Source organism: Gigantopelta aegis, chromosome 9 (genome assembly GCF_016097555.1).
Source record: "Gigantopelta aegis isolate Gae_Host chromosome 9, Gae_host_genome, whole genome shotgun sequence".
In the NCBI taxonomy this organism is placed as follows: domain Eukaryota; kingdom Metazoa; phylum Mollusca; class Gastropoda; order Neomphalida; family Peltospiridae; genus Gigantopelta; species Gigantopelta aegis.
The window spans coordinates 34,473,791-34,545,879 of NC_054707.1; the positions used below are offsets into that span (position 1 = coordinate 34,473,791).

Here is a 72,089-nt window from a genome sequence, read left to right on the forward strand (position 1 = left end):
TGGCAACATGTTCAGTGGGGTCGAGTGATGTTCACTGATGAGTCCAGGTTTAGTCTCCAGTTCAACGACGGTCGGGTTCGGGTCTACAGACGTCCTGGGGAGCGCTTCGCTGACGTTAACGTTAAGACAACGTCACCAGTTCGGTGGTGGTAGCGTCATGGTGTGGGGCGGCATCTCTATCCACCACAGGACCCCCCTCTATGTGGTGGATGGCAATCTGAATGGAATCCGCTATCTGAATGAGATTATCCGGCCGTTGGTTCTCCCAGGCCTTCAGCAGATTGGCGGCAGGGCAGTTCTGCAGGATGACAATGCCAGACCCCACCGCGCCAGGGTGGTAACGGACTTTCTCAGACGACAAGGTATCGCCAGGATGGATTGGCCAGCATATTCGCCTGACTTGGCCCCAATAGAGTTCGCCTGGGACGAATTAGGCAGGAGAGTTCGGGATAACCATGCCCCTCCGGCCAACCTTCATGATCTGGGTCAACTATGTGTCGAGTGTATTCGCGCCAGGGGTGGATTCACACACTATTAAACGAATGTTTTAATGTGTAAAATCCATGTTTGACAACCTTCAACTTTGACAGCATGTCATGTGACTTTCTTGTATACAGTGACGTTTATCGGTGGTTTTTTGTAAATATGGAACAATAAATTAAATTTTTGGTGTAGTTTACATCATCAATCTAATACACTTATTTGGTTATAAATTTTTGACCCTTAAATTCTTTTGAGTAGTATATTAAAGGCCATCATATGTGCTATCCCGTCTGTGAGATGGTGCATATAAAAAGATCCCTTGCTACTAATATAGTGGGGGTTTTTTCTATGACTATGTCAAAATTACTAAAGTAAAGTAAAGTTTGTTTTTATTTAATGACGCCACTAAAGCACATAGAATTTTTATCTTATCATCGGCTATTGGACGTCAAACATATGGTCATTCTGACACTGTTTTTTAGAGGAAACCCGCTGTCGCCACATAGGCTACTCTTTTACGACAGGCAGCAAGGGATCTTTTATTTGCACTTCCCACAGGCAGGATAGCACAAACCATGGCCTTTGTTGAACCAGTTATGGATCACTGGTCGGTGCAAGTGGTTTACACCTACCCATTGAGCCTTCCGGAGCACTCGCTCCGGGTTTGGAGTCGGTTTCTGGATTAAAAATCCCATGCCTCGACTGGGATCCGAACCCAGTACCTACCAGCCTGTAGACCGATGGCCTAACCACGACACCACTGAGGCCGGTAAATTACTAAAAGTTTGACATCCAACAGCCGATGATTAATAAATCAGTGCCATGTCTTTAAACAAAAAACACTTTAACTTTGACTGGACAAGGTGTTTTGAACTGCTTGTTATTACAAACAAGTACATTGTGTATTTACAAAATCTCTGGCCAAGACATGTTACAGTGCCCATAATCACTGTACACAATATTAAAAACCATCTTCCATCTGTTTTGGCAAATGCAAGTGAAGGCTTATGGTGGCAAATAACTTCAATACTCTGGAAATACATAACAGATTTATTCGAAAACAATTGCTGTCAAAACTTTAAAATAAAAATTCAACTTGAGGAACAGTTTTATCACAGGTTTCAAGACTAATTCGTCGACATCTTGTCCACAAAGTGCACTCCAGGTTTTTTGTCATGTCTAAGTTTTGAAGTGTGCTAAACAAGCCTTTACCGTGACATGTTTTAAGTATGCATTAGTAAACTTCAGTTCACGGTCTGTTCAACTTCCCATTCTCGATCTGAAAACATGGAATTGTTTTGGAAACATCTTGCATACCATCTTAAGTCTTGCGTACTATCTTTAGAATTTCTCTTGGGACGTCTGAAGAGAAAACAAATAATTAAAATCAATATGCCATAAACAGATCTAGCAAAATGAATTAAGTGATTAAAACATATATATATATTATATATATATATATATATATATATATATTTCATAGATGTAAAAGGATGGTGGCATGAGGTTCAATTGGAAGCTTGTTTTAAATTAACATTCAAAAACCTCCTACATTTATTTGATCATCATGAAGCAATTTAATAAAGTAAAGCAGTTAATACCACTACTACTAAAAAAACATGACAAAACTAAAAAAGTAAATGAAAACATTTACTTTTAAATTAATGGAGAGAAAAAAAACCCTCTAAAACATGCATTTTAGTATTGACAATAATTGTGCTGCCAAATATAATAAGACCAGTTCCTCCTTGTATTACTAAATCTAACTGCTTTGTCTTGGTAATTTTTAACTCTTTAAAAGCCTAAAGCCTGCTTCCTATTATGAACCAATTTGTTGCCTGTGTGTATAAGCCGACTCTCTTCTTTTGGAAAGTATTTCTAGATTTCAAAAGTCGGCTAATACACGGTAATATACGGTAAGACAATTTCGTGTTTATCGATACAGTGCATATACACAGCACCTTTTTTATATACGTAATTCTGCGTGTTGCAAAACACTGGTGACGGATGATTATTTACTTTCGACTTAAAAGTACCATTCGACCGTATCAAATTTTGTATAATAATTTACTTACAAAAACACAAAATATGGATAAATCACATGCAGAATTGCATAAATAGAAAGCAAGCCTCGACATTAATATAATTATAACAATGTTGATAAAATTATACACACTGGCTGTGATTCTGTGGTAGACCTCACTAGTGAACCTGCCCGCCGCCGTCAAGTGATCTTCAAATAAACGTGTTCCACCACCCACACCAAAGTAGTTGCATTTTGCTGATACATAGCTGTTCATAACTAAGAATTTAAAAATGCAAGTTGAATTCAATCTACTGAATAGCAGGAAAAATTAATAGTACATCTATAGTGTGTGTGTGTATATATATGTGTGTCTGTGTGCGTGTGTGTGTCAGAGATGGGGCAATTACTCGACAAAAGTAATCGATTACGATTACGATTACTTTAGAATGTCACGATTACGATTACAAGATAATTGAAAGTAATCGATTACGATTGCGAATACATTGTCTAGAAATCATGATTACATTTCCACAAATCTACACAAATAATGAAATGATGTGACCACCATGAAGTTATGCACTTTATTTTACAACCATACTGATTTCATTCATTGAAAGACACAATGGGTAATTTTGGATTATTTATTGAATTATTTCAAACATTTATAAACGTATGTACTGCAGGGAGGGAATCAGTTTCCAAAACCAGATTTATTATTAATAAATTTGGATTATTGACGAAAAGGTACCCATAACCATAGGTATAATTACTGTATCAATGCATAACATATATATTTTGTTATATTATTGAAATAAGCCAAAATTAGTAATTGCAAACTGTCTGATCACTTTTACTTGTTTTGTTTTGTATTGTTTGTAGAACGTATACCATTTACTACCATCCACAAATTAAAATAAACACAGTATTCATTCAAGTGGTTTTATAGTAAATGTAAACACGATGGATACCATTATGTGAATGTGTGTCTTCATCCCCTGGGTAACATTCATTTGATAATCCAGACGTTATGATCCCCTGTTTCTCAAGGCAAATAATATTTCTACTATGAAAGTAGTAGACAATGGGAGATTAGTTCTACTGACTGACCAGTACTGCTTCTAACTATAGGCACTGTTACTGGAGTTGATGCTAAACACATCTAAGTTTAGTAAATAATTCTGAGTAATCATGAAAGTAATCGCTGATTACGATTACATTAGCAATGTAATCGATTACGATTGTGATTACATGACATTATCAAACAATGTAATCGATTACGATTACGATTACATGAAAACATGTAATTGATTACGATTACGATTACCCCATCTCTGGTGTGTGTACGTGTATATGTGCGTGCGTGTATGTGTTTGCATGTGTGTGTCTGTGTGTGTGTGTGTGCGTGTGTGTGTGTTATAAGAAAGAGATTGATTGTTATTTCATAGTATTTCATATTAATGAAATAATTATACCCTTGAAACAATAAAAATGTATCATGATCATTTCTTGCGTTCATACAGGTATGAAGCACAAAACTACTTCACACACTTGTATATAAATGGCTTCATGTTAATGTGCAACATCGTTCATACAGTGTGTAAAATGGTTTTGTGTTTTATACTTGCAATAATGTAAACAAAATTATTACGTTTAATTTATAAGTGAGTGTGTGTGTGTGTGTGTGTGTGTGTGTGTGTGTGTGTATGCCTGCGTGCATGCACATCAGCTGCTCTGAACAGCTGAGGCCCTTGGAAGTTTATTTTTCCATCTTGTAAGTATTTTTAGTCCTCCATTTTGTCAAGGATACATAACTCCATCTGGAGCCAGCAGGGCGTCAAGCACCTTGCTTAGCATCTCGTAACACTCTGGGTTGTAGATGGTCTCCGCAGTCAGAATGATGTCATAGCTGAAAGCAATAAATATTTAGCACGGTTCATACACTGTTATCAACAAAATTCCGTGACTTTTCAAAGACATTTTCTACAACATTCTTTTAAAATGACTGTTTTCTGTAATCATCAACATATTTTAATAATACATGTATTTCAATGTTTTGATAACATTTCTTGCTATTTTAATGCAAAACAAAATATAATAATAACAAAAAAAAAGTAATTAAAAAAATCCTGGACTTTCCAGGCATGAAAAATTACGTGTAAATTCCAGGATTTTTACTGCATAAAGGTAGTAACATAAAATTTAATACTAACAGTGAAAATGTCATTATTTAATTAAATATATTGAGGTTATTACTAGAGTGTTTTTCGGGATCGCCATTATCATATATTAGGAATATAAATTGTATTATACAAGCCTCTGATAAGCATAATACATGAGGGTAATATGTCTTTTTGAATGGAAATGACATCAAACTTAAATGACGTCATTTTGGATATCCATCAGTGTTCGAGATTAAAAATTTTGGCCAGTATCCCAGTTGGATACTAACATTTCAAAATCTGGTATCCCACCTGAGAATTTAGTATTATATGGCATCCCGGTGGGATACTGGGTTCTTGAAGTCTGGTATTCAAAATTAAATTCTGGTATCCCCGGGATATCGGGATACCATTAATCTCGAACACTGTCCATACATAAAAATAAACTAGTGCTTAACATTTTTTGATATATCAACGCTGGACAGCTTTCAGTGTAAGCTTGCCATTGAAATGTTTTTGAATGATGACTATGAATGCATACATCAATAAACGTAGTGCCATGACCTCGTTTAATTTACATCTAATTTGGCAAAGTTATCAAATTCTGAAAGTATGTGATCTGAAAAATATCATATACTTTGATTACACTAGATATGCTAGCTAATATATGATAAAATACAGTATCTTCCAGTGCTTATACAAAAGCAGGTGAAGTTCTATTTCTAGGTCTAAAACTGCTTTTCACAGGCTCTGTAATATACAGAGGATAATAAACAAGTTACCAGTTATTATCAAATTTATGTCCCAAGTGAAATAATTTTCAGTTGTTCTGAGCTTTAGCACGAGGGACATAAATTTGATAATGACTGGTACCGAGTTTATTATTCTATTTATTACCACACCCCAACCTGCATTGGTTAATTTTCAATGACCAAAGCACACCAACCTGCATTGGTTAATTTCCACCAATGACTAAAACTACCAACCTACATTGGTTAATTTCCACCAATGATTAAAGCACACACCAACCTACATTGGTTAATTTCCACAAATGACAAAAGCACACCAACCTGCATTGGTTAATTTCCATCAATGACTAAAGCACACGCCAACCAACATTAGTTAATTTCCACCATTGACAAACACACCAACCTGCATTGGTTAATTGCCACCAATGACCAAAGAACACCAACCTGCACTGGTTATTTTCTACCAATGACAAAAGCACACCAACCTACATTAGTTAATTTCCATTAATGACTAAAGCACACCAACCTACATTGGTTAATTTCCATCAATGACTAAAGCACACCAACCTACATTGGTTAATTTCCATCAATGACTAAAGCACACACCAACCTACATTGGTTAATTTCCATCAATGACTAGCACACACCAACCTACATTGGTTAATTTCCACCATTGACAAACACACCAACCTGCATTGGTTAATTTCCACCAATGACTGAAGTACACCAACCTGCATTGGTTAATTTCCATTAATGACCAAAGCACACCAACCTGCATTGGTTAATAATTGCATTGGTTAATTTCCACCAATGACCAAAGCACACCAACCTACATTGGTTAATTTCTACCAAATGACATTGGTTAATTTCCATCAATGACTAACACAAAGCACACCAACCTACATTGGTTAATTTCCACCAATGACTAAAACACACCAACCTACATTGGTTAATTGCCACCAATTAATTTGACAAAAGCACACCAACCTACATTTCCATTAAATGACCAAAATTGGTTAATTTCCATCACTAAAGCACACCAACCTACATTGGTTAATTTCCATCAATGACTAAAGCACACACCAACCTACATTGGTTAATTTCCATCAATGACTAAAGCACACACCAACCTACATTGGTTAATTTCCACCATTGACAAACACACCAACCTGCATTGGTTAATTTCCACCAATGACTGAAGTACACCAACCTGCATTGGTTAATTTCCATTAATGACCAAAGCACACCAACCTGCATTGGTTAATTTCCATTAATGACCAAAGCACACCAACCTGCATTGGTTAATTTCCACCAATGACCAAAGCACACCAACCTACATTGGTTAATTTCTACCAATGACTAAAGTACACCAACCTGCATTGGTTAATTTCCACCAGTGACTAAAACACACCAACCTACATTTTTAATTTTCACCAATGACAAAAGCACACTGACCTACATTGGTTAATTACCACCAATGACTAAAGCACATCAACCTACATGGTTAATTTCCACCAATGACTAAAGCACACACCAACCTACATTGGTTAATTTCCACCAATGACCAAAGCACACCAACCTACATTGGTTAATTTCCACCAATGACCAAAGCACACCAACCTGCATTGGTTAATTTCCACCAATGACTAAAACTACCAACCTACATTGGTTAATTTCCACCAATGATTAAAGCACACACCAACCTACATTGGTTAATTTCCACAAATGACAAAAGCACACCAACCTGCATTGGTTAATTTCCATCAATGACTAAAGCACACGCCAACCAACATTGGTTAATTTCCACCATTGACAAACACACCAACCTGCATTGGTTAATTGCCACCAATGACCAAAGAACACCAACCTGCACTGGTTATTTTCTACCAATGACAAAAGCACACCAACCTACATTAGTTAATTTCCATTAATGACTAAAGCACACCAACCTACATTGGTTAATTTCCATCAATGACTAAAGCACACCAACCTACATTGGTTAATTTCCATCAATGACTAAAGCACACACCAACCTACATTGGTTAATTTCCATCAATGACTAAAGCACACACCAACCTACATTGGTTAATTTCCACCATTGACAAACACACCAACCTGCATTGGTTAATTTCCACCAATGACTGAAGTACACCAACCTGCATTGGTTAATTTCCATTAATGACCAAAGCACACCAACCTGCATTGGTTAATTTCCATTAATGACCAAAGCACACCAACCTGCATTGGTTAATTTCCATTAATGACCAAAGCACACCAACCTGCATTGGTTAATTTCCACCAATGACCAAAGCACACCAACCTACATTGGTTAATTTCTACCAATGACTAAAGTACACCAACCTGCATTGGTTAATTTCCACCAATGACTAAAACACACCAACCTACATTTTTAATTTTCACCAATGACAAAAGCACACTGACCTACATTGGTTAATTACCACCAATGACTAAAGCACATCAACCTACATGGTTAATTTCCACCAATGACTAAAGCACACACCAACCTACATTGGTTAATTTCCACCAATGACCAAAGCACACCAACCTACATTGGTTAATTTCCACCAATGACTGAAGTACACCAACCTGCATTGGTTAATTTCCACCAATGACCAAAGCACACCAACCTGCATTGGTTAATTTCCACCAATGACCAAAGCACACCAACCTGCATGGTTTCGGGTTGTTGGGAGAGATGGCGTTGACTAACGTACTCCAGTCCCCAGAGAAGAACCGACATTCGCACTTGTCTTTGTTATTCAATAAAACATTTTTCACTGTCAAATATTCTATCACTTCACTATTCTGCAATTAAAAATAATAAATTAATTAATTTAAAAACCCACAATTACAAGTAATTTATGCATTCGGTATATTGAAACTTATAAGAATCTATCATCCATGTGAGATATAGAGAGAATAACTGGTTATTGTCTTTGAGATATCGGCATTATCCTGTGAAGATTAGAATGGTGAATGCATTGAGTGTCTGCCGAGAAAAGAATATAACGAAGAGCTGTTCTTTGGTTTCATCCATAACAAAAATACAATAACTAAAAATGAAAATCTTATTTTTAGTGTGGGTTTTTTAACAGATCAATAATAATATGACTGTTAAAATTACTTAGTAGGTAAAGTAATGTATTGTTTGAAAGATTACAGAGATGAGAAATATGTAAACTCTTTTTTTTAATTTACAGGGAAGACAGTTTTTAAATCCTGGATAATCATTCTAGTTTATGCGATGATAAATTGGGTACCGAGTGCACAAATTGGTTATAATGTAGATGTAATTCAATTAACTAAATGAACAGTAACAAACCATTTCCCCCATGACAACTGACCATTTGATTGAATGAACTACACTAGCATAACCAAGTGGTAAACTTACGGGGAGGCCATATGCTCTTTTGCACCTGGCAGCGTGGGCAGTACCCACTCCCACCTACCCCAAACCCTTTCCTGTCCTGAATGGAGGAGCCAGCATGGATGGAAACCTATGCCTATGACAGATGCTCTACAACAGCTTGCTCTGAATGTGCATGTTAAGCCCTATGACCTGACCTGACCTGACCTGACCTGTTAGAGTGCCTCGTACGAGAATAGCCGATTGTGATAAGACAACATAGTGAAATCAGCTATTCCCATACCAGGCACTTGTATTGTGTGGCGTCGCCTTTAGTTGCTGATTTATCGTCAACACAACAAATGTATGTGTGTACAATTCTATTCCCCGATTTACATGTTGTACTAAGGAATAATTCTTACATAATCTTGAAAATGCACAGCCTTAGCATCCTTCTTCATTGCACACAGCCCGGGAAGTCCCGCACCACAGCCAAGCTAGAAATGGAAAACAAAATATTTTTTGTTGTTGAAATACTGCATTGAGGAATTAATTCATTTTTATTTTTCCCCCGTGTACTCTCAGCAAGCACTACATTAAATTTTATGAAAATCATTTTGTTTGAAAACGTTTTTCTTAAGGACTGAACAAGTGTTCAGCTGGTTATTTCCATGACGTACTGTCATTTCTTCCATCCCTAGCCATGCAAGACAGACATATTCCATGACATCAGCCCATGCAGAATAAATCAGTCTTGCATGACCACGTGACTTCTGTTGTTTGAGCTGATATTAACATTGGGTGACATCACGTAAACGGCAAAATAACGCAAGAAATGCTTTTTATATTTCATAAAAACAAGGAAACCTGCTGTCATAATGAATTAATACTATCATTTTCAGTTTATACTTTTATTATAAACCATTTTTACGTACAATCTTTTCAAAGGTTATGATTATTTTATTGTAAGCTAAAAAATTAAAATGCTTGTTTTCATCTACTGGATGGGAGAAAAATAATCCTCCATTATGTATTCATGTGGGACAGGGCTATTCCATACTCGGGTACATAATATGTCAGGGACTTGGCAAGCCTTGTCCCCGACAACAAATTATGTACCCTCGGGTGAAATAGCCCTGCTCCACATGGACACATATGAAGGATTCTTTTATTCTCTCACCCTTCGGTATAATTATACGACAGAGCTATCCCATGAAAGAAAGATGTGAAAGATATCTTTTTCTCCCATCCCTAGCTGTGCAAAGACAGAACCATTTCATGACATCAGCCCATAAGAAATAAATCTGTCTTGTATAGGCTATGTCGTCATTGCATTTAATATGGGGAGTATTACATTGTTGGTAATATATGACGTGATATTAATGCGAGTTGGTTGGTTTTTTATCAATATTTTGTTAATAAAACCTTCATTATAAAAGCTATCTTGTTAATTTGTAGTGTTCATATTTAACACATGAAACAGATGCAGCAAATATGATAGTATAGTGTATTTATGATAAAATGGTCAAATAAAGAAGTTACTATTTCAAACATATCTTTGATTGTTCGTGTAAAATAATGGTTTATTTATTGAATGAATAGGAGAAAAAGACTCCCCATCATATGTTGTCATGCGGGATAGAAAAAGTACACCTGACGTAGTGAAAATTTCTATCCGGGACGAGGCTTGTCAAAATTTCTATCCGGGACGAGGCTTGTCAAAATTTCTATCCGGGACGAGGCTTGTCAAAATTTCTATCCGGGACGAGGCTTGTCAAAATGTCCACCACTTCGGGTGTACTTTTTCTATCCCACATTACCACATATGATAGGAGTCTTATAATCTTTCATAGGCTATATGATGTCATTGCATTTAACATGGGGAGTATTACATCGTGGGTAACATATGACCGTCATATTAATGTGAGTTGGTAATCGGAGGTCATCAAACAACAGTTTTAGATCAATGTCTTGTCACTAAATCCTTCATTATAATCTTGCTAATTTGCAGTGTTACCTTCTATTCAGCGCTCGCTTGATGCATGGTCGGTTTGGGATCGATCCCCATCCCCATTGGGCTATTTCTCACTCCAACCAGTGCACCACGACTGGTACACCAAAGGACGTGGTATGTGCTATCCTGTCTATGGGATGGTGCATATAAAAAAAAACTTGCTGCCAATCGAAAAAGAGTAGCCCATGAAGTGGCGACAGCGGGGTTCCTTCTACAATATCTGTGTGGTCCTTAACCATATAACCGTAATTAAAATGTGCTGAGTGTCGTTAAATAAAACATTTCCTTCCTTCTATTCAGCCTGTTAGTGCCAACTTGTTCTATGACTGACAGCAAACGGCCTGTCAACTTACCTCTAGGACTCGCTTTCCAGCTATCTCAATGCACTGATCACATAGAAAGTTTGCAAGGTCAACACCACATTCCCATACCTTAAAACCACCTGAAATAACAAACGCCACATGTATACTACATGTAGTATTGTGAGCAGCAGACTGACTTTAAAACAATCATTTGGGTCATGACTGTATGCTATTCAAGATATTTCTAATTACTTTTTTTTTTTTAAATTCCTGCTAAACCTCAGAGAAAACCCCCCCCCCCCCCCACAAGAATTCTGCAAATTAAATGTCTTGCCCACCATAAACTCAATCGGTGTCACTGATAGTTGCATCCATAAGACTCTCCCCCCACCTCCCCCCGCCAAACACACACACACACACACACACACGCAACTAGAAAGTTCTATATTTCAGTGTGATCAAGATTATAAATAAGATCGAAGCAAAACTGAAGAAACACACATCATATAATGAAGAAAACAATGAACTATTGTCAATGTTTAAATATTAATAATATACTCAGGTTTTCAGCTTTAAATGTTCTGGATATATAAAAGAGATCATTAACAAGGTTATCCAAGGTTATCTAGGACATAGTTTTTGAGAAATGGAGCTTTAAAGGCAACATTTTAACATTAAGCTAAACACAAATTAAAGTATTTTAATTAAAAATGTTCAATTCATTCATTTTTTAATTCTTTTCACATGTGCTATGATGAACATCCATATGTGAACAATAAAGCAAGTTTTATTGACCTAGGACTTGTGACAAACAAATGTAAATGAGAAACTTTTAAACACATATGTTAAACTTCAACGCAAACATTTATGCCGTCCGAAAAGTAAGTAATGTTTTACAGACTCACTTTTTAAAAACCAGTACAGAAGCTAACCTCTCTAAACCAGATCCCTATTAATACTGGACAATTGTCTTGGTCCCAAGGGTGTCCGGTTTAGAGGGGTTTCACTGTACATCTCGCTTTTTTACTTCGTAAAGGCGAGATGAGATAAAAACAAAATACATCTAAACTACTTTGAATATTGGTAGCAAAACAAACTAAAACAAACAAATAACACAATAACCGTGAGTCTTTCTACTTCAAAGTAACACTGTTATTTGTGCACTTTTGAAACTTCATTGATCAGTGCATTCCTAATTAAGATGAGGGGTGGGATGTAACCCAGTGGTAAAGCGCTCACTTGATGTGTGGTCGGTTTGTAGACCCATTGGGTTATTTCTCGTTCCAGCTAGTGCACCACGACTGGCATATCAAAGGCTGTGTTATGTAGCGGGTTTCCTTAGATGGCTACACGTCAGAATTACCAAATGTTTGACATCCAATAGCCAATGATTAATCATTCAATGTGCTCTAGTGGTGTCGTTAAACAAAACAAACTGGCTTTTTTTTTCTTAATTAAGACGGGGGCAGGATGTACATGTAGCTCGGTAAGCACAGTGCCTGCCTGAGGTCTTGCGCTTACTTTCAATCCAACCAGTGCCCACAACTGCTGTATCGATAGCCGTGGTATGTGCTAGCTGTCCTGTCTGTGGTAATAAAGAAGTTTGTTTTGTTTAACAACACTACTAGAGCACACTGATTTATTAATCATCAGCTATTGGATGTGAAATATTTGGTAATTTTTACATTTAGTCTTAGAGAGGAAACCTGCTACATTTATCCATTACCCGGTAGTAGCAAGGGATCTTTCATATGCACCATCCCACAGACACGATAGCACATACTACGGCCTTTGATATACTAGTCTAGTACACTGGCTGGAATGAGATGTCTGAAGTAAAGTGCACAGAAAAAATCCCTTGCTGCTCATGGAAAAATGTAGCAGATTTTCTCTAAAACTACGTGTCGAAAATTATACATATATAGCCAATAGTCAATGATTAATAAATCAAATTGCTGTAATGATTTCATTAATCAAAAGAAAAACTAAAAACCCTCCAAATTAAGACCAAGCAAGCACCTTCATATACCCCCGGAGCTAGGTCAACATGCCAGGACACGGCTTCCAAAATGTCGAGCTCGCCAAAGTCTTGTTTTGTGAGATATATCTCCAGAGACCGCTGTTCTATCACGGTCAGCTTAACACCCTGGAACTCTTGCTTTATCGTCTTCACTTCGTGCTGCAGAACAATTTATATAGGTACATGTATGTAGGAAAAACAAGGATTCTATAAAGCAATACATGTCCCCTACCATGCAGTCCCAATACATTTTTGTATCTCCTAAATTCAAGGGCCATAACTTTAACAATTTGATAACTTTGCAAATTAGATGTAAATTAGTTGAGGTCTCGGCACTAGGTTTATTGACATTTAAGCAAACGTACTCGGGTGACACTCCATGATTGACATATGCATTCATAGTCATCAAATAAAAACATTTCAATGGCAGTTTGACATTGAAAGCTGTCCAGCGTTCAGAAAACAAAAAACGTTAGGCATAACTTTATTTTGATATGAGGACATCCAAAATGACGTTATTCGAGTTTGACATCATTTCCATTCAAAAATACACTGCGCCACATATTCTTACGTCATTTGAAAATCTAGTAATGGCGGACTGGAATTAAAGTTGCGTGTACAGTTTACAAAAACACGTTGTATTAAGCTTGAGCTTATATGATAAAGAGATTATTACCCTCGTGTATTTCGGTATCGTCAATATCATATATTAGGAATAAAAATAATGTATTATGCTTGCCAGAGGCTCGCATAATACAATTTGTATTCCCAATATATGATATTGATGATACCGAAAAACACTCTGGTAATAACCTCTATATATATATATATATATATATATATATATATATATATATATATATATATATATATATATATATATATAGGCATTGTAAAAAAACCCACCCGGAAAACTATATGTGGGACAGACAGACAGATGAAACCTGTAGGGGTATAATAAGCAGTTAATGACAGGATATCAGATGTGTATCATGGTCTTGATATTGGGTTTTATATAGAAATTAAAACTGCTGCTGATAAATACTGGTAGATGTGTATCATGGTCTTAATATTGGGTTTTGTACAAAAATTAAAACTGCAGCTGATAAATACCGGTAGATGTGTATCATGGTCTTGATACTGGGTTTTGTACAGAAATTTAATTTTTTCAGCGATGAAGACGGACGTTAGTCCTTGTTCTCTCGATCTGCCCCCCCACCTGGGGGAACTGATGAAAACATATGGAATGTTATTGGAGTATCGAGTCTCGTACACCGGGTCACGGGCAACCGTGACCTTGGTGTACGGAGACCGGATCCAGAAGAAGGGAAGATGGAGGAAGAGAAGACGTGCGCCAGCAGCGGCGCAGGGGGAGACAAAACCGGCGGCTAAACCGCCGGCAGCGACTCCGTCTGCTGGACCGCCCAACGCCGCTCAACTGAAGAGGAAGACGAAGATGGAAGTGGTCTTGGCCCAGTCATCAACGTCCCCTCAACAGGACCCGAGGAAACTGACGTGCTGGACTCACTCTGCAGTTCATCGTACATCAGACCCGCTCCGCCTGCCTTTACTTCTGGGTTTCCGGACCTGTCGCCGATTAAACCGGTGACACCCGTTGAGACCCAGGCCCGGAAGACGGCTGTGGTTAAGAGGAAGGCGACCACTCCCCCGAGTGCCACCCCAGCCAAGCCAAGTCGCCCGACTAAACCGCCGAAGCCAGAGAAACCAACAGAGGGACCATGGTCACTTAAGGCCGGCAAACTCCATCCGTGGTTCCAACAGCTGATGAAAATCAACATAGAGGACGTGCGCCAACTCATTAGTGAGCCGAAGCACAACGCTTACCATCCGCTACCTACCGAGCCTGATGAAGGGGAATTTGCTGTCCATCGAGTCCAGGTTGATGTGGATATCAACGCAGTTTGCGTCACCGTTCGCCGGAGGGGAAGATACAATCAAGCGCTGCTACTTAAGGAGATGGACAACCCGTCACTACATCGTGTCCTCAAAATCCTAGCGGGGAGTGATTACAGTCACATCACAAAGATGGTAGCAGCCTCTCCCTACCGGCATGATCTTCCGCATCTGGACGCCACCGACTTCATCGGCTCGCCGTAGCCCCCAACCTCCTAACAACCTTTACCTCCGTGAGTACCAACCTCTTTTATTGGGCTAGTTAGACTTTAAACGTTTCGAAAGCAGTTCAAAATTCTTTTGTTTATTTTTTTATAAGTAGTCTAACGCATTTTACTTTGGCGCCCGTTCAATTGCTCAAAATCACCTTAAAAACCTTTTGGCTGAGCAGTCTTAACTACTTTGGGTTAAATTTTATAGTCCGGACATGTTTTGGATGCAGTTACTCTTTGTAGACTTAGGTAAAATACAGGCTTCACCGAGGAATCGAAATTCAGCCAATCAGAGCACGGCTCCCACTCGGTGTACTTCAAGTTTACGAAGTGTCTGCTATTTGGTCCGCGCTTGCGTTGACCTTACTAAATGGCTTTCTTCCAAATTCCGCCCACCTCAAACTTACCCCCCCCCCCCCCCCCCCCCCCCCCCCTCCTGCTCCGGAGTTAGTCACTGGCGAAGTCAGAGGCTAAATCCGTGGTGGGCGTGCCTGAACCTTCGTGGATAGGGGCACGTGAAATGAGTTGCCCGTTGCCCGATACTGGGTTTTGTACAGAAATTAAAACTGCAGCTGATAAATACCGGTAGATGTGTATCATGGTCTTGATACTGGGTTTTGTACAGAAATTAAAACTGCAGCTGATAAATACCGGTAGATGTGTATCATGGTCTTGATATTGCGGTTTCTATAGAAATTAAAATTGCAGCTGATAAATATTGGTAGATGTGTATCATGGTCTTGATATTGGGTTTTATATAGAAATTAAAACTGCCGCTGATAAATACTGGTAGATGTGTTTTGTGGTCTTGATATTGGATTTTATATAGAAATTAAAACTGCTGCTGATAAATACCGGTAGATGTGTTTTGTGGTCTTTTGGCTGAATTTCAATGGAATTCCTCCGCGTCCGGCTCTCAGTTGGTACATCTAGTGTTATTTCTGAGAAAAAAAAAATCATTAATAATAAAAGAATTTTAAAGACATAATATTTCCTATTTGACTCTGTAGTTCTTCACATCTATGGACAGTGCAAGATCACGCTTGCGTACCATAATTTCATATCAGGTGCATTTTTTTATCATCCACCTAAAACTTGGTAACATGCAGTGCACCTTCCGCTGGTTGTCCCCAGTATAAAATACATTCTTAAGTTATTAATTAATATAAAAATATTTTATTACATAAAAGTTGGGATCATTTACATTTATTTTTTCATGGGTATTTCGAATGTCTCTGTAATCACTTACCCGATATTTTCAAGCGTGAAAGACGTACTGGCACTGTACAATATTTCTAATAGTCGCTACACAGAAAATAAAAAAATATTATCATGGAACTTAAAATTCAGCTTTCTTGCTTGACATAGCCTATCATAACTAAATTAACAGTCATGATTTAAACAATGACACGTTAATCATGCACATAATTAATCTTGCATCACCAACTAAAAAATACACACATGTATCAGAATTACAATGAGCTGAACATTATATTGGACCTACCAGTGGTTTCTATTGGTTTCCTTGGAAAAGTGCATTGGAAATAACAATTTGTTTTTGAATGTTGTATTTTTATGTGCAGTTTGTACAAACAGTGGTCAGTATATAAATAAAACAGCAATACGTACCAAAGAAGATGGAAGACGACAAAAAGAAAGAAAAGGAGACAGAAGGATATCATCAAGAGCTTGCCGGCCTTACCTCCCATGTAAATACACAATTGCAAACATAGGAGACATCCAACAACAGCCATCAATAGGCTAGGCTCCAATAACAAGCTACTGTCGGCATTCTAAGTTCAAAACTATACGTAGCTCCCCCGTATATTTTGGCAAACCGTTAAAAAAAGCACCCAATTCCTTCATAGAAACTGCACAACCTATTCCTTTTTTATTTAATCCTACAGGACATTCAAAATTCCACAGCACCAAAACTACCCCCTGCCCGCTACTGACTCCGGTCGAGCTGCTGGTGCTCCTTTGCAACTGCCAGTGCAGGCGGTCCCTTCTCACACCCATCCCAACCCTTTCCTGTCCTGGACTTAGGAGCCGGACAAGGATGGCACCTGTACCCAGGACAGGCATGCGCTACAACAGCTTGCTCTGAATGTGCATGTGAAACCCTATGACCTGACCTGTACCCTAGTGAAGATTGTTAGATCCTTATGGAATTTTAAATTATATTTTCTTGATTACAAGTACTAGTTTATCCTAATAAACTGTATATTTGAGTATTTAAATTTGTTAAAATTATCAAAATTGCAAGTGTGATATTTTGCTACATTTTATATCTGAGATTTATATCTCAAATTATTAGCCAGTAATCCATTTCAAGCAAATTACTCTCCTTCCTTTAATTACCATTGAGATTTTCTCCACTTTTTGTCCAAGCATAAATCGTGAAAAAACTATTACATTGACATGGATTCCACATATTAGACTGAAACCATATCACCTATATTGACTTTGTTTAGATCTCCTCGGACAAAACACATGCAATTTTTCACCCTTTGCCATTTTACTTTTTTTGTGGAGTGGAAGCCTCCATGATATGACTGGAGCACATTGATTAACTAATCATCGGCTGTTGGATGTCAAACATTTGGTAATTCCGACTTGTAATCCAGGGCTTCTAGATTATGGTAGCCCCACTCCCATGGCTAGTGATATTAAATGTTGGGCTAGTAAATAACTACTATTACCATGGCCAAAGGTTAGTGAATATATTTTGTCAATTGTTGCAGTTAAGTAAATATGAATATCCTGCCCCCCACCCCAACCTCCCAATGTTAGTGTTTTTATCTGTTATCTCCCTTTTTATATGACATATCTGATTATTACTATTATTTAGTAAAATTGTATAACTTTAAAGTAAAGTAGGGCTAGTGAATTTATAATCGTGGCTAGTACTTTTAAAAATCACTGATCCCATGGCTAATAGATTTTATACAAATTCCAGAAGCCCTGCATAATCAGAGGAAACCCGCTACATTTTTCCTAATGCAGCAATGGATCTTTTATATGCACTTTCCCATAGACAGGAAAGCACATACCATAGTCTTTGTCCAGTTGTGGTGCACTGGTTGGAACTAGAAAAAACCTGACACTATAGTGCAGGGCTCACATTAAATCAATACTTTTCTTAATGTGCAGAGTGAGTTGCTTCCCTCTATTTAGTAGATTTGAAATGGCGGGGTGGTTTGTGTGTCCATTTGTTACACTATTTCGATTGAGAAATGGTTGAAACATGGTGCCACAAGTTTTGAATACCAGCTATATATCTAGGGTAATATTAATGTAACCATATTAAAAAATTAATGTAACCACACTTTCTACAGAGATCTATTCGAACTAAGTGCATTAAACTTTAGTAATCTCAATGAAGTCGATATCAGCGACATTGTCAGAATCTTGTATGTGTAATCTGTGTCAATGTAATGGTTTTCTCACGATTTGTGTGTGGACAAAATTTTGGGGAAACCTAACGGTAATTAAAGGTAAAAGAGTAATTTATTGTAGTTGTTAAGGTCGACGACAGTCACTCTTCGGTCCGAAAGGTCACCGTCATCAACCTTAAAGGAATGCTTAAGCAAGGCTTTTGGACTGGTATGCATATTCAATGATATATAATGCACATTAATACTTAATATCAACAAGTATAATCTTATATTTAATTAATAAAACGGTTAAATGTAACAGCTATTATATACAACGGGCGCAGCCATTTTGTACCATCCCAGTGAATATGCCCTCTGGCGATCCGGGTTACTTAATACTTAACGTATCACGTCAGGAATTAGTCTTAGAACTGAAGAAACAAGCGTACCTGGTAGTCCTACCTGATTTTTGCAGATGTATCGCAATGTTCTGTAATAATATCCATCCCAGTATGCCAGCAATAAGTATATATTATTTTTCAATACAAAATAGACCACCATTATCAAAGTGGTTACACAACAAGTCGAAATAATTATACCATATTTTTGGATGCATTAACCTATGTACTGAAATGATACCCGGTACAGTATTTTCTTAGTTAATTGGTCTATTCTGTTAGTTGCCTCTACCTGTGATTCCTGATTGGCAGGTGTATATATTTGATAGGTAACCAGACGTGCCAATTAATTACTGCTGTCTAGACACAAAAATACATACCGGTATTTGCAATAACCTGTCGCCCCTAAAGTGGTAATGGACATAGTTTATTATTGTAAATAGTTCTGTAAACCTATTGATTAAGTAGACTTTCCCATCTAAAATCACAGAACTGACCAATTAGGTAGTCCCAAAGAAAAGAAAATTATCACTTGGGTATACTGTGGGTTGTTGTTTTTGCTCAAACGTAGCATACCGATAGGCCTCGTGTACATTTTTCCTTTGGATTATTTAACAGAGAAAAATACTATAATATATGGGCCTATTTAGGTAAAAAGTTGATTACATTGTCACGTCATTTATGTTGTTTTACAAGTCAGGTTGATCAAAGAGAAGCACCGTGTCATAAATTGCTGCTTTTGTTTACACTGTGCATACAGGAGTTGGTCATAGCTGACATCACTTCACCCCAAGCTAGAGTACCGGACACATCAAAAACAAAAGAAAATGGCTTCCCCCAGTTGGCAGGAATAATCATGTTTTATTATTAACTCTAAAATTACTACGCATTTTTCATTTGTTATAGTGTCCGTATGCAGGGTTCGAACTTAACGGTTGCCCAATTGCCCCTGGTGACTGAAAACGACGACTGGCGACTGAAATCCCACAGCAAGGCCTGGCGACCGATTTTTTTTTTTTTTTTAAATCAATAATTAATAAATAAATAAAAGTACAGCTATGTAGCCTACTTTGCACCATGAAAAAGTGTAGGTCTGCTCTTACATATAAACATATGCCTAATATAAGAATAGGTGTAAGGTAAGAAAAGTGGCATGTAAAATTGGGCACAAATTCATGTCGACAAGATTCAGCCCTGGTTATGTGTACCATAGATCGTATCCACTGAACATTATATTTTAGGATTTTTTTTAATTATTATTATTTCATTGAGATGGGTGGGGGGAGGAAGGGGTTGTGTCGGTTATATCAGTGCTCAATGTTTGGTGAACGCAAGCATCTTTGTTTCTTGGAAATACCACAAATGTATTGACAGTGACAGTGGGGAGTCACAGTGGCATGTCTGTTATTTATTTAAAGAGTGGCTTGGCTGAGTGCAGGAAAATACTCAAAATAAATGTTTTCTCTTACAATCTGTTGCAATATTGTAGTTTTTTTAGAAAATATTATTCTGGCAAGTGAAAATAGATCCGGGCAAGTGAAAGTGCTGTTACCACTTGCCCGGATGGCAACTCAAAAAAAAAGTTAAGCGCAGACACTGCGTATGTGTTGGTGGTCTGGGTATGCATCTTTCCAACACATAAGGCTCCCGTTTGAGTTTACTCTTCCTTTAACAATTTGGTTCAGACTTTAGCTACATTGTAGACCAAGTTCTTAATTAAAGTTACAGTGTCTGGTTACCATATAATAATATCATGCACAAATATGAAATACAAGTTCAACTGCACTTTTAAAAAATGTGTGTGTGTGTGTTCACTATGAACGGAGAACGTCAAAAGTATATGCTCGATTCGTCACCTGTGCAGCCATTGCTCGGCAAACCACAAACGACAGCCTGTTGTCAATTTCAGTTAAGAGGTGCTTTTACGGATTTGAAATTGTAGGGTTCGTCTCAAAAAGTGAAATGAGAATTCTTGCGTTGTACAAAGAATGTTTGGTTGAGGATACGTACTATTCTTTCGTTAAAACCGGTTTTGATCTTGACAACGTACTATCGACAATCATACCTTCCTATTTAAGAATTAATATTTTATAAAGTGTTAGTAGAACTTTCAAAGTTTAGTTTGTACAACACATTGATTATGTATATATTTTTTATAAAATATACTAAAGTAGAAAATGACCGTTTTCACTTTTTAATTTTACGTGTGGTAAAATCGACAAATTCAAATAAATATTATTTCGTTTGGAAAAGGTAAAGTTAGTTTGTTTTGTTTAATGACATCAGTGTTAGAGCATATTGATTTAATAATCATCTGCTTTTGGATGTCAAACGTTTGGTAATTTTGACATATAATCTAGGAGAGGAAACGGGTGCACGTGTAGGGGGGGGGGGGAGGGTATTGGGGGGTTGAAACTCTTCCCTGACCAAGGGATCATTTATATGTACCATCCCACAGACAGGATATCACATACCATGGCCTTTTATATACCAGTCATGGTGCACTGGCTGGAACAATCGTACTGATGGGGATTGATCCTAGACCGACCGCACATTTAAAAAACCCCACCACATTTTTAGGTCTAAGTAAGGAATAGAAATAACATATAAGTCTTCATAAATGTTACGTATATCGAACATATACGTAATTATTAACACCCCCTTACATGTAATGCGTATGCCAACCGCTGGTCACTGTCAAAATTTCAAAGCAAATCCCCCACCGACCCCTGGAAAGGTATTGTACCATACCTCTATGGAGATAAATATATTTTGGTGGTATGAAACGATCCCTCAATCAAGACAGTTATATTTGTTCAAAATCACGTGAGAAGCTCAGCGCCAGCGCAAATCGCGTAAATTCCCAGTTCTACTGGCATCCCGCTAATTGAAGAAAAACAAGCTGGCCATTAGGTTTGCAGTTGACCTAGATAATGTAGATCTATAAGCTAGCATTGTGAAACTATAGCGATGTGGTGGGCCTTTTATGTACCAAACAGAACTGGATCATCTATTCTAAATGCTTAAATAAAAAAATATATTCCAGACACTGCAGCTTTAAAAAACAACAAACAAAAAAAACCCACACCACCACTTGACTTTTTTGAAAAACAAATTAAGAGATGAAAGAAATCTGTATTAGTGCATTGCCATTGGTGTGGTGCAGAATATTTTAATTTGGTGAATAGTTTCGTTCAGCGAATAATGTTTCGCTAAACGGTAGCAAACTATTTTGACTCGTTCTCGAAATTATTATTCGCTTTAATGTATCTATAGCGTAAAAAACAGTCTAACGAGCGTTGCTGAAAAACTGGCTAAGTTCAGCCAGAAGTTTGTCGCTAACGCTTGCTACGCTGGTTTTCATACTATACCGAAAAAAATTTAAAATTCGGGAACCAGTCAGAACAGTTTGCTAATGTTTAGCAAAAACATGCACCATGGTGGCCTCAGATTACAGTTATCTTCCCATTTGGTTGTCGAAAATCCGGAAGTTTCACCGCGCAAGTAGTCTGCTGTTTGACTGTGATTATTTCATGGCAGACAGCTATGAAGTGGCAACTGTTTGACTGAAGTGACAGGGGATAGCATGTAGTTTGTAAACATGTGTAACTTGTTGACATTGAAGACTTGTTTGTAGTAATTCCGGCCCATGCAAAAGTAGTGCTTTTTGTGTAAAATGGGTGTACTCCGGCCTGGTTTAGAGGGTGTGTCTGTTTAAACCAATATGCTGGGAGAAAGAGCTGGACAACAGGGGTTGTCCTTTTCAGAGTATGTGTCCCCCATGCAGGCAAAGGTACATACAAAACTTCACAGGCCTGCTGATATTAATAAAAATGTTATAGCCACTAAGGCTATATAAAAACATATAGCGAAATTAATTGTGGTCTGAGGCCTGATGGTGTGTCGGTTTAACTAGTATGCAATGAGCATGCGCACCGACTCATTCATTTAAATTTCTCTTGCAAAACTGATTTCAACGGAATTATTCTTTATAGACCTCACCTATTACGTACGATATTATGTATTAAACGTTTACCTTTACTAGTTTTAGCAGTGAGTTCGTCGTCTTCGTCTTCGACAGTAATGGACTTAGAATGACTTTGAAAGTTAAATTTAAAAGCCATTCTTTTAGAACACGTGGATAAGTTTACAAACGCTAGTCAAAGCATTTTACAAGAAATCTTTTGATTGGTCAAAATAATTAGGATTCCTAGCGTTAAACCAATCCAGCAAGTCTTCAATTAATGGTGGGGAAATGGTCTAAACATTGTTTGAGTCAAATCAACCTTCGAAATGTCGAAGAATTTTGTATCGTCGTCACGGTAACACCTTTTTATTAGTTGTCAGTGTCTTTTGATGATTTGACCACCCACGCCTATATTTATTGTTAAAGGACAATTACACTGTAGTGCTGGAATGAAGCGCATTTCAGGCACGGCGGAACTTGGCCCTGGGTGGGTTCGGAGTAGTCGAGGTAGCAGACGACAAACATTAATTATAAATGATGTCTATAATTTTTGAAGTTAGACCATGCAGGATATATTTTAAAATTATGCAGGGTTTCTGCCAGAGTGTAAAATGGGGGTATTAGGTCGTTTCGCCCTTATTCCCGTGTCGTTTCGCCCCCATACCGGGTCGTTTCGCCCTCTATACCGGGTCGTTTCGCTCTCATGAGTCATCTTTATGTTTGTGAATGTCAGTGATGAATACATTTGTTTACGTTACTCTAGTTGCAAATCAGATATAGGTTATCAATTTGTAACCCTTTATCAACCATTAACACCATTTATATGTATATGTTATTATGTGCAATATTTTAAAGAACCCCTCCCCTGACACCATTCCAGTTCCTACAGGCCTGATGTATTTTATATTAATAAGTACAAAGACTAACCTACACAATGATATTGTCGATAGGACATATTAGTTATAAAGTGCTTTTGTGTGTGTGTGTGTGGGGGGGCGGCCGCTTTTTTGCAAATTTGTGAAATTGGCCTCAGTAATATCCATTGACGTGTCATGTTTACATCTATGCTGAAGAATATTTATGATGAAATATTAAAAGGTCTATTTGCTTCAGTTTACATTTAAAAAATGCTTGTTGTATGCTATATTGCCATATATGGCTATATATGGCATGTTGTATGCTTGTTGTCATTATTAAAATAATGCATATTTTTTTATTAAAATGTTTTAAAATAATGCATGTTTTGTGCTTTTTTAAACAGGTTTTAACTAAGAGTTCCCGTTAGAAAATCACATACAGATGTAATCATAGAGCGAGTCTGAAATATTACATTCTGTATGTTTTTCTTCTAATTAGGTCCATTTGCTCTGTTTAGGATGCGGTGAACTCGTATGGACGGAAAACTCGTATGGAAAACGAACTTGTATGTAAAAAATAACGGTGAACTCGTATAAGAATGTTTGGATATGCAGATATACTTTGATATTTCTCTTAAATGTGTATTGTGACACTTTTGTATACATGCTTCTTATTTATGTCACCATCAGTCAACTATTTGCGTGTCAACCGCAGTCACCTGTGGTCACCTATTTTCGTGTCATGTTATATATTTTGTGTCGCATGTCCTATGTGTCTATTGTTGGCAAGAGTCACATTCCACGGCGTGATGTCATCTTGTTACTGGTCGGTGACAAACCACACAAGGTGAGTCTGTCATGGTTCCGAGTGAAGTTAACTGGGTGGATTTTGGAGCGACTTTTTATAGTTTTAGTTTTAAGCATTGAATTTGAACAGTGTTATGTTAAATTACTCTGATCCGCTGGTGAGGCATAGGTGTCAATTTAATAAAGTAAACAGATTAGTTTAGGGAGAAGTGCTCAAATACAGGGCATCATCCCGTGTCGGACTGATATCAAATGAATATAATGGCAATGTGTAATCCGTTGTTAATTGATGAACAAAAAAGGTATTATCCCGAACTTAAAAACCACTAGCCACGGATGTCGGGCTAGCGGATTTGTTGGACTCTGTATATAAACTACACACAAGTTGCTATACAGTATTGGATATATCCCCCCCCCCCCCCCCCCCCCCCCCCCCCGGCGACGGAACCATCCACTGGCAAAGTCAGAGGACGGATCCGTGGTAGGCGTGCCTGAACCTTTGTGGATATGGGCACGTTAAACGAGTTTCCATTCCATTCCATTGGATATATCAGTTTGTAATTTCCATACGAGTAAGTCTTCCATACGAGTTCCCATGTGGATTTCCATACGAGTTCACCGCAAGCCTTCAATTTACATTAAAAAAGTCATTAAAAAGATGTTTAAATTTTTTTTTTTTGTATGCTATATATGGCATTTTTGTTATTAAAATGTTTTTAAATAATGCGTGTTTTGTGGGGTTTTTAAAAAGATTTTGTGAGAATATACTCATTTTGGGTACAAACTAAGAGTTCCTCTTAGAAAATCACATACAGATGTAATCATTGAGCGAGTCTGTTGTTTGTTTAATTAGCAGCTCAGAGAAACTGAGTGTACAAGAGTATTATCTGCTTAATTAGCAGTTTAAAGAATCTGAAGGGATATTTACTCCTGGTACAATATAGCCTTGCAGGGGATTGTCTGCTTAATTAGCAGGTCATCCTTAGCATGAGTAGCCAATGTGATTACTTGAATTTGGGCCTTTTCTTGATCTCGAATAGAATCGGTATTAAACAAATATATCTTTGTAGTATAATGAGTAATTACTGTAAAACAAGAAACTTATAAATGCTGTGGATCTTGGGCAAATATATCACTCTGAATTTCCCCTTCCTTCCCCAGAATTGGTCACTGGCCAAGTCCGGGGTGGGCGTGCCTGAACCTCTGTGGATATGGGCACGTAAATAGAGTTCCCATCCCATCCATCCACTCTGAATTCTGCGAATGACTCTATATAATATGGAAGCTCAATGTGTATCCTGTTCGAGTCTTGTTCGACCAAGACAAGAAGCGCTACAATGCGATGCATTTGACAAGTGGCAACACCGAATATGTGGAACCGGTAAGTAACTTTGTGTTGTATCTGTATAGGCTTTTAACTACATATTGAATGTTCATTGTATTAGGATCTTTTCCATTACATATGAAGATATCTTTAATAATCAATGTTTTCAGTTTAAAAAATCCATGTCTCCATGTCATCTACGTCTAGACTCTAGAAAAATTGAATTTCAAGAAAACGACTATATCCACGTGGTTGACTATTTGTTGTAAATTTACTGGCTGCCAAGGATAACTGATAATTACGTTTTCAATTTTTCGTTTATGTTCGGTAGTTTGTGTCAGTAACTTTTTATTTAGAATTTATTTTATTAGGTATCAACAGAAACGTCTTTATTTTGAATTTATTTTATTAGGTATCAACAGAAACGTCTTTATTTAGAATTTATTTTATTAGGTATCGAGAGAAACGTCTACCGGCAATTGGTACAGGGCCTCATTGAGTTGGATTTCATGTGTCAGGTGTGCACTGCCTCTCCCGTGGCCGAAAGTACTCAGACTTCTTTGAACCCCACAGAGCCTGCCGACAATGTGGAAGAAATGTAATTATATATTTTTACAATTCATTTGCTAATTTTAATTTTGCTATTTAGTATTACTTTCCGATTATTAAGTTCCCATATTTTTGCTCCTTGGGTATCGTTCATTATTATGTTTATTATTAATGTACTAATGTAATTAACTGTATTTTCAGGTCTACGGCAGACAATGAGCGCCAACGCCAGAACGCCACAGAGCCTGCCGTACATGTCACCGAAATTTCTGTTGGGAATTTTAATATTGAAGAAATGTAATTATTTAATTTACCAATTCATTTGCTAATTTTAATTTTAATTTTGCTATTTAGTATTACTTTCCAATTATTAAGTTCCCAAATTTTTATCCTTGGGTATCGTTTATTATTATTATTATTATTATTATTAATCATAATGTACTTAATTAACTTTATTTTTCATGTCTACTGCAGACACTGAGAATCAGGATGCGCTGCTAGCATCGTTTGATGTTCCGCACAGGAATACAGAAGATCATTCAGAACCTGTTGACATGTAAATTATTAATATTATTTCAATAGTTTTATTACGTGACTGCCATGTAACGATACTATATAAACTGCGAAGTATGGACATGCAATCAATGATTAAAATATTTTATTCAATATCTAATGTGTTTTCCTTACAGATCCATGAACATCGCACCAGATCTGCCCAACACACAACTTTTAAACAAATTTGCTACTTTTTTCTTCTTTTTTGTTGGTTAAATTACAGGTGAACAGAGAGTTTTTACAGTGTGATGACTTTCTCATTAGTGATTTGAACGTTGGCCAGGAGCGTCATTTTCTGTTTTCAACTCCTTTTCAACTGAGCATATTGCAGCAAGCTAAACGCTGGTTTATGGATGGAACCTTTACGGTAAATCAATGTCAAAATCAATTATCATTTATTGTTACATGTCTATGTATAATTTTATTGTTTTTAAATATTTACATCAAATTTCTCGTTAGTAAATTTTAATAAAATAATTATATTGTCTTAATTTACAGGTTGTTGGTGAACCGTTCAGTGCCTCGGGACAATTGATGTCCATCCATGCTTTCGTCAAGAAGGATGGGATGCGAAAGCAATTCTCCTTGGCATTTGCGATAATGTCAAGGAAACGAAAAGAGGACTATGTTCAGGTTTGTAAAATCCAAATAGTCGTTATGATTATTTATGTTTATTTTAAAGCTTTTCATATTGTTTCATCAAATGTCATGTTACATTGTCAAAATGCATATGGTACTTTAAAGCTTTTCATGTAATAATAATTCCAATCTCTAAAAATCCCTTTATTATAAACCCTTGGATTGGTTAAATTCGTATCACGTGATGATAAAAACTGGCATTCATAGCACCATGAATCTCAGTTTAGCACTATTTTTGGCTATATAGCCGGAACTACTTTATGAATTATGTCAACAAAGGAATCCCCGAGGAATTTCCGTGAGATTAAATTTTTAGACATCAAACAGTAATCGTCTGCCGTCAAACTTGTAAACATCTAAAAATCTTCACATATAAATTATACCATACAAAATAGGTCGCTTCAGACATTTTTTATTAAAGGTTAAAAGTTATTGAAATTACTTACGTTACATGTTTATAGTGAATTCAAAATCCCACAGCTAAAAATCTATTTTGTCGATCCAAAAAAAGTGTATAATTCCAATGGAATTTGGTCTTTTACAAAAGCGATTTCAAAAAAACAAAATTCAGTCAGTTCATGCCAACCATTAGCAGTAACGCGCATTCAACGGCATTGTAGTATGACGTACACGGTACACAACACATAGCCACTGCGATCCAATCTTTAAACGACTCGGGTTTTGAAACTAGGCATATCATGTACATGTCGGGACACAGGAACGAAGCTTCAATTCGAAGCTACAACAGAGAATGTTCCACTTTCCAAAAACGAAACATCAGCATGGCACTGTCAAATGTCACGAATACTTCTGTCGCACCACTTGAAGTCACACATGCCAAAACCATCCTGTGTTGCCACTTCCACAATTACAAGGCCAGTAAACACAGAAACTCGCGACACACCTGTTTCATCCATTTCCGGAAACATTGAAACCACTTTCTCCATGTCAAATCTATCAACACATGGAATTTTCACGCACTCAAATATTTGCTAACGCGCTACGCCATTCATACAGTGTGTAAAGCGGTTTTGCGTTTCATACTAGCATGAAACTCAAAAAATTTCACGTTCAATTCTTAATTATCATAATTTAAATATAGAAACTAAAACTACATTTTAAAAAATGTCTTTCAGATACTACAAGCACTAAAAGATACATTACAGCATTATGTTGTGGAAGTAGTAGTGTTGGATTTTGAGAAAGGTAAATGTCCAATTTTATGTATGTATTGATGTATGAATATGTATGTATGTACGTATTGATGTATTAATATCTATCTATGTAATGTACGTATGTATGTATGAATATCTATGTATTTATGTAATGTATGGTATGTATGTATGTATACTAGGTGCATAATGTAAGCTGATTAATTCATACTTTTTTATCATTTCAGGTGCCTGGCAGGCAATTCGGGTTGTGTTCCCTGATGTTGAGGTGAAGGGATGCGTGTTTCATTGGTCCCAGGCCATTTGGAGAAAGGTTCAAGACCTAGGGCTGGTTACAACATACAAAAAGAGGCAGGCTATGTACACCTACATCCAGCAACTGATGGCTCTGCCTTTTTTACCAGCTGTCCATATCGTGGAGACCTTTGACGAGCTGAAAGGACGGGCACAGCACAACTGACAGAATTGACAACCTACATGGAGAGGCAGTGGGTGAGGAACACAGTGCTTGATATGCCATACTGGTGTGTTTTTAGACACCATACGGACAAACAACGATGTAGAAGGTGAATATAAAATCGGAAATTTCACAATATGAATTGAAATAATAAACATACATGTATAATGTACAATATATTAATAGACATTCAAACGAATTTTTTTTTTTTTTTAGTTACATGTTATTTATACAATTTTTTTTTTTAAATTGTTGTAATGATTTTTTACTTTATTTATTTGTAGGATGGCACAACAGACTGAACAAAAAAGCTGTTCATGCTGGCCTAGGGTTTTACCAACTGGTGATTTTGCTGGTAAAGGAGGCAAGAGTTGTGGAACTGAACGTGAGTGCGGATGACCTGGAGAGAGACAGAAGTAGCCAGTTTTCCTGCGTTGAACTGGGACTTCATGAGGCCTGGGAGAAATATATGAATAAAGAAATGTCGACGTCCACATTTCTGAAGAGGTGTGCCGGTCTTTACGGACCACCAGATAGAGAACAGAACAGAAGAGAAGACAGTGAATAAATTTGTGAAGGATTTATTCAGATACATGATGCACTGGATTAAAAAAAATTTCAGTAGTACTAGTAACACATTGTGGCGGTGAAACAAATATTTAAAAATATAACACAAATGCTTAGGTGACACCAGTGTATGTGTGCTTATGTTAGCAAAAACATATGTATACATCAAATAAACAGATTTGTGTAATGTTTTTAATTCTGTTATTTAAAATCTTGTTTTTAAGGCAACAATACTTTTATATTGTCCTTATTTAATTCATTTAAATGGAGAGAGAGAGAGAGAGAGAGAGATAAAAAACAAATTAGAGAGAGAGAGAGAGAGAGAGAGAGAGATAAAAAACAAATTTAAGAACACATTTGATTCTTGTTTTATAATTTACACATTATATACATGTAGGCCTACATGAAAATGGTTCATTGTGGCACTTTCCAAAGTTTTGTGAAACCGAACTATTCATAACAAAAACCCACTGTTTGCGGTATAGTCTTGAACTGACCGTAACATATCAATGTCTGTTCTCGTTACAGCCAGTTTAGGGTAAAATACATGCAGTTTTCTGCTGTCTGCCATTTTGGTTTTTTATGGAATACTCTTCATATAATATTAATATAAAATCAATGATCTCTAGTGGTATCTTTAAACAATCAAATAATATTAATAGAATAAAATAATATGACATCACATTTGCATTTATATCATAACATGTTATTACATTCAACGGTTGTTAGATTAAGTCATATCCTTTCACCCCTCTTGTAGAATATTCCATAAAACGTCAAAATGGCAGCCGGCACAAAATTACATGCTTTTTGCCCTATGCGATCTCAGCCAAGTCGATACAGGTGACATGGTTATCATCTAGTAGGTGGAATCCATGCCATTGTAATTGTTTTTTCAAGATTTCTGTCTGGACAAAATGTGGGTAAAATCTAACGAAAAATAAAGGTAGGAGCAATTTATTGTAGTTGTCCACATTTTGGACTTTACGTTTAAGTCTACAACCTTGTTGCCTGTTAGGTGACTATTACGACAAAATTATGGGTAAAATTATTTTTATATACCAAATTTTGCATACTAGTACCACCACAATACATAGGGGCAAAACAACTCATTCTAAGGGCGAACAGGAAAAGGGCGAAACGACTCGGGGTCAAATAGGAAAAAGGGCAAAACGACCCGGATTCTAAAATGGGTATGGCGCCATACCCAAATATTTCTGCAGATTTTATTTTTTCAAATTAACATTTTGACAAAATTAATGACTCTAACATTACAGTGCTGTCCGGTGTATCAGCCTATTTTCTATGTGAACACTGAAATACTTTTTAAAATGTGTCTCTCACCAATGAAGCGGTACATAATCAGAGATACACTACGCTACAAATTGGTTTATGTCTATAGTAAATAAACATTTTGAAATTGTCCATAAATATAGACACCCCCATGTATCCAAAGCGAGTTGCATGTCCGGTGATTCGGCGCAGTAGATGTGGATCGATGACCCCGCTATTTATAGACCGCCCATAACCTCACTTTGTAGCCCATAAACGCTAAACTATTGTCCCAGGATTATTTTAGTAGTTTTTTGTTTTGTCTTGTTAAAAATATTACTATGAAAATTAACAATCACACATGACCCATCTCATGATCAGTTTCGGAATCGTTTTTCTTGAGTTGCACAGTACTGCAGATGCATACATGTTCATTTTCATGCATGGCTAAAATGCCTACACGGATTATTTTTTTCTCGGGTAGATTGTGACAATTGTGAACTGGAATGACTCTCAATTAAGATGTAAAACTTTTGGTTTGTTTGTATTTGTATTTGTCTGTGTTTTCTTTTTCAATTTAAGTAAAAATCACCAAAGAAAATAATTACTATAATTTTTTAAATGCGGGAACAGTGTTTTTAGACTGGTTTAAACAAAATTAATATCAATTATGCTGACCTATTTCGTGTTTATATATACGAAAGCAGGTGAATTATTTATTTTGAAATTATGATAGAATTATTGATAATTCAAAAAAAAAAATTGTACTCTTAATAATAAATATGTTGATATTTGATTAAACATTGAAAATGGAATTGAACTTTAATTCGTTAAAAACACTGACAACATGACATCATCTGAAGCATACTTGAGTAAAATACCAAGTGCGCCGATACACCGGACACAGTTGTACCTGTATGATTTACTTAACCCTAACCCTAAACTTAACCCATTTTCTTTCTGCGGGAGGCCCCTCATACCCCCTGTTGACTGGTTGTATTTAGTTCCATAGCACCATACCCCAAATTTTCTCTCTAGCAGGAACAGTTATGGAATGACCCAGTTGCTAATTAATCCATTTTCATGTAGTAATGGTGGTGATAAACAACAGCAAATACTATTTTAAAAAACTATAATTTCTGATTTTGCAGTTTACAAATACCAACATACATTGCTGGTTTTCATGATGATGGTATGGTCTCTAAAATGCGATACAACACTTTGGGTGACACAGGACTGCAGGTGTCTGTGCTGAGTTTTGGTACTATACATCATAAATACAAATATTAGCGATCTTAAAGTTTAGCAAAATCCAATTACATGACTTATAGCAACATAAAACTTTAGCGAGGTCATCATATCAGAAACTTAAAAAACATAAGCTTAAGTTGTAGGATCAGCTGAAATAATATGTTTGGTCACATGTGGCTTACAGACGATTTAAATTTAGTAGACATTTGCAGGAATGTGCCTGCTATTTGTAATTAATTGAAGAGTTCAGGCGCCTAAACTCTTCAATTATTGTTGTTTCCTATCCTTTTGGTTTCATCACTGGCATGTAAGTTGTAACCATTGTGTGTTCAATTAAGCACTAACAAAACAATCACACAAATACATGTATGTTTGAACAGTCTGTTGTACGTCTCCTTAAATTTAGCATGAAATATTAGCGTCTTGTATGACCTCGCTAAATTCGCTAACATTTTATGCTCGCTAACATTTCCTGATTTACAGTATTTTACAACTTACTGTTCCATTTGTATTATAGTTGAAATTACTTTAAAATGTTGTTTGTGATAAGTTTGTTGATGATCCAATGATCAGTTATAATAATAGAAAATTGATCGGTTTAGCTCTACCGATGTGATGATCAATTATAAAAATCCATAATTGATTGCGTGGGAAAATGTTAAGTCTGATTGATCCTCCAGTTGATTGTTTAGTTGATAGAATTGATGTAAGATTGTTGGAGTTGGGGTTTATTTCCATATGTACATGAAGAAAAAAGATATTAAATAGTTATTAAAGGTAAAACTAGCCATTTGTAGGGTTTAACCCAGTGAACACAGTAGGCCCCTAGGTGCATGGTGGTTATAATTCAAGTCCTTATGTTCCCAAATTATAACCAGTTGTATAAAAAGTTGATTGTTTGGTGCCAGCCGATGTCAACCAATGCTCTGTGATGAATTTCCAGCCGATTTCCAACAGTAATAAGTATACTGAATCATAATGATTCATACAAATTGGTAATGGGGAGGGGATGTACTGTCCTGTTTTTCGGTATATATCGAGGAACATTTTGCTTTAGAAACCCTGATCTGATCTCTAACCTCGGTAATAACGGGGCTCAAACTTAAGAATTTGTGTCTCACAGCAATTTAAAAAACAAAATTGCTGCGGGTGAAACAGCCCACCGACAGCAATTTAAAGCATGCCCACAGCAATTTAAAAAATTTAAAAAAAGCTCAACCAATGACACTTTTGTGATGCTTCAGACCTATAGCAATTTATATCTCAACAACGGCAATTGCCTCTGCACAGTTGAAAACGTTTAACATGCCCAATCTACAGAGTTCTGGGGCCTAATTCACTATAGTCTTATTCAACTTACTGTGCTAGCACAACAAATATGCTATTCAACCTGAGTCATACCTACACACTGCAGAATTCTCTCCCTTGCCGGATATGCGCAATGCTATCCTTGCACGGGCTACCTGTAACTTCATTCTCAATTCTGCAGTCCACCTGTTAACACCTGTTAAGCTTTGGCAAAAAGTTTTCTTTACTTGTAATTTTGTGTTGTTTTTTTGGTTGAACTTGACATACGGTTGGTAGTTGGGAATTCTGTGTTGAATTTACCATGTCCGACGCGAGTTCGTTGACAGCTAGCGCACGGAAAGTTTGTGCGCGAGATGGTTGTCCATTTCTTTTACGACGTAAAGACACACACATGTTGTGTCCGGACTGTCGGTCTTGTTCTCAAGACCGTCAGTGTGAGATCTGCGCCACGTGGTCTCCTGACCAGTGGGTTCGGTTCGGTTCGCAGACTCAGGTTTCGGGTACCAGCAAAATCTTGTCGTCTGCTTCGGCAGTAGTCGGCAAGTCGGACTTAGTGGGTAGGTCCCATAAGTCTGTAGACACTTCTAAAAGTGTCCGGAAAGGGGGGAAACACAAGGGTGTTTCTTCTTCGGTCCGTGTTACGAGTACAGTTACAGATACTTCGGGAGCGCCCCCCCGGGCTCCTATTGTGACCGTGGTACGTGAGCCGTCTTCGTTAGTGACGGCGCCTTCTTCTGTTTTGTGTGGCTTCGTCGCGGGCGTCGCCATCGTCGTTACGGTTACCTTTACAAACAGAAGGGGGGCAGGGTGGAGTCGTCGCGGCACCGGTTTTGACGACTTCATCGGTTACCGAGCACATGCACTCCGTTGTGCATAGGTCCACTGCTTCGTCCGCAGAGCAGGTGGCCCGACTTTGCCTTCGATTGCTGACAGTCGCTTCGGCACCTCAGCATTCTCAAGGCCCGAGGAGAGTTCTGCCAGTTTGCTTCGAACTGAGCCAGTTGTTCCGATGCCGGGATCCGTCTCTGATGGCATCCCGACCGATGTTTACCGTTGGGTGGAGGACTCATCCCGTTTGGGTCCTCCGTTTGCATATGTTTACCCCAAGGGTCCGGTGACTTCGGTAGCAACGGACATCTCCTCACAGTTTGCACCGTCTTTGGTCCCTACCTCTTCGACTTTACTCGATAGAGGACGAGGTTCGCGCGCAGATACCCCTCGGTTGGGGGTACTCTGTGGCCGCAAACTCCGACCGTTCCGCACTTGGCGCAGGAACGACCGTTAGGCTTTCAGGAAACGTTGTTTCGGAGTTTTGTGGATTTTTGAACGCTTCGCCTCAGTTGGGATCATTGCTTTCGCAGACGGGACCGACAGGTGCGGCTCCCATCCCCCCCCCCCCCCCCCCCCCCCCCCCGGTTTTCCGCCAAAACCAGCAGAAACTGCGTCTCGACAGCAGTTTGACGATGCAGTTAGGGATTGTCGTTCGGTTCCTATTGTTTCCGTCTCGGGAGACGCTGCCCCAGGGGCGTCTCGATTAGGGGGAGGAGTCCATATCGATCTTCGGGATCCAGTGGACAGTGACCTGGCTTCAGAGGAAGCGTCGGTTGGACCGGATTCTGTCGCTGACCCAGCTCTCTCTCACTTCGGTTCGGAAGTAGAGGAGGAGTGCGATTATCCGGCGGTTCTGGCTTTTGTCAGGGACCAGGTCCGACAGGTATGCGGGGACGCTATACCTCAGGTTGAGGCCCAGCCTACATTCAAGGGTGTCTCCTTCGGGAACCGTTCTTTGAATTTGGTCACTCCTCGTGAGGAGTCGGGTTTACCACTTGCACAGGAGGCGCACAGTTCACTTTGTGACATTGATGTGTTTGACATTGATGTGTTGATCACTGGCAGTGATCGTATCCTGGGAGTGGGTGTTGATGAGTACCCAACGGCACTGCCTACGGGGAAAATCCTAACGGGAGCGCGCATTTTTCGTGCCGACTCCTATGAGACGTTGGGGGCGGATTTTCTCGAACATCCGGCGGTCGTTCCCGCTAGTGTCCGAGCCGCTTGTTCCCCATCGCCGCATGTGTCATTGCCAATCGCGGATCTGGAATCGTTCGAACGGCTGGCTAAGTCGATGTTCCAGGTTAATAACCATTTAGGTACGTTCCTATTTGGCTTGGATAAGGCTGTCGAGAGCCTTCCCCCGCGATGGCGAAAGGCTGTTTGGAGGCTGCGTCAAAAGCCTCTAAGCATATCGCTCAGTTATCTGGCCGATTGTTTGCGAACAGTCTTTTGTTACGGCGTGACCATTACCTGGCGGGTTTGAGTGCGTCAAACGTTGCGAAGACGTTTTTTTTCGTACACGTTCGGTACGGGAAAATTTACTTTTCGGTCCCGATTTTAATATTGTCCTAGACAAGGATTTGTCGCGACCAGTCCCGAACACTCGACCCTCAACCTCTGGTAAACGTCGGTCCACGTTTTCGGGGTTCAAGCCTCCTCCTGTAAAAAAGGCTGCTTTTTTTACAGTCGGCTCAGATCCCTAGGGTTCCTGACACTAGGAGGCAACCAGGTAACAACCCGTCTTTCCGCTAAGCGAGGACGCAAACGTCGTACTGCGTTCCGTTCTCAGTCCACCAAAGGCGTTGCGCCTACGGGTGGTAAGCGGTTGGGGTGAGGGTACGTGAACGATCGGCAGTTGCTTTCGGAGGTACCGTTTAGCAAACATACCCGTGGGGGGCAGGCTCCGCCATTTCCTTCGAAATTGGTGCAAGCTGCCTGGTCTCGACCCCTGGGTTCTGTCGGTCGTTCGACACGGTTACAAAATACCCTTTTCTTCGAGCCCCCCTCTTACTTCCACTCCGAGAATGCCGCCGTTACCCGTCCGCGGATCGGCGCGTTTTTAGTGGAGAGTATGATTGCCGAGTTTCTCGACAAAGGGGGCCATCCAGAGAGTCAGTCTGGACACTCCGGGATTTTATTCTCATCTTTTCTTCGCCCGGAAGAAAAATGGGGAATGGAGACCAATCCTAAATTTGAAGCCACTGAACGTCTACGTCGATGTTCCTTCCATGAAAATGGAAACGGTTCATTCGGTCCGGAACCTGCTTCAAATTGGGGAGTGGGCTGTGTCGATCGATCTGAAAGACGCATACCTCCATGTCCCGGTGCACAAGGCGTTTTGGAAGTTTCTGCGCTTCCTGTTCGACGGGAAAGCGTACGAGTTTCGTGTGCTTCCGTTCGGTTTGGCGACGAGTCCCCATGCTTTTACACGTGTGGTAAAAGCGGTGGTAGGTCATGTTCATTTGTTAGGGGTTCGAATGCATACCTATCTGGACGATTGGTTGATCCCAGCTTCGTCGCAACAGGAGTGTCAGACCAATGTCGGGTTGGTTTTTGGACACGATCCTCCAATTGGGTTTTATTCCCAATTGGGTGAAATCGGAGTTAACGCCGGCTCAGATTTTCACATATCTTGGAGTGGTCTTCGATCTTGTGGTAGCGTCGGTTCGTCCCACCGATGCGCGTATCCACAATTTCCAAACGTCAGCGCGACGTTTGATGGGGGAGCAAAGTACTACGGTACGATCTCTCCACATGGTGTTGGGCCACCTCGAATCTCTGGCCTCATTGATCGTGCGGTTCAGACGATTCAAACGACCACTCCAGTGGCATTTGTCCCCACGGTGGGACGGTCACAATTGGGACACGATAGTGCCTCTGGGCCCATGGTTCACTCATCCGATACAGGAGTGCCTGTCGGACAAGTGCATGTCCCTATCGGTTCCGTTGCACCCCCCTGCTCCGGATCTGATCCTGTTCACGGATGCGTCGCTGCACGGGTACGGGGCGCATCTGTTGGATCAACACATTTCAGGGGTATGGAATCTCTCCGAGAGGAAGCTTCATATCAACTGTTTGGAGATGGAGGCAGTGCATCGTGCCTGTCTTCATTTCCGGTGTGTTCTTCGACACCGTCGAATTCTGTTGAGATGCGACAATACGTCGGTAGTGGCATATCTCAATCGTTGGGGTGGAACCAAATCGGAGACTTTTTGGGTCGCAAAGCTCTTGCGATTTTGGAATTCTGCGACCAACTAGGGACCACTCTGTGGGCGAAACACATTCCTTCATCGGTGAATGTGTTAGCAGATGCCCTCAGTCGACATACCCCTGTTCAGACGGAGTGGATGTTGAACAAAGGGGTGGTCGCAGCGGTTCTTCGGGTGTGGGGCAGTCCACAGGTGGACATGTTTGCCACACGGTTGAACAACCAATTGCCGGTGTTCGTGTCCCCGGTACCGGACACATTGGCGTTGGAGTACGACGCGTTAAGTATGGATTGGACGGGACTGGATTTTTATGCCTTCCCTCCTCCTGTCTTACTCGGCAAGGTGTTGACCAAAGTGGTCCAAGAACCTTGTCACGTGACGTTGATAGCTCCTCTGTGGGTGGCACAGCCCTGGTTTCCACAGCTCCTGTCACTGTTAGTGGCAGTCCCATTTCCGATTACCAGTGTTGTCCGATCTACTCAGCCAGCGACTGAGTCAGACGGTGTGGCATCCGAAGCCGGAGGTCTTCCGGTTTCACGCGTGGAGGTTATCAGGGCTTCCTTGCGACGCAGAGGTTTTTCGACAAGAATTGCGCATCTCGTCTCTTCAGCAAAGCGCAATTCTACCGAGTCGGTTTATCAGTGTCACTGGCGTATGTGGGTTCGTTGGGCGAACGCACGGGATTTCGATCCCTTATCGCCTACTGTCAACGATTTAGCGGAGTACTTTCTGGCGTTGGTCCAAGAAAGGAAACTTAAAGTCACGACAGTGAAAAGTCACAGAGCTGCGATTTTCACTACTCTTAAACAGTGTGGATGTCGTGACTTTTCTACCAACTTGGTGTTGCATGATTTACTTAAATCATTACAATCCACGGTTGAACGACCTTCCATTATTCCGAAATGGAATGTCTTTCTGGTGTTGCATGCTCTTAAGGGTGCGCCTTATGAGCCGTTGAGGTTTGCTAGTCTTCGTGCCTTGACATGGAAGACTCTGTTTCTGGTTTCACTGGCAGCTTGTCGTCGGATCAGTGAGATACATGCTTTTTTGCATGATTTGGTTGATTACAATTCGGACGGGTCTGTCACTTTACGTACCGACCCTATCTTTGTTGCTAAAAACCAGTCTCCAGGGGAAGAGTTTCCACCTACTGTCATTCACAGTTTATCTCGTACACTGTCATCTGATAACTCGGATAGACTTCTTTGCCCGGTGAGAGCATTGAAGTATTATTTGCAGCGTACGAAAAAACCGGCGGCAGGGTAAAAAGAGATTGTTTATTTCTTATACCATTAGGCCGGGTGATGTCACAAAAAATGCTTTGTCTCGATGGATAGCAGCTACCATCAAGCTAGCATATGAGATGGCGGGTGATCATGTGTTACGGAATTTCTCTGTTAAACCACATGAGATCCGAGCCATTTCTGCTTCCCTGAATTTTCATGACTCTTTAGATATTATAAAGGTCATGAATGCAGGGGTTTGGAAAGGACGGCACACTTTTGACCGTTTCTATTTCCGGGATATGGCGGTTGGTCCTGACGGTACGCGTAGGATCCAGACAGTCATTGCGGCTCAACACGTCGTGTCTGTGCGCAGGGCAACGGAAAGGGGTCGACCTCTTTTCCGTCCGACTGCCATCGATTCACGCTTCGGACATGTTTAACACTCCACCCTTTTCTGAGGGATGGGGTTTTTTGTAGTGTTGTCTACCATTTCCTCTCCCTGGGGAGATGTTTTTCCTCCCTTTCATGGGGATGAGTTTTTCTTTTGGGAAGCCCCTTTTTATTCCCAAAAGTTTTTTGACTCCTTGTTACCGTATGTCGTGGTTCGTCCTATCTCCATGTCATTACTTCAAAGGAGCTTTTTGGGTACGGGTAAGTCCTCTATTTTCTTACCTCCTCCCATTAATGTTGAATTCACGTGCTCTAACGGTGTCATTGCACGTCCGTTATAGCATATTTGTTGTGCTAGCACAGTAAGTTGAATAAGACTATTAGAAAATTTGTTTCTAATTTTCATTATTATTCATACTTACCTAGTGCTAGCACAACAAACTATACCTCCCACCCACCCCTATGAGGCTTTCCCTCGGTGGGTGGACTTTGAACCGAGAATGAAGTTACAGGTAGCCCGTGCAAGGATAGCATTGCGCATATCCGGCAAGGGAGAGAATTCTGCAGTGTGTAGGTATGACTCAGGTTGAATAGCATATTTGTTGTGCTAGCACTAGGTAAGTATGAATAATAATGAAAATTAGAAACAAATTTTCTAAAACTCTCACAACTTTGCGATATCGCAGTGCAATGCTAAAAGACATGAAAAGAGGATGTTTTGTTGTCTAGCAGAACCTAAGAGAGCTTTGTGAATTAGGCTCTGGGCTCCCATAAAAGTATCTTTCTTTGGTCTGTATTAATCTGCGTTAGTTGGAGATATGTTAAAGATTTTATAAAAACTGGGTTTTACGTTTTAATAGATAAACATTTTGGGTTTTTTTAAAATCAAATTATCAATACCGCACCATATTATTTCCTTTAAAAGAAATTCATGTGTATCTTGTAGGAGCTTCTTCGCTTGGAAATGTATACCGGTTGACCGATGAAGGAGAATCAATTCAAGTGGTCCATGAAGCACTGAAGCGTGGGATAAATTACATTGACACTGCGCCATGGTATGGCCATGGGAAGTCGGAGACGGTGCTTGGCAAAGTATTCAATTGTTATATCTTGATGAAGAGAGAAAATAAATAGTGAAATTCCTCAAAACTGGATCCAGGGTTTGTATGCGCCTGGAAAACCCTTGAAAACCCTTGAAAATAAACTAATGTATTCCAGTGCTTGAATACCCTTGAAAATCATCTTGCGGTCTGGAAAACCCTTGAAAATTATAATTTGATGTCAAATAAAATACAAACACCTAAAACGGAGGCTTTATTTACTTTATTTAACATGTAATTAAATTATTTGTTTCATTTCCGCGGCAGAATCAAATGCCAATCGTCTGGCCAATTGATGTTTACCGGCTCAGTTGACGTGTGAATGTTTGTTTGGTTTTTTTATCTCGCGATGCGAGAATCACGCGGCCATGAGATCCAAGCGACAGCATCGCCATATTGGAAAAGAAAGTTTGTCACTTTTTGCCGCTGGGTATTTAGCAAGTTCAGGGAGCGTGTCAAGTTAATGAATCTATTGTAAACCCACAAAGATGGTTGGCACTTGCGTGTTTAACGACCTGTGGAAACTCGGTAAGGTCCTGGAATTTTGGTAAAGTTGACCTGGAAAGTGCTTGAAAAACCCTTGAATTTTGACTTCCTTTAAGTGTATGAACCCTGTGGATCCTCTGTAATTTGTAAAGCAGAATCCCCTCAAAACCAGATGTTTTTCATGGCCCCTTGAAATATTAGTACATAAAATAACCTCTGAATTCTTGGTCCCATGGCTGTCCAGTTTACAGGAGTAAATCATTGTATATACTCAAACACACATGCACTCACTCACACACACACGCACTCACGCACACACTAACCCATACATATATTTTATATATACAGTGAATCTCCTCAGGACCATGTAAAAAGTCTGGTTTTAAGTTGTATCCAGTTTAGAGAGGTTCTCTGCTGTACAGATATTTTAAAAGGGGCCGCAAAAAACGTCAAGTTTCGAGGGAATTCTGGTTTACAGAGGGTCTGGTTTTTAGAGGTTTCACTGTATCCAATGCAAAATGTGAAAACTAAATTTATAAGAACTTGTTACGTTGAAACCATTACATGTACCCAGTTGTTTTTTATACTCGCCTCACCTCTGTCATTGCAATACATTTTACTAATAAGCATCAATTGCACAACAAGCATGTCTCATCATTTGTAATATATAATTCAACATTGTGAACAATGATATGACAAACATAACATTTACAAAGTAGAGCTGGGCAGTATTAAAATTTCAGGTTCGGTATTAGTATTTTGGGGGTGATTTACCTCAGTATCGGTATGGTATTTGGTATTTATACAAGACTGACCGGCCTTGGTGGTGTCATGGTTAGGCAATCGGTCAACAGGCTGGTAGGTACTGGGTTCGGATCCCAGTCGAGGCATGGGATTTTTAATCCAACTACCGACTCCAAACCCCGAGTGAGTGTTCCGCAAGGCTCAATGGGTAGGTAGTAAACCACTTGCACCGACCAGTGATCCATAATTGGTTCAACAAAGGCCATGGTTTGTGCTATCCTGCCTGTGGGAAGTGCAAATAAAAGATCCCTTGCTGCTAATCGGAAAGAGTAGCTCATGAAGTGGCGACAGCAGGTTTCCTCTCAAAATCTGTGTGGTCCTTAACCATATGTCTGACGCCATATAACCGTAAATAAAATGTGTTGAGTGCGTCGTTAAATAAAGCATTTCTTTCTTTCTGTCTTTTTAATACAAGACTGATAGCTAGCAGTATTTTCGGTACACTCTGCTTTAAATATATGCCCGAGTTAAGTCTAACCTGCTAATTTCATCTAAATAAAATAAAATTTCATACACAAGGCCCTCATATCTTTCTTCTTTTCATCTATTTTGCGTTTGTCAGATATATTGTTAGCGCTTTACTAAATGGCGGGAAACATTTTTTAATACCGAAATTTTGGTATTTTGATATTTGTTAGGTACAGTAAATCGGTATTGTCCTGATACCAATACTGGATGGTATATACGTTATACCGCTCATCTCTATTGTAACACAGAAACATGATTACACCTAATAATGGAAGTTACATCAGTTGTAAAGATGTACCAGAGGAAGAAATTAAATCTAGAGTGTAGGTAGTCTGTTGTAAAAATTTAGATATTAAATTATACTCGTGCAAGACTGAGACTTTAATTATTTCACAAATGGATGAGGGCTGGTATAATATGAAAATTCAGTAGAATAATATGTGCATATTTTTGTAGTACGGTGAAAGGGGTGGGGGCTGAGGAGGTGAGGGCTAGCTTCCCCCACTGGACCAGCCTTTGGTAGCTGAGTCTGTCAGTAATGAACAACGAATGTGAACCGGCTCATGGAAATAATGAGGGACTATTCAATGCTCTCAACAAAGCATACTCTTTTTGAAAAAAATGCTACTGACCCTCCCAGTGATAGAAATAAGCAGAAATTCCATCGGACAAATATATCTAGAAATCTACTTGTCCGCCAATACTTTCACGTGTCCAAATAAGTTGTTAATTTTATTCAAGTGCAAGGACATTAGTTTTGATTGTTCAAAATAAACCTGCTTTGAAAATTTTCACTTGTCCACTGGACAACCACGGAGGTATATTTTGCTTGTCCAAACAGATTTTAGCTCGTCAGGACAAACAGATAAGTGCTTATTTTTAACACGGCCTCCCCTCCTAACTTTATTGTGTCTTTTAAAAATATACGCTGTCGTTAATTAACCCCTTCCTACCAGTCTTGTAAAAGTGCTGATATTTATGAACAGTCCCTAACTACGTGTGACTCATGTATCTACACTGACCATACATGTACATTGTATATATGCATTGAATTTTTGGATGTGTGTTTAATATTTTCCACGGTTTTACCATAGTTTAACACCCAATAGCCAATGTATTTTTCTTCATGCTGGGATGTCGTTAAACATCTATTCTATATTCTATTCTGCCGGAATTGTAAAGATGGTGTAATATGGAGATTTGGGGATTCCATTCCGATTAGAGTTGGGTGGTATTAAAATTTAATGTTCGGTATCGATATCAGTATTTTTTAGGGTGATTTACCTTGGTATCGGTATGGTATTTGGTATTAACACAATACCAATACCAATACCAATATCGAGCTGTATTTTTAGTGTACTCGGCTTTAAATGTATGCCTGAGTTACAGCTCACCAGTTAATTTATCTAAATAAAATTAAATTCCATTCACAAGGATCCATTTTGCATTCATCAGATATGTTGTTAGTAATATACTAAATGGTGGGAAACATTTTTCAGTACCGAAATTTTGGTATTTTGAAATTTGCTCAGTATGATAAATCGTTTTTGACATGATAACAATACTGAATGGTATATGGCCCAGCTCTACTTCCGACTGAAAATCTGCAATTAGTGCAAACAAGGAAATGTACTAAAATTTGCAGCCTGCTATAGTTCCTGATGATCGTGGTTTTTATTTTTTGAATAAAATACATTTTGAGCTACCACAAACACCTGAAAAAACCCTCATATTGGATTTGCCAAAATGTGTAATTTAAGCAAGAAGTTATGAGTACATTGTAATACATAATATAATGTAATAGCCAAAAATATATTGAATTTGACACTGCCTAATACACTAGGATCAGTTCCTTCGAATTAATTAATTTAAAGTGGTTTTGTTTGTTTTGTCCATTTCAGGCTTTAAAAGATATTCCACGTGACTCTTACTATATCGCTACGAAAGTGTGTCGATACCAGCCTGAGGTGGAGAAGCAGTTTGACTTCAGTGCACAACGAACAATCCAGAGTGTTGATGAGAGTCTACAAAGACTGGGTCTGCCGTATGTCGACTTCATTCAGGTAGTGAAACGTTAACAATAAAACATCCACACTTCTCTACTTGTCTATAGTCCGTCCCACAGGGAACACCTTTTTTCATGCTATGGAATTTACTACACATTTTTATTTATTTCTGAGGCGATTAATTTGTAAATTGTACACAAAAATCGGTGGGTTTTTTGTTATTGCCATAACACATTCAATTTTCTAATATCAAACCAAACAGAAATTATTTACAAAAAAAATGTTTTGTAGAATGATGTGACAGAATATAAATACACTTTTTAATCAGGTTGCGAGTCCTAAACTTTGTAGCATAGGACTGCACAGACTGCATGTTAATTTGTTTCCATTTTTAATAGAAGAGGAGCAGCTCAGTGCTAGAGTTTCTGCCTGAGGAATGGAAGTGTAATGGTATGGGGCTGTCCTGATATTTGCCATTTTACAATCTGCTAGTTTCTTTTCAATGATATAATAACGAATGGGACGTGTTCTTAAACAAGTTATATAATAAATGGTATCTTTACGGACACGAATGTGGTATTCTAATTTTTACATATCCTAAAAAAACAGGTTGAAAATAAATTTAAACATTTTCCAACTGAAATATGTTTAAATCCATTGTGCTTGCAGTAACCTACATGTCACAGTTCAGTCAGTTTCAGGTTAGCTGGTACGTCTCTGTGCATTCAATTCCATTTTGCATTTGTTTTTATTGGATGATATGACTGTGAAGATCAGGTCATCACCTAGGAGCAGCCAGTCGTATTTCTAAATTGATGATACACGTGTCTATTGTCGGTATGTGTTATCTTAAGTAACAAATGGTGTTCTCACCAATGGGTACCAATGTACTAAAAAAAAAGTGATTTTTGTGTGCTATTATTTATATGATTGTATTGTGTTTTATCTAGGTTCATGATATGGAGTTTGCACCCAGTCTTGATATTGTCATCAATGAAACGCTGCCAGCCCTTCAGAAAGTGAAAGAGTCGGGAAAGGCAAGATTTATTGGAATCACAGGGTATCCACTGGAAAATTTCAGGTACAGTAAAACTTGTCCTAATGGGCACTTTTTAGCCTCCTAAAATGATTTTAATATAAATGCACTCGTAATAAGTAGTAACATAAAGTGGCCATCTAAATTGGATCCCAAATCGCTAAATTAAATATGCATGACATTGTCTTAACCTTTAGACTACTGGATTAATTTTTGACAAAAACCATGTTGAGTGGGTACAAGTTTATAATTTTTACTGACATATATTTGCTGAAATGTTTTATAAATACATAAAATAAAGTTCATATGTGAATCATAAGTATTATTTTCGGTGGTTTTCAAATTTTTATGATATTTTATATCACTTAATGTTGATTGAAATTAGGCAAAAAATTGGAAAAGTTGCATTTATTTAAGGGCATTTGTGAGGTCAGGTCAGGTCATAGGGCTTTACGTGCACATTCAGAACAAGCTGTTGTAGTGCATTTGTGGCCAGCTGTCCAGTATTTATGTGCCATTATTCTTGATTACAGTGGTTTTCTGACTATAATTTTTTTTTTAAACCGAACTGTGATTCATATCCCAATATTTGGTGGCTTTCGTTATTGGTAAAACAATCAAATTTATTATCAAATTAGCAGTCACAATCAGCTATCGATCCCTGAAAATGACCGTGACGTGCCGTCGTTGTTGTCAAGCAAAAATACTTACCAAAACCCACTTTTTCAACTAAAAATTCGGAGGTATTTTCCATTGAAAAAAAAGACAACAGTTACTAAAGATACTGGAAACTGAGTTGTCTTCCGTTTCCTGTTGTCTGTTTCTGGTGAGTGTTGTGTGCAAAACGGCGGGGAATATGAATTGGGGAATGCACTGTATACAGTGTACAGTATGTCGACTGGTGTGATGTCGGGCAAGATAGCTCGCCTACAGTAGTCAGAAGGTTAAGTGACTATAAGGATCTTCACATCTTCAGGAATACTAGTACGCATTCAGTCTGATGACATCTCCACTGTGTATCACTTAAACATTTGTGACTGGAATGCTGCTTGTTTGTGGGATGTTGAATATAAAAGATCCCTTGCTACTAATGGAAACATCTTTTCGTTCTAAGACTATATGTCAGAATAACCAAATGTTTGACATCCAATAGTTGATGATTAATAAATCAATGTGCTCTAGTAGTGTCATTAAACAAAACAATTTTTTTAACTCCTTGTAGGTGAGCATAGTTTGACATTTGTAGTTTGTTCTATTGTGACAATACATCACTAGTATTCACATCACAATTAACTTGTAATCAAATAAAAAGAGAAAACAAACTTGTGAGAGAATGCATTCTAAATGGTTGAATTAATACTTTTCATTATTTCTGAATAAGACGACACGTCGAAAGTTGATTTATAGTAAACAATAGAGCACACGTCCATTAATTAGCAGTACAAACAGTGAAAAACCCCAACAACAAACATTTTAAGGACTAAAAGTGGCAGCCTGTATTCAATTGTTCTTTGGTCACAGTTGAATAAACATTGAGCAAAACTATTATTTTGCTTATGCACAAACAATTTGTGATGATATCAAGTCGCTGAAGCAGAATACCTGTATTATTACTATTATTATTATCATTATCAGTAGTAGTAGTAGTAGTAGTAGTAGTAGTAGTAAGTCGCTGAAGCAGAATACCTGTATTATTACTATTATCATTATCATTATCATAGTAGTAGTAGTAGTAGTAGTAGTAGTAGTAGTAGTAGTAGTAGTATCATTATAGTTTTAGCATGAAATTTAGTTTTTACATTGTTAACAATTTATTTTAAATTTGTTTCAGGACAGTGATAGATCGTAGTTCTGTGAAGATTGACACAGTTCTGACATACTGCCATGGCTCCATGAATGACAATTCTCTTTCTGATTTTATTCCATACTTCAAGGTATGTCTGTTAATGTATATAGAGCTGTCAATCGGTAAATATTTCAAGACGCGAGAATCACCCTAAAGCTGGGGTCCAGGGCAGTGTCCTAGTAGGTCGAAAGCCCCCTCCATGCTAAAAAAACCTATTTGTACTGTTTAATAGATCTATTTTAAGGTCTCTGATAGAAATGGGTATTCATAAATATCCTTTGTGAAACGTAACGTGTCAAAACCTCTTCGTCATGTGTGCGGGATGGTGGATATAATATAAATCACTTGATGCTAATGGAAATATGTAGCATGTTCCTTCTTAGATTTCATGTCAGAATTAGATGATGATTAGTTAAACAATGTGCTCTTGTGGTTTCATTAACAAAACAAACTTCAACTTTTTAACTTTTCATTAATATAGTGTTTTCAAATGTTAAAAACCTCCTGCTGAACTCACTGCCAAAGTAGTCAGTCAAGTTATAAGAAATGAGTTTGATACTAATGATGTTCTTGTTGTACTGCAGTCGAAGGGAGTTGGGATTGTGAATGCCTCGCCTATCAGCATGGGTCTGTTGTCGGACAGAGGGCCGCCGGCCTGGCATCCAGCGCACCAACACATCAAGGACGTCTGTGCTGCTGCGGCAACATTCTGCAGTGTGAGTGCGATCAAACACTGACCGTTATAATGGTGTTTATGTCATCTGTGTACCACTGGATTAATATTGGAAACAAATCTGATATGGTTACAACAATGTCACTTATGTTCACATATTATGACTATAAATTTTTAACACTGATTTTTGCGTATTAGATATTACCTTTTTTTTGTTTTGTTTTCTTTCTTTTTTTTGAACAGATTTCATGGGATGTTTAGAGCAAATTGTATGGTAAAAATCACACATACACACACTCATTAAGTTGGGTGGGTGGGGGTGTAAATACAGGCTTTGGGGGGGGGGGGGGGACATTATTTTATCAGTGTTTGTGCTGAAAATGAAATATGATTTCTCAATCTTTTAATATAATGTATAAAATTCAATGAAAAATTCAAAGAAAAGTAAATAAATTGAATCAAGATATTTTTATTACAAAAGAAAATCATAACTGTTTCTAATCATGGTCCATTTAACATGGCATAAAATATGAATTGGTGATGCTAACGTATGTAGTATATTATGTTTTCACTTTTGTCATCTTTAAAGGTTAAAAGTGCACACAACTCATAATAAGAAATCTATGTTATTTAAGTTTATTACAATACTTTGTGGGAGGTTCTTTAGATTCCATATGGGGGAACATTTTGTTCAGAATCACATCAAGATTCGCGGTACAAATTTCAGACACCTCTACACAATTATAAAACGTTAAATAGTAGTGGCTACTCAATTCTCAACTGATCACCAAGTGTCGCTCATTAAAATGTTTAAACAAAAACATTCCCTGATTATTAATTAAAATGTGATTGCAGGCAAATGGAGTTGACATTTCTCGTCTGGCAATGGACTTCACCCTCTCACAGCCTGACTATGACACGACACTCGTCAGCACTGCTAGGTGCGTATCATGTGCTTTGGTCTTACTAAGGTGGTTACAGAATTGGTTGCATGGTGGAGGTGGGACCATAATTGTTAGACAATGCATCACATTTTGGTGGATTGCAGCCATCGCAAGGACTAGAAAAGATATATTTGGACGAAGAAATGTGATTGAATCGTTTCGATTCCATCCAGAACTTTTGTTGCAATTTCTTCGTGATACTAAATTTTATTGTAAATTTTAATTTTACTTATCTGTGATATTTGTATTTTTTGCACTGTCGGTTCTTTACACTGTTTTAATTTACCTCTTGAATTTTTATATTGATGTTGATACTTACTACATGTTTGCATTTATCATACTTTGACACCCAATAGCCGATGTGTCTTTCGTGGTAAGGTGTCATTAAACATCTATTGTATTCTATTCCATAATTATTATTTTATAACTTGTGGGTTTGCTTTACCTTTTCCCCTCAACATATATGGTTTAATTTGTTGAATTTTTATATCTACAACAGTATTATTATTACTTTTATTCAACTTTTCCAACTATAATTTCAATGCTTATTGCAGAATATGTTATAGAGTTTAAAAAACAATTCAGTTTACTGTGTACTTGTGTAAGAATAATATTTTGCGTTGTTTTAGTTTGAAGAACCTTTACAAGAATATTGAATCAGTCTACTGTCCACTCACAGACAAGGAGAAGACCATTCAACAACAGGTCTTAGAAAGGTTTGTCCACGAAACAACAACAGAGTTATGTGTAATAACGGTGTGTATTTTCATATATACACATTAAGAACAGGCCCAAATCTAGAATTGAAAAAGTAGAAGTGGCTTCTCCCTTCCCAAAACAGGCTGGTAGGTACTGGGTTTGGATCCCAGTCGAGGCATGGGATTTTAAAATCCAGATACCGACTCCAAACCCCGAGTGAGTGCTCCGCAAGGCTCAATGGGTAGGTGTAAACCACTTGCACCGACCAGTGATCCATAACTGGTTCAAAAAAGGCCATGGTTTGTGCTATCCTGCCTGTGGGAAGCGCAAATAAAAGATCCCTTGCTGCCTGTCCTAAAAGAGTAGCCTATGTGGCGACATAGGGTTTCCTCTCAAAATCTGTGTGGTCCTTAACCATATGTCTGACGCCAAATAACCGTAAATAAAATGTGTTGAGTGCGTCAAATAAAACATTTCATTCTTTCTTTCTTTCTCCTTTCCCAAAAGAAAGGGGAGAAGTTTGATAAAAATAGGCGAAGTGAACATTTATCGGTACATTTCGTAATGTTTCGCCAGTTTCAGTGTTCAGTTGGAAAAATTCTGAATTTTACACTTGGTTCTAATCATAATATTTCCATATAAAATACTACTTCTGGTAATAAAATAAAAAAACCCAGTTGTATTTTTTATTAAAAATGTGATATGATTAAGTAGTTGATACTGTGCTATTATGTTAAAATTAAAGTATTAATTAGTATTTTCTGGCATTACTGAAATGAATGTGGCCGAGAATTAACAATGCTTGACTGGTAACAGCACACAGCACGACACGAGCCACTTTGAGAACCAATAGCCAGGTTTACGGGTGTATGATGTATCTGAAGAATGTCAACATTAGACTACATGTATTTAATCTCATCACAACAGAAATTAGCATGAATTTGTTGGTTGATTTTGATAATAAATTGAACAAGGAACATTACAGTGCACATGCGTATAAACCATTTCCCGTTAATAGGCCAGTTCATGTTACTTGAGGATCAAGTCTGGCGCCAAAGTAAAAACTGTTCGACATACAGCGACAAGGTGCCAAGTGAGCCATAACAATAAACAAGTCGGGGTCTTGATGTCTGTTGTTCGATTTCGGTTTTGAAATCAGATTAGGTAAAAAATATTATGGCGACTTTGACTTCTCACTACTGCTAATAACTTTGCGACTTCAGCTGACTTTCGGCAAAAAAAATGCTTATTAGGGCCTGATAGGACAGGGATGTATACCGAGTTAAGAATATTTGTTTGTGGTTAATAAAAAACAGAAATACTAGATTTTATTGCTGTTGAAACTGTTCCTCTTCTTGTTCTTTGTGAAAAACTCAAAGTAACTCTCTTGTTCGTTTTAAGAGGCATTCTGCCAGAAAATAATTTGAGCATACCTAATTTAAAAAAAAAACCCAGATCATAAGTGCCACTACTAGGTGGTTATGGGTTTGAAATCTTTTGAAACTGAGCACTACATTTTGTGTAATTTCACAAATTGTAAACAGCAGTTCTCTTATTATAATTTGTTAATTTTTTTTATAAAAATGTAAACATTAATTTCCAGGATTTTAGGGTCCGTAATTTTACCCTTCGTACCCTCTGGCAGAAACCTTGCTTCCAGTGTTTCAAAACCGGCGTCGTGGTTAGGCCATCGGTCTACAGGCTGGTAGGTACTGGGTTCGGATCCCAGTCGAGGCATGGGATTTTTAATCCAGATACCGACTCCAAACCCTGAGTGAGTGCTCCGCAAGGTGCAATGGGTAGGTGTAAACCACTTTCACCGACCAGTGATCCATAACTGGTTCAACAAAGGCCATGGTTTGTGCTATCCTGCCTGTGGGAAGCGCAAATAAAAGATCCCTTGCTGCTAATCAGAAAGAGTAGCCCATGAAGTGGCGACAGTGGGTTTCCTCTCAAAATCTGTGTGGTCCTTAACCATATGTCTGACACCATATAACCGTAAATAAAATGTGTTGATTGCGTCGTTAAATAAAGCATTTCTTTCTTTCTTTTCCAGTGTTTCAAGGTCATTTTCATCGTTATTTTGTGAAGCATAAATAGTTTTATCACAGGCTGGCTAACGCTTGACGTTTAAACATCATTAGGTGATAACCTGATTCGTGTAATAGTTAAAGTTTGTTTTGTTTAATGACATCACTAGAGCACACTGATTTATTAATCATTGGCTATTCGATGTCAAACATGGTAATTTTGACGTAGTCTCATAGAGGAAATCTGTTACATGTTTCCATTAGTAGCAAGGGATGTTTTATATGCACCATCCCACACATAGGATAGCACATACCACAGCCTTTGACGTACCAGTCATGGTGCACTGGCCGGAAGGAGAAATAGACCAATGGGCCAACCGACGGGGATCGATCCCAAACCAAATGCGTGTCAAGCGAGGGCTTTACCATTGGGCTACATCCAGCCACAGCTAATAGTTTCTACACAACACAAGTTATGATGACTTTTACGTAGTCAATACTTCACATGAAATTAGTGAAGTTTATAACAATACGAGTGGTCTACAACTGCTGCTCAGTTTCTACCATTTTCTTCCAAATGTCAGAAGCTGTGATTGCTTTCCATATTTGAAGACATGTTCATTTTGTTTTTCAGATACATGAAACCTTTGAAGAACAGACACTGGGAGGGAGTTGAAGTGGAACAGTACAGAAAGGAACTCGCCGCTGTGCAGTGAAGACGTGTGCATGTTCTTTACAGAGTGCTGTCAGAGGAGATTCTTACTCAGGGAATTGTGGGTAATCAAACATTGTGAATAGTGAAGAATTGTGGGTATTTACAAAATTAAGAATTGTAGGTAATCAGTATGTAAATTATGATGAATTGTGGGTAATCAAAATGTAGAGGTAATCAAATAGTTATAGGTAGTGTATTCATCGACTTCAGTTGGCTAGCCACATTGAAGAGTTGATAGTGTGAATTGAGATTGGGGCTGAGGAATTTTTAATACTGAACCGATAGGTTTGACAACCAAAACTCTGCATTGAAGATGCTATTTTAGCTAATCATGTTTTAACTTTGAAGTATCTTCATGCAAAAAGTATTCACAAGTGGCTAAGTTATGCAGTTTTATTAGCCAAGTGATTAGAGTTTTATATTAGCTTGTAAAAAAAGAAAGAAAAAAAAGGTGCATACTGGGTAAATCTGCTTGTGATTTATCTTTATTTATGTGTAAACTAGTGATCCTTTGCCTGTTTAAGATTTGTTGTTTTATGAGATTTTATATTATAACAGTTTTTATATCTACTTTTTATTGAATATCCTGCTTCTTCCCAGATTAATTACATCACAGTGCCATATTAAGTTGTTATCCGGTATCAGTTCTGTATTCAGTCTTGTTACTGTTAATTGGCTGTCTACAGTAGTATTAAATGCTGGTTTCTAAAACTTGTTAATAGTGGTCTTTGTGGACCATGTTAGATTGTGTAGGAGAATGGTAAGTTGGTAACTTAACCTTCTGACTACTGCAGGCAAGATATCTAGCCGGACGTCACGCAAGCAGACGCACTGTATACCACAAACGGTACATGCACTCGTTCATGTTTCCCACCAATTTACACACGGCACTGCCCAGACTTAGTAGAACAACAACACTGATCAAGACTAATCATGATAAAGGCTTGTTTAGGTGGAGGTTTTTATGTATTTCATAGTTCCAAACTTGCCAAACTTTGCAAATATTATTAGTGTTTTATTCAGGATTTTAATATGGCAAAGTTCCATTGCCATAGTAGCACACTTAACATTCATTAATTTTGATTAAAATTTAAGGTTAGTCAAAAGTGAACATGAAGAACACTGCCAAGTTGAAATATTGTTAATTGTTTTGAGTGACTTGTGATAATCACATAATTTTTGTATGTGGGGATCCAAAACATATTCTGGATTTGTTTTAACCACAATCTTTATGGTGTCCAGTATAAATATTTTGGTTTAGTAGGTGTACTTACATTTATACAATCATGTATTGAATTTTTTTATACAATAATTTTGTGATATGAGGTGAAGAAAAGTATTCCACAATATATAAATGGTATCTAAGGGACACATGTAGTATTCTATTTCTTATGTATGAAAAGTAAGTTTTAATCTAAACTTTTTCAAATAAAATGTATTTACAATGCTTGCACATACGATGAACTTGCGCCAGAGAAATCAGATTCAGGTTAACTTATATGTCATCGAACAATCAGTTTTGATCATATGGCTGTGGCCAGTGGTATGTCTGATTTGATCAATAATATTTCCATATAGTTACCTTTTGTGACACCGAATAGCTGATGTCTATGTTTGTGCTGGAGTGTCATTAAACATTCATTCATTCATTCATTCAATTCATTCATTCATTCGATAACACATGTTATTAACATCTTACTATGTGAGATTATAAATAACTCATGGTGTTCTCACCACCATATGAGTAAAAAATTGACATAAAACAGTTTTTACACTGAAGTCAGAATGATAACTTGAAACATCCAGGTGTTTAACAGATTTCAAGAAGCCTGGACATTATTTCAATCTATTTCATGATGTTGAAATGATGCATAATGTCCAATGGGGTGGTATGTGATGATGCTTTAACGGTTTTGATTCTACAAGTTTTCTCACAATTTCAAAATTAATATCAACCATAAAATTTATTTCTTATTCTGGGGTTTTTCTTAGCTTTTCGAAGTAAAAAGGTGAGATAGCTTCAGAAATATCTAGCCTGTAGGTTTGCTAAACTTAGTATGGGGAGACTGATAGTCTTCAAGTTTGTTGCACTGGCATCCTTTTAAAAAAGGCTTCACTGTCTACTTCAGTAATACAATGTGCCAGTTATCTGTTGACTTGTTTCTTACCAGGCATTGTTCCATTGACTGCTTGTTTGCTGAATTTATGTTGCTTGACGTCGTCATTCGAGCTTGTCGCTATGACACTTGCCCTCACTCGATCAAATGTCTGCCCTTCATCTTTTCACCACACACAGGTACCTGGAACCTGCTTTCTGCTTTGGTGGCATATGAGTTGAGGTTTTGCAGAAAGCTTTTACCGAAATATGGAACCCAAATTTAAAGTCATTAACTAAATAATATATGTATTTTCTCTACATCATATCCTTGCAGCAGTGTCAACAATCTATCTGACTTAACTGGAGTAACGACTTGGTCTGCCAGAGAAATCCCATTGGGCTGGCATAGAAATGTCCTGTTTGGACTGATGGGAATGGAAATCTATCAAATTGTGGTTGAAATGAAAATTAAGCATTGTTAGGGCTTTTGGAGCATGTACAAATAGTGTATTTGCATGTTGGCAGAGAGATGAAATGTGTGACCCCACAAACACACACACACATACACACACACATTAGTGACAGCCATGAGAAAACTTGCACCCTGGGCAGAAGTGACCTTGCATGAATTTCCAGCAGTAGCCCTTGGACAGGATTCAGTGTCGGCTTACCGACGGCATCCGACCACAACTCCCATTCTACCTGTTGCCACTTCAACGATGCACTGTTGTTTGCTTCCAACCGTAAAAAAGACTGATTATATAAAGCCCAGGCCCCATTTCTCAAGGCCAGCTTTCTAACTGTAGCTAAATACTTATGGTTATCTTCAACCTCCCCAGAGTTTCCCTGGCAGTATGCTGAAATAAACATGTGAAAGTTGGTTGTACACTGCTCAATTGTTAAATGTTTTACCTGTTTATTCGGCACCCATTGGATGGATGGGGAGTCATACCCACCTTCAGCAATTGACATGTGATATGAATTGAATTTTATCATGTGATATGAATTGAATTTTATCATGTGTATCAACATATTGGTCGGTCCAAATATTTTGTTTCACTTTTTCACACACTGGTTGTTCTACCAGTGGCACTGTTGTTGACCTGAAGTCTGAGGGTTGGGACTGCTCGCCTAACCCGGAAGGTCATGTCAGTGACATCCCTGAAACCACATGTGATGACGGTGGAATCACACATGACAACACTGGAACCACACACATACTAATTATATTGTCTGAATGTTCTGCTGGTGCTTCTTCCTGTGTGGTTGGTGAGTCTGGCTCAAAGACTTCTATGTCGGCAGCTTCTAACGCTCTTGGCATCGCTCACAGTAGTTTGTATGGCTGCTGAAACACCTTGGCTGAAGGCTTTCTGAATTTAATGTGTGTAAAATGATCAGAAAAACAATTCAGTTGACTGGTTCTATGGTACATGTACTATGCTGCCAAACCAATCCATGTAGGTTTCTTCCATGTAGGAATTATGGAGACAACCAGTGTGTAAAATAAACAGCATTCGGAACATCTCAGCCGAATTTGTATATGTATCTAACTTATGTGTATTAAGACGAGGGACTATTCAAATGGGTTGTCGGAATTCAGTGAGAACTATTCTTAAAATTCTACCAATTGAATAAATATGTTGGTTGGTGAAACTATCTCCACAATTATTGTTTTTATAGTGGTGGGGCCGGTATTTATAAAGATTTTTAAGTGCTGTAAGAATTCTTAAATGTAAGAAAATTCTTTGAATGCCTGAGAGTTTCTGCAAAATAAAAGAATTTTAAATATAATTATTCAAATCCATAAGTTTCTCCTAAATGTCAGAATTGCGTCAGATTAACCTCAGGAGACTTCTAACAGGTCAAGAATTCTTATCCCAAACAAAATGGCTGCCATAGAAGCACTTGGATATTTCTGATTAAGTTGTTCTTTTTGTCATATTCTCTTTTAACTTCTTTCAGCTTCATTACACTGATTTAAAAATTGTTTTTACAAAATTCATACATGATTAGAATGATACAAGTTATATGATGTTAAGTTTTGTTTTGTTTCTAAACATTCATTCATTCCCTCACCTTCAATACCTAGCCTACTCTGCCAGTTCACAGAACCGGCCTTGGCTATTTTTAGCTCTAACTGCCATTAATGACCTACAACCATATGCTCCGTATATGGGTTTATTGCACAAATATTACAGAACGGAATCGATTACTATTTTGGTTAAATTGATAGACATGGATTGAACCACTTATTTCACATTGTCCATCTTAAGTGGTGTTGCAAAGTCGCATGTTAATGTTGGGGATCATTTAAGTTACATTGTAAAGAAAATCTTTTTTCTTTTTTTCTTTTTTTTTTCTTTCAAATTTATTCAGGCAATGATCAATGTTACCTTTGTTACTTATTTCAATGCGAAGTTAACATTTTAAAATATTGATGGAAATTTAAATGTATAACATACAAACAAGTGTTTCAAGTGTGTGTCTCCTAAAACAATTTTGAAAAAAAAAAAACCCCCACACCCCCCCTCCCTAAAACCCCCCAGAAAAAACAAACAATTAATGAAGACAATGCATGCGGTGTGCTGCAACATAAAATCTTGCCTGCAGTATCCAGAAGGTTAATATTTTAAAATTTAAAAAATGCATAAGTACTATCAGTTCCCATTGTTTAAAGTAGACATCTGGAGCTGGTCCCCCTCCTGTCTTGCTACTTTGTTTTAGCCTGCAGCTTTCTTCTTCACCACTAACCGTGCATCTTGCCATCTCGTTTTTCACTTCTTCTATTGTCCTTTTGCAAAGGACACTTACTGCATTGACCCTAAAAAAAAGAATTTATATATAATTATATATATTTCATTAAAAATAAAGTAGAAGTTAACTTTGTAATGATAATAATAATAATTTTTAAAAAAAGGCCTTGTAAAAAAAAAAGTAATAATATATATACATATACATATACATATACATATACATATACATATATATAATATATATATACATACATATACATATACATATACATATACATATACATATACATATACATATACATATACACATACACATACACATACACATATATATATATATGATTCTTGTCCGGATTGTTTTTTTTAAAAGGAAGATGGAGTCCTTTACTATTTTATATGTTCTCTAAAGATGGCTGCAATGTCTAGATGAGTTAGTGAGTTAGTAAATATAAAGAAGTTAAAATCAAAACTGTGTTTAGTTTGAAAGAAATACTAAAGTAATATTTAGGCCTACTAATAGTTATATAATAAATAAACACAAATCATAAACATTATTTATACATTACTTCCTAGTTATCTGGTTCCAGGCAGTGTTTTTCTTGTCACTGTTGATCACTGGAAAAAAATTCCCTTGATTATGGACAGGTGATGAACAATGCCTTCCGAAATGACAGTCATTTCTTGATCCATCCAGTTTGGTTTCCTAGGTTTCTTTCCAACTGAATGTCTCACTTGCGATGGTTCGATGTTAGCAGATGACAAATAATGGTGTGTTGTGTACCTGTGTTATTTACCTGGAACTCTATCGTTTCTAATGCTTTTTTAATTTCTCTGGAGAGAGAGTTACAATCGTAGATTTACGTCCAACTATATTACGTTTATGACCGTCTTCAAGAATTAGGTGCTTCATGCATGTAAATCTAAATCTACGGTAGATGTAAGTACTGGTTGTAGACATAAATTTACACCTTTTGGTGAATATTGGTCCAGGTTAAGTATCTGTTGGTTTTTCAATTTATGCAGAATTTTATTAGGATTTGGCTGATTATATTATTATTATTATTATTATTTGTATTTGTATTTGTATTTTACTTTTTCAGTCACTTGTAGTAAGATGAATGCATGATTTTTGCTAATTCTTGAGTGGTTTTTTTTTTGTTGTATTAACAGGTTCACAGTGCTTGAGTTCTTTTTCATAACCACCACCTTTTTTCCTTGATAAAGACTTACAAGACCACTTATAATGTTCTCAATAGAGGTTCTACTCAATGAAACCAGCCAGCTTCCATCAAAACAATGCATTTATTGGGATAATAAATGGATTTTAAAAGGCATTTAAGATGCATGAAAGTGGCATCTTCAAGACTTGTAGTAAGTACCTGTGGCAGCTGTGTCCTCTCCTGTAATGTCCTTGCAGCATCACTTGATGAACTCGGAGGGCGATCAACTCGACTTTGCCTTCCTCTACCATGACCTCTTCCTTGTCCCTTGTCCCCTTGCGCTTGTGTTTCCAGCACCTCTCCATCCCTTGACTTCTGATGGGGCTGTTGCTCCCCAGCATGTCTCTGCTAGGTATGGTAATTTTCAAGGTAACTCTTTTCAGGTGTGTTGGTAGCCTTTAGTTTCACTTTGTGTGTCATGACTGAACACACAACTTCACTTTACAAACCAATCTTCCAATCATAATATTCTTTTAGTTTCCATCCACTCGGTCACAGTGAATTGAGAGATGCAGTTAGAAATTTCGAATGCATCAACAGACTAAACTGTTCAGTATAATGTATATTCTTTGGAGCATGTCAAATCTTCATCCTGATGTTTAGATGATGGCCCTTTCCATTGGTTAATTTGTTTCGTCATTTAAGAGATCGACAGCAGTTGCTACCTGTTCATTGGCCGTTACTACATGTTCAATTACATCATTCCATAATCAAAGGTAGTATGTGACATCCTGTAATCTGAAACACTACATGCATTTCTTTTAGTGACAATATATATCAGCTGTGAGCAGGGTTGTGACTTCACAGTACAAAATCAAAATGTGGTTAATTTTATAATAATTATAATAAAATGATCAGATTTAGTATGGTTGAACTAGAAAATATTTCTGGCGCTTGCCCTTTTGTAGATGTGTGCGTTTTAGTATTTGTTATGCATGGTCTCTATTAAATCCCATACCTGTGGCCATTTGTTTGTTTGATACACACAATAAAAGTTTTATCTTTTGTTTGAAAAATGAACACTTCATCATCTCTAAAAGGTGTTGAGAAGACTTATCAATTATGAACCTGTTGCAGATACTTCTGATTTTGAGCATGTCCCTTCACCCTTTCTGATTGGTTCTACTACACATGCACTTTAAAAAAAAATATAATAACTTGGCTTCCGCATCTGCAGATAGGGATGTGGAACATATTTTACAGTATAAAACATTGGTTTTTACATTTCTTAAATCTTGGTGTCCATTCTTCTTTTGCCCAACCTTGTTCTTATTTAAACTATAAATTTAAATTTGTATTTTCACTCGATATTAGTTTAACAAAATGTTGGTACATTTTTATTCATTTGTCAGTAATAATAATATTTAAAAAAAGAATTAACAAATTCTGCAACAAGCCTATGCATAGGCACTAGCAAATGATAATTATTATAGTTAATTTGTAGAACTTGTCACAGAAAACATAGAAACAAGATGTTTACAACAGCAGAATACCAATCTGCCTGGAATCTAGCCCACACCATGTCACCAGTTTTAAATATGTCATCTTGTAATACAGTTACTTTCTTAATTAAAATATAAATTAGAATTTTCACCCATTCCCACTAACCCTTTTTAGACATTAGATTATGTTTTGTATTAACCATTTCTCATTGCTCTAATTTTATCATTCATCTTACAGACTAATAGAATCTATCACCGTTGTGAGGTATAGATAAGGCAATTCCAACCCAAGGGACAAAATGGTTTTGTCCCGAGGTTTGGAATTGCCTTATCTATACCTCACAACAGTGATTGATTCTTTTTCTGCCCATTTGATTACAGTAACAAAACATTAATTTTGTAATCTATAGTTTGTTTATTGTAGAACAATTCATAAACATTTCACCTACAAACTCCTTTAATCATATGTAGAAAAATATAGTCCACATTATGCAACGACATAAAAATGTAACAACTTACAATAAATATAAAGTTGAAAATATTAATTTGTTTAAATATTTTTAAAACAATGATACTTAAATGGCAAACAGAATTCTGAAAAAAAATGAATTATGACATCAATCGTCATAAAACATGCGTTATGACGTCACGGCTTATGTAGAAATCGTCTAGCCCTCAGGTCAAACAGATTTATCTAGCCCAAGGGTCAGACAGATTTTTTAGCACCATGCAAAAGCTGGATAACCCTGTCCAGTGAGCAAGAATACTTTCTCCGTCAAATATTGTCTCATTCATCTCATACATGTAGACCACTTTCTCTGTCCTAGGCTGTTTAATTTGTATAGTGTTTCATTTGTTTATAAAAAGTATGAACCTTTCTGTTTCCTTCAATGACTTTCCTCCTCTTAAAATGGAATCCTCTTCCTGGCAGTGGCATATTTGTTTCACCTTGTCTCTTACACATGCTTGAATATAGTTGAAGACAGACTTCCTAAATCAATGTCTTCACTTCCTGATCAGATGAAAGGCATTATTGTACTGCCTACTGTACATACAAGGTACCCACCCTAGTGCTCTTGTCATGTCCGACTCACGATACTGATGCCCAATTGATATAAAGTACACTAAATTAAAAACAATGGGCATATATTATTTTAACAGGGCTCTTGATGATTTGGAAACTCGAGACAAAAATGTGTGAAATCACAAATTTGACACACCGGGTTTTTTTTTGCTGAAAAGGAATCCAGGTATACTTTACCTAGCTTTAATTGCTGACATGAAGAAATGTGTGCTCTTTGGGGCAAAGTGGTTGACAACGTTGTGGTACACTTCTAGGGATGATGTCTGATGCAGTGGAGACAGATATGAGATGTCCTTTATCAGATATGGGCCGTTGACAATAGCCTTATATGGGATCTTGATCATGAAAACATAAAACATATTTATAATGAAACACACACTTTGTATAAAACTAGAAAAATGCAGAGATTTTTCTTTACAAGTTTAATATGTTTTTTATGTTTTTGTTTTATCTTTGTAGCAAATTGTCCAAAAAATTACACATAGTACAGGACAGTATAGCATATAATATGAAGTACTTGGAATTGGTTGAAATTTCATAATCAATAATGGGTTAAAATCAGTATATACCGATCAACTTCGGAATATATCACTAAATATATGTATATAAAGAAATAGTTTCTAAACATTAGACAAACAACAAACTGACTTGCCAGCTGTAAGCCACTCTCTCTCTATTGCATGTTTCGTGCTCACAGGCAGCAAATTTCTACCCATTTTCTGTGTGTACATTGATGACATGGTTTGAAACCGACCTCCCATTTCACTATCTTCAGGTCTTTATATCTCTTGACCGGCCTCAGTGGCGTCGTGGCAGGCCATCAGTCTACAGGCTGGTAGGTACTGGGTTCGGATCCCAGTCGAGGCATGGGATTTTTAATCCAGATACCGACTCCAAACCCTGAGTGAGTGCTCCGCAAGGCTCAATGGGTAGGTGTAAACCACTTGCACCGACCAGTGATCCATAACTGGTTCAACAAAGGCCATGGTTTGTGCTATCCTGCCTGTGGGAAGTGCAAATAAAAGATCCCTTGCTGCCTGTTGTAAAAAGAGTAGCCTATGTGGCGACAGCGGGTTTCCTCTAAAAACAGTGTCAGAATGACCATATGTTTGACGTCCAATAGCCGATGATAAGATAAAAAAATCAATGTCTCTAGCGGCGTCGTTAAATAAAACAAACTTTACTTTTATATCTCTTGTTCCTGATACCCCAATACATGTGGTTGGAAATGGAATGGATCCATCAGACAATATCTTCACATCGGGTTTTTTGGGAGGCAGCTTCTATGTTCTTCCTAACACCTGTATGAAAAATTTAAAGTAAATTATACAAAATCATTACTATTATCAGGGAAGATTTTGTTTTCAAAATTATTTATTAACAACAGTTACAAATCAAATGAAAATTTATAAGTTACAACTACTGGTACCTATTTTTAAAAAAGTTTACAATTGTATAATACCAATCTCTAAAACTTACATAGCAAATCATGATGTGATACAAAATGTTCCCCGGTTAGTTCCTAAATTTATGTTTACACATAAGCATGCAAGCCGCCTCAGTGTTGGAGCAAATCTTAAAATTCGGGCAACATTAGTTGTAATCCAGTTGTAAAATTTGCTGTGATTCCTTCACAACCCTGTGTAGAGCTCTCTTTGGTAGTAATGTTTTTATGAGTAAACATTGTTGTCCAGATTCAGGCATTTTCATTTAATTCGAGGGGAAATCTTTCCTATTTTTCAGCACATAAAATGTTTTGTTTGGGGTACAAATAAGGGATCTTGTTGTTTGATTTATTTTCTTTAATACTTATCCATTATATAATGTAACTATTGGATGCAGTTAATTTCACATTTGTAAAACCAACAATTACACAAACTAACCTTTAGCCACGTGCCAGACATCACAATAATGCTTTGTCTGGGCTTCTTCCTCTCTCCATGTATATTTTCACCTGGACGTGGCAAATGCACGACAGTCAAACTGTTTGATGTGCTGTAATGCCCTCTTCAACCCCTCCAATTCCATATATTGGGAATTCTTTACTTCATTTACCTGTATATAAAATGGTTTTGCCCAAAGCTGTGGCACAAAAATAAACCAAAAAATTTCTGTGTAAACATCAACTAGGTTCATATTATAGAAATATAAGAAATAAAAACCCATGGACTCTTGTCCTGAATGTATTTATATTTTCTTCCACTGATTATACAACAAAGTTAAATCTCTCTTATGGATTGTCTCTTTGGGATCTTATCACCATTCTCTCAGTGATGTACAGCTGGGTTGTTTTGATGCAAGTGCTGAACAGGTTGTGAAACTGCATTCCTGCTGCTTTGATCAGTGTTGCAACATCTTCATGTTTTACAAGACCACCATCACCTACACTAGTGTCAGTCAGGAGTGCACAACAAGTTCTTTGATCAGTGTTACAACATCTTCATGTTTTACAAGACCACCATCAGCTACCCTAGTGTCAACCAGGGGTGCAGAACAACTCTTAACTATGACAATCTTCTGCGGGGGGAAAAACTTCTGGCAGACCAAATCTATAGACTGGGTTCTGATCATTTTTCTATGATGTATTTGGAATTGCATCAATATCTTTGAGTTCAAAATCTGTAGAGATATCATTTTTCTTAATTTCATCTTCATCCTTCACGATTAATAAAGCTATGTAGTACCTTTTCACTACTGTATTTTCCCATGTATTATGTGCAAAGATGTATAATGTGTACCCCCCATTTTGAACATTTATTCCAAGAAAAAAAAAAACGAATCACAATATAATGCGCACCATTTTATTAAACCACAAAACCGATGATGAATGCAAAATGTACCGTTCCCCCTTTTACATTTTATAGTAGTGTCGTATATTTCCGATTTGACAGAAATGGCCAGATTAAATCTCCTGAAAATTAAAAATATTTACGGGCCATGTTTGTGCTCTTTTTGGCGAGATATGGATGCTTTTGTACATTTATTTCACATGGAAGGTTGTGTGCGGGTTTTTTTGTCATTTGTTTTTTTGGTCGTTTGGGGGGTGGGGGTGGGTGTTTTTTTGTTCTTGTTTTTGTTTTTTACTTGAAATAAATAACATTGTCCTAAAGTCACATCCTGGGTCATTCAGGAACAAATTTTGGTTTCGAATTCTGTCCCCGTCATCGTAATCGTCGACATCCCAGGAATAATCGGAAATTACATTTGTCCACTCATTAACCGAATTGGCTCCACTTAAATTTAGATTGTTCAGCTCACTGATAGTTCTTGCAAGAGCGTCTTTTTTACTCACTTAAGAATCATCAGAAAGTAAAATAACTGATTGGAATGTTACATAAATTCACATTTAAAAATTGAACTGCAAACAAAAACATAGGTGCAGCCATCTTTTTTTTCTTCTTCTTTTGTGTTTTCCTTTGATGAAAGACTAAGCTTGAATGCTGCAATGACCAATCAAAGGTCGTATATCAATTAGCTAAGATGTCTGCCTAGTAACAAACTGGTTTATGTATGGTCCTTTTTTTATTCCTGTTGGCTTACAGCTAAGTCATACCAATATGTCAATAAAAGAATGGTGTTGAGGAATTATTTTGGCGCCATGTGATACCAAATATGAAGCTATTCATGGCTACCACGATTCAAAGTGGTGAAAATGAACAAAGAACAGCTGTCACGTACTAGCAACTATGAAGAACAACATAATTCAGGATATAAACAATAATTTTAATTTACAATAATCTCATAAATATTCATAAATATAACACACCATACCCTTTCATACCACCCATCGATTTCATATTTAACACAATCATTCATTCCCGCATCCCATTCACACCAAATTCACAACAATAGTTTACAATATTATGTCGTCACATAATATTGCATAATAGTCCACCAACAAACTATCAATGAATCACACAAAATGCAAAGTCATGTTATTACACAAGTAACCAGTTCTCCGTCCACGGAGCACCTAGTATCTACTTAGATACACCAAACACCGAATTCACCACCTCTCAGCTCTCCATCCAGTTTTCCATTGCATCATCTCTTACGAACTAAGAGACCCCTCAACATCACGAAAGACAGCCCTGACCCCGTGACGCACCTCTTGTTATAACTTCCACCACACCTGGGGCACATCTCACGTAGCATAAAAACTACAACAAAAGATTATTGAAATCACCACATTGTACCACATCCATATTTAACCACATACCCGGTACTAGTTCACATACATACATACATGTATTACACGCTCATAAACTAGTTCAGTTATTAATACATTCAATTAATAATCCATTCCTTTCTTCGTTTACACAAACTCATAATATGCATACAATGTTTAAATACATAAAGATCCACAAACCAACATTTATCTCATACCACATATTTTACAAGCTTTAACATTTAAGCTTAATGTAAAACATATACACATGATTCTACTCACGCTCTTATACCAGCTTTTAATGTACACCCACATATCTCGTTCCAATATATTTTTCCAAACGTCTCTACCAAAGAATGTGTTACCAGTGACCAGTACACTACACCACACTGCTTTTATTCACCAAAACTACTCACACCCAAGCTCCCAAAGCATGCACCACACAGTATTTCATACCCACACTCTACAGTCATTCTCAACAACCACAAGCCAAGCTACAGCTCTATTGTTCTATTGCATTAATAGTAACGCACAAGGCTGTCAATAATTATACACCAAGCTATTTCTGACTTCTAATGCTACATTGCCTCAGCTACATAAAACATACTGACAAAGTGAACAGTGACGATGTAGCTCAATACAAAAAAAAATAAATAATAATTTACAAAATACATTTGACTTGTGACAACAGCCTAATTCGGACCATTGTTTCAACTCTGAATAATAACCCCAACTAAAAATTGTAATAAAAAGTATTTAGACATTATTAAATTAAATGAGGGTAGTTTGAAATGATAACTTAAACATGTAGCTACTGTTTTCTGTCAAAATCGCAATTTTCACCAGGTAGTGTATTTTTTCACTACCGTAATTGCCTCATTACGCAAAATCGGCAAATGCGACATGCGACTGATTTCGCCAGAGTGGGTCACATTCCCTGAATTGTCCAACCTTCTACGATTGCACCATAGAGCTTCCTGCTTTAGGGTCAACCCAGTGAGATGGTATCTCGGGAAAACTGTGTTGGTGTCACTTTGGTATTGTAGTTTTCTCTCAGTTAGGAGCTGAATGTGAAGGCCCCTGTTGTAAGGGACTGAACCGGTTGTTTGTTTCCATAAGAGCTGCATATTTTCTTTTCAGGTGAGTTTATTGCAGCTGTATCCTCCGTAAGTTGCAGGCAGCATCCACCAGTTTTAGTTGTGCTCAAACTTGTTGCCATATCTGGATTGTCCCGGGGTAAGGGGGGTAGTTTTCTTTCCAACATCGGACATCTGTCCTTAAGTGTTGTCACTTGTGATCTCAGGACACCATTTTTATTTTTGAAAGATTCTAATTCATTGTCAACATCTGTTGCAAAAGTAGAGCAATCGTAATTATAGCTTTTGTGTTGGTTCGTGGCTTGTTGTTTATAGTCCAGCATATCAGATTCTAGCTTTACCAATTCTTTGTCAAGTTCTTCTTTTGGAATATGTAGGTAAGATTTTGGAAATTAAGATTTTTTTTTTTTAAGGCAATATTTCAATGAGTTGTTGGTTACAAATTTCAGGTCAGTTACAATGTTGAGGAAATTATATTCCAGTTCCTTAGAGTCATTGAAACTGCCCGGAGTTTGTACAAGTAGTTGGTTAATGCTGCATTGGTTACAAAATCATATTGTTCTTCATCAACACGATTTTGGCACTTGTTGTCGAAAGCAGTGTTTTAGTTTTTTGCTTCATGCAACATGTCGGACATCTGACAAGTGGTTGGGTTTGAGGTGTTTCAGGAGATGTTTTGCAGAACGCACAAGTGGTTGTCTTTTTGACAATTGCCGATGTGATCATGGAAACTAAACTTCAGCAAATAATCCCAAATGCAATCTTATAACCAGTGAAAGCAGAGAATACATGTACCAAATGCAGAATATAAATATTACTGCAATGACCGTGCATTCACAGCAAGTAGATACTACAGGATAAATGTTGAGTGATATTGATACACTAGTAGGTGTGAGAATGTGGGGATTTGAAGGATTATATTTATGACATGTGGTTAAATCCCAGTCAAACTGTCCACCACTTGTAGCACTAAAAACACAACCAGTAAGACACTTTTTGAACTGAAAAGGCCTTTTTTAAATCTGACAACCATATATGGAATTTCGTCAGATGGCATTCAATCCAGATTATATCTAACCTATAATAAACCTAACAAGTGACCATTGTTGGTGGGGAAAAAACTGCCACCTTGCCAACCAAACTGCTGCCAGCCGGGAGCAGTTGCAGCTGGCAACCCCCACCCACAGCAGTTAGACTGGGTTAGGACTTAATAATTCTGCACTATTTGAGTAATAATAAACACACAAGCAACATTTTTACCCAACAATATATGTTATTAGTAAATATTCTATGTACATTTTAATAAAGTTCTTGCTATGTTTGAACCAGCAATTGGTTCTGTGGCACAAGCCATACATTTGAAAGGCATAATACTTCGTGTTGATTGTGGCCGTTTTGACCAATGCCAGACTGCAATCTGTTCTGTGACGTGGTTGTGTGTTGCCCCATGTCATGGCTTCTAGGAACAGCTCGTCATTTCGCTGGTCAAATGGGAGCAAGTGTGAAGAAGCCTGCCTCCATTTTTAAAAAATTTGTATTGTACAGAATTGCAACATATATAATTGCCTACTTTTTTTGCAATTTGCTGCACTAAGTTGGCATATTTCATTAGAGAAACGGCCAACTCCAGTTTAGCTTTCACTGCCACCGTGATGTAGATTTAGAGTGCAGTATTCCAAAGGTCCATAGAACGAATTTGTATTGGCTTGGCCTTTGGAATTAAAGAAAATGTATTAGCTTCGAATGATATGTTGAATTGATCACTGGGCCTATTATGCAACAGCAAACCAAATTCGACAAACTGATCCGCCCAGATTTTCTGTTTTTGGCTTGTGTCTACATTAATATCAAAGGGGCATGAAATCTATTATTCTATCTGACCCAGCACTGAAGTACCTGATAAGAGCTGATCTACAGCTTCCTGCCTGACGGATCCAGCAGGTTCTTGTTGCGGATGCAGATGAAACTGTAGCTGAACTGGTTGCAGTTTCAGTGCTTGTCCTCCGCCCTCTTGGCTTAATGACTGAAAGCCTCTCAGCAGCGACTCTCCGTGTTCTTGCCATTTTTCTCCCAAAAAAAAAGAGAAAGAAATTGAACTAATATTATTGATAGTTTAAAGGTCCAGGCTTATGGCACATTATTAATACACAGTATATAAAACAAATACATAAACATTATGTACAGTATTAAAAAAAAACAAAAAAACTACCATCCCAGCTATTAATAAAGTGACTTTTTGTAAAACACTTGGGGGGAAAAACCCACTGCTCAGTAGATTTGACCTGCATCATACCTGTGACGTAGCATCCAGCTGTCTGTTAGTAGGTCAACATGCCGACGGCAGAGAATGATTTTTTGAAAAACAGCTAATTCTTAATGGACGCTAGTTTGGACATTTTGGTCTTATCACATTTGTACATCTACTCTAATGGTACCTCGATTGGTGAGGAAGTGGTATATAAGCACGTTAACCTAGTTACCTACCTACCTGTGAGAAGCAGGACACAAGTTCAGTCCGGACTTTTGAAAGTGGGATATTAACATTTGACTGTAATAAAAATATCTGTACAGATCAGAACGCATTTAAAACAACAAGTGGGGCGGGACGTAGCCCAGTGGTAACACACTTGCTTGATGCGCGGTCAGTCGGGGATCAATCCCTGTTAGTGGGCCCATTGGGCTATTTCTCGTCGCAGCCAGTGCACCACGACTGGTATATCAAAGGCTGTGCTATGTGCTATCCTGTCTGTGGGATGGTGCATATAAAAGTCTTAGATCCCTTGCTACTAATGGATAATTGTAGCGGGTTTTCTTTCTATGACTGTGTCAAAATGACCATATGTTAGACATCCAATAGCCGATGATAATAAATCAATTTGCTCTAGTGGTGTTGTTAAACAAAGCAAGCTTTAAAATAACAAGCAGAATAAATAACATTATGTTATTGATTAATATCACATAAAATAGGGATCTGAATTTATTGTTTTAGACAGATAGGTATGATGCAATGCAGGTATGAACACGTACAAATAATAATATGATTTATCTTTCTACCTATTCCCATTACTACAGGTGTTGTTCATTGTTTATTAAGCTTTCAAAGAGGCGCACTTATTTCATAACACTTTCTGTGGTGTTCTAATTACTGGGGAACTGCCATCATTGTTTAAAAGGTGACCACTGCAGGGGATTAAAAATCCCATCACCCGACGCCCGTGCCAAGTGGAATTTTCATGTCGGGCAAGTAATTATGTTAACTGCATATGCCTGATGACAAGTGACTAATGTAATAGCTTAAACTTATTTTCAATTTGTTACAAATCTCGATAAATCCTTTGGAAATGGTTCCAATCCTTCGAGCATTTACATAGCTCTGAGAACTAACCTAACCCTAAATGCTGGAACGATCGGAACTCTTGCCAATGCGATAACACACCAAAACGGAAAACAGTGTGTTGAAAAGTTCGATAACAACTTAAAGTTATTCCCATTTAACTATCGACCGAGATCGGTAATTTCCGCAAACATGGTATATACGGTAGAATACAGTTTAAAATTGTCACTTTAACATTAATGCGGTTCCGGAATCTGCTCTTTGCAAATGAACGGGACATAAAGCAAGTGAAGCGGCCCGTGCGACTCCTAGACCAAGGCCAAAAAGGGCATTTTCGCGAGGCGTCAGGGTGGACACTGCCCAATTTCTATGGGCTCCGTTTCGATTTTTAGGGGTCGCCCGAACCCCGCAGGCTTGAAAACCTGACTCCCAAATCAATTTTCCAAGCGCGATTTTAGGTCGTGGCAATCCTGTAGACATCATGCTAGGACTTGCTGTTGCTGCTGTATGGGCTGCTGTAGCTGCGGTGTGGGCTGCTCTTGTGACTGCCTGTAGAAGTGCAAATGTATTTTATTTCAATTTCAATGTTTTAGAAGTTATTTCTAAAATGATTACCAAGTTCAATTCAGACATAAAAAAAACATTATTAACTCTGTAACTAATCCTACAGACTTTGCCATTTGACTTACGCTGCCTTTTCACTGGTGCCATTTTAGCCATGTGACTGTCACTGTCAACAGTTGGAAAAAAATTTTAATCCCTTTTTTTTTCTTCTTCTTTTTTTAAAATATTTATTTTCCCCAGTCCATTCTGACCATGTCAAGGTTGGGGAGCCTTGAATTCATGGCCTTACATCAAAGTAATATAATTTATATACAAGTACATATATCTAATTTGTTGTATAATAATGTTATATAGTCATATATAACAATTTGATACATAAATGCATTTGTAATGTTTCTGTATAAATTAAAGTTTGGTTAAAAAACAAAACAAATTGCTATGACGCATATAATGGAAAGGACTGGGAAATATAGGAGAAGATATAAATGGTTAAAACACATAATAATAAATTGATAAATAAATAAATAAGCAAACAAACAAAACAAAACAAAACAAATAAATAAACAAAACAAATAAATAAATAAATAACTACATTGGGGGGGGGAATCTATACTAGCGCGAAACGAAAAAGACCTGGAATTCGAAACAAGCTATTGTTTAGAAATATGTTTCAGTCAAAGAGATTAAGCCATGGTGTCCATTGTTGATTAAAAATTTCGTAATTGCAATTCTTATATAAAATAAATCTTTCTATTTCAAACTTTTTTCGAAAAATGTTTTTAATTCCATTGATATTTAATATTTGTTTCTGTACTTTCATACAGTAGATATAATATTTAATGTTGATAATCAACCAATTTACAAAGTTACTATTTTCGTTATTGATCATACCAAACATAACAATATCTTGATTAAAAATAATGTCAATTCCTGTTTCAGTCAATATCCATTCTCGTATTGATTCCCAAATGTGGTTAACCTTGTTACAGTCAAAGAAAAGATGTTGTAACATTTCACATGAAGCTTTGCAGAAGTCGCAAGCATTAGAATCCACGTAATGTATCATATACAAAAATGTATTAGTAGTTAAGATTCTGTGTACTATTCTATACTGAAACCATGATAATGTTGTGTCTTTTACACATCGAAAAGGAATAACATAATACTTTTCCCATTTCTTTGTATCATACATGATACTTGATTTGCATTAACATCTGCTATTCACATGTGCTACATTTGTGGCAAAAAAAGTCAACCATGTATAAAAAGAAATTCCCAGCCATGCGGCTAGAATCACAAGGGAAAATCCATGAAATTATGTGACGTGGAAGGATCCACATCAGTGGAAATGTGTCAGTCTCGCAGGCAGACCCATTGAGCAGCTAGGCACGTGGCTAGAACCACATTATTTTTGCATTTACCATAGTTTGACACCCAATAGTTGATGTATTTTTCATGCTTGGATGTCTTTAAACATTCTATTCTATTATAGAACCGCACTAATGGAAAGGCAGCCGTAATCAACCTAAGGTTCAGTGAACACACTGGGAACACACTATTTGTCCAAGGCAGATGTTAATAAATAATGATAAAGAAGTTGATGTAGTGGTCTTAATACTTTCCCACTGTCCAGTTAAGTTGGGTTTGGATTCAGTAATGGGATGAAAATTCCATGCCCAACGGCCTTTAGTAACAGCTATTTAAGTAAACTGCCATTTTCTTATATCACTGCCAATTTCATGCTGATTGATTGATGCAGCAGTTTTGTTGTTGGTATCTACTTCAATACATATTTTCGTATTGGATGAGTCATGATGTTAAGGAGACTGTCCTGAGTTTGCTACCATTGTTAAAAAATTTCTGACATTAGATTTATCAGAAACACATTGATTACGCAGACACTAATATTCCAAATAACAAAATGCATTTAATTTTAATGATGTTGCTAATGGAAAAATGTAGCCGTTTTCATTTCTTAGACTATATTTATAAATTGTTTGATATCCAGTAGCCGATGAGTAATAAATCAATGTGCTCTAGAGGTGTCGTTAATCAAAACAAACTTTAACATTTTAATTTTAATGTGTAATTTTATTTATTAAAAAAATAACTTGTCA

At 37.5% G+C, this 72,089-nt stretch overlaps 4 protein-coding genes and 1 long non-coding RNA gene across 8 annotated transcripts; 2 read left to right on the top strand and 3 right to left on the bottom strand.

Annotated features, from left to right (window-relative positions):
- Nucleotides 1–1,521: 1,521 nt before the first annotated feature.
- Nucleotides 1,522–23,205, bottom strand: LOC121380988 (histidine protein methyltransferase 1 homolog). The gene is made up of 9 exons (XM_041510049.1): nucleotides 23,058–23,205; nucleotides 16,102–16,187; nucleotides 13,120–13,279; nucleotides 11,152–11,240; nucleotides 9,207–9,281; nucleotides 8,107–8,243; nucleotides 4,317–4,415; nucleotides 2,660–2,775; nucleotides 1,522–1,845 (listed from the first exon to the last, which is right to left on the bottom strand). Exons 1-9 carry the CDS (start codon nucleotides 23,143–23,145, stop codon nucleotides 1,805–1,807), a joined length of 891 nt encoding a protein of 296 aa, XP_041365983.1. The 5' UTR covers nucleotides 23,146–23,205; the 3' UTR covers nucleotides 1,522–1,804.
- Nucleotides 22,878–56,788, top strand: LOC121380986 (L-galactose dehydrogenase-like). 2 transcript variants are annotated; one of them, XM_041510048.1, is made up of 10 exons: nucleotides 22,878–23,030; nucleotides 32,339–32,448; nucleotides 40,352–40,497; nucleotides 44,165–44,326; nucleotides 45,220–45,350; nucleotides 47,137–47,239; nucleotides 47,736–47,867; nucleotides 48,680–48,765; nucleotides 49,398–49,484; nucleotides 52,132–56,788. In XM_041510048.1, exons 2-10 carry the CDS (start codon nucleotides 32,382–32,384, stop codon nucleotides 52,211–52,213), a joined length of 996 nt encoding a protein of 331 aa, XP_041365982.1. In that variant the 5' UTR covers nucleotides 22,878–23,030; nucleotides 32,339–32,381; the 3' UTR covers nucleotides 52,214–56,788. The 2 variants fall into 2 exon arrangements, with proteins under 2 accessions (XP_041365982.1, XP_041365980.1); XM_041510046.1 differs by lacking the exon at nucleotides 22,878–23,030 and adding an exon at nucleotides 23,206–23,343.
- LOC121380989 lies at nucleotides 25,097–30,202 on the top strand. 3 transcript variants are annotated; one of them, XR_005959027.1, is made up of 9 exons: nucleotides 25,097–26,033; nucleotides 26,430–26,574; nucleotides 26,727–26,822; nucleotides 27,000–27,081; nucleotides 27,304–27,447; nucleotides 27,579–27,713; nucleotides 28,856–28,925; nucleotides 29,119–29,457; nucleotides 29,633–30,202. XR_005959027.1 is itself a non-coding variant. In XM_041510050.1 (8 exons), exons 4-7 carry the CDS (start codon nucleotides 27,430–27,432, stop codon nucleotides 29,349–29,351), a joined length of 456 nt encoding a protein of 151 aa, XP_041365984.1. In that variant the 5' UTR covers nucleotides 25,097–26,033; nucleotides 26,430–26,574; nucleotides 26,727–26,822; nucleotides 27,304–27,429; the 3' UTR covers nucleotides 29,352–29,457; nucleotides 29,633–30,202. The 3 variants fall into 3 exon arrangements, 1 of the variants encoding a protein (XP_041365984.1); XR_005959028.1 differs by lacking the exon at nucleotides 28,856–28,925; XM_041510050.1 differs by lacking the exon at nucleotides 27,000–27,081.
- Nucleotides 56,789–56,862: 74 nt separating the features above from the next.
- On the bottom strand, nucleotides 56,863–60,041 carry LOC121382004. Its single transcript, XM_041511469.1, has 2 exons — nucleotides 58,443–60,041; nucleotides 56,863–57,131 (listed from the first exon to the last, which is right to left on the bottom strand). Exons 1-2 carry the CDS (start codon nucleotides 58,622–58,624, stop codon nucleotides 56,870–56,872), a joined length of 444 nt encoding a protein of 147 aa, XP_041367403.1. The 5' UTR covers nucleotides 58,625–60,041; the 3' UTR covers nucleotides 56,863–56,869.
- Nucleotides 60,042–63,863: 3,822 nt separating this feature from the next.
- Nucleotides 63,864–68,577, bottom strand: LOC121382162. The gene is made up of 2 exons (XR_005959128.1): nucleotides 65,260–68,577; nucleotides 63,864–64,969 (listed from the first exon to the last, which is right to left on the bottom strand). It is a non-coding gene; the product is annotated as an uncharacterized LOC121382162 (long non-coding RNA).
- Between the last annotated feature and the right edge of the window lie 3,512 nt (nucleotides 68,578–72,089).

What these genes read in the sequence shown, in the direction of transcription:
- LOC121380986 (XM_041510046.1), top strand. Translation starts at nt 23,315, where the DNA reads ATGTCGAAGAATTTTGTATCGTCGTCACG. An exon ending in CGTATGTCGACTTCATTCAG is followed by an intron (nt 44,327 to 45,219) that starts GTAGTGAAACGT and finishes TGTTTTATCTAG; the next exon opens with GTTCATGATATGGAGTTTGC. An exon ending in ACACTCGTCAGCACTGCTAG is followed by an intron (nt 48,766 to 49,397) that starts GTGCGTATCATG and finishes GCGTTGTTTTAG; the next exon opens with TTTGAAGAACCTTTACAAGA.
- LOC121382004 (XM_041511469.1), bottom strand. Translation starts at nt 58,624, where the DNA reads ATGCTGGGGAGCAACAGCCCCATCAGAAGTCAAGGGATGGAGAGGTGC. An exon ending in AGAGGACACAGCTGCCACAG is followed by an intron (nt 57,132 to 58,442) that starts GTACTTACTACA and finishes TCTTTTTTTTAG; the next exon opens with GGTCAATGCAGTAAGTGTCC.
- LOC121380988 (XM_041510049.1), bottom strand. Translation starts at nt 23,145, where the DNA reads ATGGCTTTTAAATTTAACTTTCAAAGTCATTCTAAGTCCATTACTGTC. An exon ending in CTGGAAAGCGAGTCCTAGAG is followed by an intron (nt 9,282 to 11,151) that starts GTAAGTTGACAG and finishes TTCCATTTCTAG; the next exon opens with CTTGGCTGTGGTGCGGGACT. An exon ending in AACAACCCGAAACCATGCAG is followed by an intron (nt 4,416 to 8,106) that starts GTTGGTGTGCTT and finishes TATTGCTTTCAG; the next exon opens with CTATGACATCATTCTGACTG.
- LOC121380989 (XM_041510050.1), top strand. An exon ending in GAAAAGAGGACTATGTTCAG is followed by an intron (nt 27,714 to 28,855) that starts GTTTGTAAAATC and finishes AATGTCTTTCAG; the next exon opens with ATACTACAAGCACTAAAAGA. An exon ending in AGTGTTGGATTTTGAGAAAG is followed by an intron (nt 28,926 to 29,118) that starts GTAAATGTCCAA and finishes TTATCATTTCAG; the next exon opens with GTGCCTGGCAGGCAATTCGG.